This window comes from Macrobrachium rosenbergii, chromosome 27 (genome assembly GCF_040412425.1).
Source record: "Macrobrachium rosenbergii isolate ZJJX-2024 chromosome 27, ASM4041242v1, whole genome shotgun sequence".
NCBI lineage: Eukaryota > Metazoa > Arthropoda > Malacostraca > Decapoda > Palaemonidae > Macrobrachium > Macrobrachium rosenbergii.
In genome coordinates, this window is record NC_089767.1 from 10,838,615 (window position 1) to 10,910,703 (window position 72,089).

A 72,089-nucleotide genomic window follows, 5' to 3' on the forward strand; every position below is an offset into this window, starting at 1 on the left:
GTAATAATGGACATAGAAGTGTTATTGTAGGCTTTTAAATATACAGTATATTGTATTTAAAATTATGGGTAAATCTAGAAATGGCAAAAATGAACCTCTTTCCCCTTCATATGTAAATCTGGCTTATATGAAAATTCATAAATAACTGAATTACAGAAATACAAAAAATACAGTCAACACAGAAATAGCAAACATTAATTCCCCACTGAAACAAGAGCTGCTTTTAATACACTTTGGAATCTTTCTCTCATCCAGACGTACCTTACAAACGCTGGCCCAGCCACTCAATCACATTGTCTTCACTGTTCTGCACAGTGCAGAGTTCATTTCCGTTGACGGGTCTCTTGTGAAAAGATATAAGGTTATTTGAGCTAAGATTCAATTAGAGCTTTCGAATATGCAGCTCATATATTATACTCTATATATCCAATTATGAGCGAGGCTTTAAAAATGCCAAGGAAACTTTACTCAAATAGGGTTAGAAATCCTTTTTCACGCCATAAAATGTTGGTTTTACCTTACTACAAGAATTTTCAGTAATTGCCTACATTGTTAAAATCTTTTGATGTCAGCCTAGTCTTTAAAAGGTCAAATACTGTAAGTAATAATATGCTCCTGAAAAAAAGATTCATCTGCATGTTATCTCTACCATTCCATGCAAGGATTGTGAAAAGAAGTTTATTGACCAAATTGGAGCAGAATTGTCCATTAGATTAAATTAAAGTTAATACTCTGTTAAAACAGGAATATCAGCTAAGGCTCTTTTTATTCAACTCAGCAATACTGATCATCCTATTGACTGAACAACCGACACAGAAGTTTTATTTTGTAATGATTATATTAACAGGAATATAATTGAATCTGCTTTTATGAAGATTTGATCCAGAAAACCTCTAAACCCGAAGCCTGGTATCAGTGGCGTAGCTGGCATTCCATCAGTGGGTGGGTCTAGGTGGAGCCAAGGTATTTGTGGGGGGGGGGTGCAAAGAAAATTACACATAACTAATGTACCAATTCTGCAATTAGTAAAACATACTATTCTTGAATGTATATATCCATGTGAATGAAGGAAAATAATAGTATTAGTTAAGCTCAATTTTTAATTAATTTTCAACTGTTACTATATGCAGATGAAATACTGTAATGTAAATTTCCTCAACCTTATATTCAACACTAGCCTAATTTCTATTAGCAAGTTTTAATTTTCATCTACAGTATAGTAATATCCTTGTCATGTAATTAGTATATCAAAGCAGTGCATATCATCAGCAACACAAAAGACTTATAACCCTCCAAAATCTCTTAAAAATTTCAACCTATCCCGTTCCCTATTCCTCATCTCCTCTCCCTAGAAATTAACTCAAAGCAACAGAGGCAAATTGCATTGCACTTATTCAAAACTGTAACTATGTTTCAGTCACTTCATACATAAGTTGATAACATTAAGTTGGATCAAAATATCATGAACAAACATGTCATTTGTGTTAAAAACCTATAACTACAATTCTGCTTTTGACCACCAAAGGGTTAAAGTTTAGCTACAAAGGGAATTTCAACTGGGGGGCCAGTTGGGGGGCCGGGCCCCCCATAGCGACGCCACTGCCTGGTATGTGCAAATTAGACACTCTTATTATCGATAAAGTAGTGAACAGCTTCGAGATCATCCTTTCACTGCTCTTATGTGTTTCTAGACAAGCGATTTTATTAGTGGCATTAGTACTTTCCTGACTGGAGCTTGGGATAGGGACTGTGAAATTTTTATAAATTATTGTTATCACTGACTGATTTTATGAGCAAGATGACAAGTAGTTAGCTTATTTTCATTTTAGAACTGTATCGATGCAGTTATTAGGTAATTTCTTTTCCTTTTATGGCTCGTTGATAGTTTTGGTAGTTCATTCTTTGGGGAAGATAATGTTTCTGTTCGTTATTATGACGTTTTTTCCGTATTTATTTTATGTAAAAGCTTCCATGCTCACTTACCATGCATTTTTGTAGTTTTGTGTCCCGACGATGTAGCCTATAAAATGCACAGAGGTACTTAGCACACTCGTTTAGTTTTAAACATTTCCTGTGACTTCAGCTGATATATATATATATATATATATATATATATATATATATATATATATATATATATATATATATATAATATATATATATATATATATATATATATATATATGAATGTCTTTTCCTGTAATACTACAGTGTAATATGAATATAAGAAGGCCCATAAAACACTATTTGAACGTTGAAACCATATATTTCGGGCACTTGCTTCTGTGCCCTGTTCACTGGTAGAATATGGACAGATGAGATGTTACAAAAGGTATATATACAAAACATAAAGGTGTGGCTTTAAGTCTCCGATGGTATGAGAGTGACCGTTTCCTAAGAAGGAGGAGATGACCAATTCCCTAGTGGTTTTTGGCCTCATTAGCTCCCGTTTGGCGACGGATCTGAAGGTCGCGTTTCTTGGGTCATCTTCTTCAGGAGGGGTCTGAGGATTAGGGCGTCGATGTCGTCCGATTTCCAATGTCCTCCTGACAGGTTCATATTGTTGGTTTGATTGATGATAGCAGATTCCAGCATCTTTCTTTTGTATATATATATTTATATATATACACGATAATATGTAATGCATAGACCATTATATACTTATTAAGCTTTCGCTAGCCACTGCTAGCTTTATCAAACTAAAATAAAAAATACTATGAAGTGTGAAGGTATGTTCTGATACCATTTAAACTACACAAGTTTGATATATGATTGTTTTGTAGGTTAAACCGGTGGTTAAGAGATACAGTACAATTGTTAAAAATTCATGAGAAATCAGCTAATTCGCTAACAGACTGTTAAAGCGTCGTCGATGTATGCTAGTCGTTGCAACAATGTCAGCATCCAGGGGCTCAGGTGGGATTAATCCTGCAGCATAGCGCCTGCGTCAGGAGTGCCAGTATAGGCCGGCGCCAACGACACCTGTGAAAAGAGAGGCGTAGCAGCAGTACTCAGCGTGCCGTCCAGCAAACTCAAGAACAGAGGAAAATGGGCCTTTCAGCTGCTTGACATGCAACGATATTTCAGAGTCGTCGTCAGTTGTCGCTGAGTTGCAGTCGTCGCTGAGACTTCACTCCCTGGCCATCTGCTACTTGTCAGGAATTCTATTACACTATCCTCCCGCTGATGGGTACCTTAAAGGGTTTGTAACCCTGCCTGTCAAACTTCATTTCTCTGGCCTTAATCTCACTTTCACGTCGTTGACTTTTTTTACCCTTACGGGCTGCTGTAAGAGCAAGAGACTGTGCCACCACGTAGTATTCTGTTTGGTTGACAAGAACTACAAAGCCCTTTGCCTTTTAGATAAAGTGGCTTGAATTGGGATTTCCAACTTTCCAGCTATCGTAGGAATATCACTCATAGTTCCCATGTGCATAGGGAATGCTTGCCACACTCATTTTGAAAATGTTGATATGTTTACTCATTTTGAAGAACACCAGTATCCTTAATCTCTTACAGTGTCAGTTCATCAGCCTACCTAATTTTGGATGTTATTCATTCTCTCTTAGACTTTACATTCTGAAAGCCTTTGTAATTGCCTGCTAAACTGCTCTCAAGATCCTTGCCATTATTAGCTACTTGTTTGTATTTGTGAATGGTTAGTTTTAGTTTTGTGCTTTCTGTTCTCTCTTAGTTGTGTATTATTTAGAGCTTATGGTAATTGTATTCTGTTTCAGCTGTTGATGCCCTTCGACCTATTTTTCTTAAGAATTTTTTGTAGATCACAACCAGTTATGATAGTAATCAAATACTTTGCTTTCCATTGGGTCTTAAAATAACTGGACTGTTCTCTCCTAATTCATGCACTTAGTGACTTCTTGTTATCAGCCTTGCTCTGTTCTCTGATTCCAGTCCTATAATCTTTAGGGGATTCTGATACCTGTCTCCTTATCTGTTTAGAACAAAGGATGTAATGCCTTGATGGTATGCAACTCAAGGTGTTGTTATCTTGAGATTCTCTTCCTCTTTAGATCACTGGTATTGGTGTAGGATGAGTTTTCATACTGTTAAGTCAATGTATATGTGTAGGGGAAGACCTGCATGTCTTTGGGTGAGGGACATACTCTTCCGCATCCCAGTGCACTGTAGGCGTTACTCAAGGTTCTTTATAGCATCCCCTTGGCCCCTAGCTGCAACCTCTCTCATTCCTTTTACTGTACCTCTGTTCATATTTTCTCCCATCTGACTTTCCACCCACTCCTAAAAATTGTTTCATAGTGCATCTGCGAGGTTTTCCTCCTGTTACACCTTTCAGACCACCTTACTGCCACTTTTCCTTTCAGCACTGAATAACCTTATAGGTCCCAGCACTTGGCTTTTTGCCAAAATTTTATATTTTATTTGATCCCCATCTCTGAAGCATTTAATTTTTTTTAAATATATGACTTTTAAAGTTGGGACTTCTGTTTAGAGCTTATTTTTTACTACCAGGACTTCAAGAGGGACGTGAAATTTATTGTATTGTCTCCTTTAAGTGTAACTTCGCCAGCCATCAGTGACCTCATAAATTACCTCATAAGCCTGTTGAGGAATACACTAAAGAACCCTATCCTTGGATACTTTATGATCCTCATTTAGCTCAAGTACCAATCTCAGAACAGTTAGCTGTCGTATTTTCTGCAATTGTGCCAGAAAGTTGAAGGGAAATATATTGACACTAAACAAATTCCTACTTTGTCAGGAGTAAACCCTTTAACGCCAGTGGAAGAGTTTGAGAATTTGTTTCACAAAAGTTTTGCATTACTGTATTAATCCTGCACAACTACCACCTTTCTTGTTTTCTTTTGCTGAGAATCTATTCACAAGATGATATCTTCCAGAGCAAAACACACTCCTGCAGACTTGTTTTGAGAGAAGAAAGCTCTGCCTACAATGTTGACAGAATCTTTTAAACAGTTAGGTGATGACAGGTCAACCATAAGGTCTAGACTACCTTGTCTTTTTTTATTTCAGGAATCAGACACCATCTACCTGAACCTTGATGCCCATGTGGTAGTCCTAATTTGCCCCAGAACTCAGCTTTATAGCCTAAATTTCATGACTTAATAGGTTTCTCCCATTTGTGTTTTCTAGTTCCAACGGCTGTTGCTATTGCAAGGTAAACATCATCACTGAAACTTGTAGGCATTACTCGAGGCTCTTTGCAGCATCCCTTCCATCATACTTTCGACTCTCTGCAAACAGTTGTTTCTAAGTACAACTTTGAGGTTTTCCTCTTGTTACACTATTAAAACATGTTTACTTGGTTTCCCTTTCAGCACCGAATGACCTCATAGGTCTCAGTGCTTGGCCTTTGGTGTAAATTTTGTATTCCATTCCATTTCCAATAATCAGTAATAAAGCTGTTTGGTGCCTTAGTCTCGTCCATGATAATGCTAATTTTTATGGAATGAACCATGACTAGATTTGTGTGGTGGAAAACCATGGATTTCTCTGTTGAAATTTCAGTCATTGAATAAAGGAGTTGATTTTATTTGCTGCTAAGATTGACAAAAAAGGCTTTGGTAAAGTTGAGAGGTTTGTGCAATTTTGAAATTATGTTAGCTTGTAAAAGTCTCTCTCGCTTTCACATGTTTTACAAATTTCATCCTTGTCTTTTATGAATTTGAAAAACTAGCTCGCTCTCTCTTTCTCATTTCATCTCGTGTATGTTTTACTGTGCTCTCTCTCTCTCTCTCTTTTCATCTATCTTTTATGTTTTACCATACTCTCTCTCTTCATTTGTCTTCTGTGTTTTACTGTGTTCTCTCTCTTCATCTGTCCTTTGTTTTACCACGCTCTCTCTCTCTCTCTCTCTGTATTGCATCTTTGTGTTTTATGTTTAACTGTGCTCTCTCTCTCTCTCTCATTTCATCTGTTTTATGTTTTAATTTGGCCCCTCTCTCTCTCTCTCTCTCTCTCTCTCTCTCTCTCTCTCTCTCTCTCTCTCTCTCTCTCTCTCTCTAACTGGTAAGAGACAAGATTAGATAGCAACAGGTTGAAATACATCAGAAAACTGGTAAGCTATACTAATCTCAGAAGCTGACTTATAATAAGGTAGCTATAACAGGAGGTTCATTTAAATCTATAAGAAAGTAATAAAAGAATTCTTATGGCTTAAATGAATGAAGTAACATAAAGAACTGCCCCATAGGAAGGACATGAATTGGTATTTTTGATGACATCACAAACGGTACAACTGATGCAAGTGGTGTAATGGTTGTGACATCATAATTTTGTGTAGAAGCCTTATGTATGGATATAGCAGAGGGCACTGTCATAGATAATTTGGTTCTGCACGTAGATTATGACGTCCCCATACAACGCAGTTAGTGTAATGGTTGTGACATCATACTTTTGTGTAGGAAACCATATAAATATAGCAAAGGTATAAGGCCCTTTTACATTATGTCATAGATAACTGGTTCTGGATGTAGATAATGATGTCACCATTCCTGTATAAAAACAATGAGGAATTAAAGCCATTAAATAACTGGATGCTCTATTGTTTAAATCCCCCAAAATAACTACAAATTTAAGGGTGATTAATGTCATCAGTGAAAAGCTTATAATTTTTTTTTTTTTTTACCTCTTGGAGCCAGTATTGCAATGCCTTAACGAGTAAATGACCCTCAGCAGGAGGTTAACCAATTATCTGTTACCAGTTTCGAAGCCGGTCAAAGAGCCATGATTAAGGACCCTGTTACCTGTCTCCGATAGTAGAACTGGTGTCGAAAGGAATTTGGACATTAGCCCTAAAATGAGACTCACAACTCTGATCAATGCCCCTTTGTGCATCCTACCACCGATTGGATGCGTTCAACCATGAAAACAACTTGGGGAGGAAAATACCTAGTGGCACTCCCATGTACAGTTCCCGTCGCCCTACCATAGTCTCAATCCCCTGAAGACACAATTGCTCGAGACTAAATTGGGAGAGGAGATGAAGTTGCCCTTGGGACCCACCTCTACAAGGACATCAGAGAAACTAAAGAACGGTGACAACATCAAGTGAGTTGTCCCTGATACAACAGGAGCTTGTGGGCACTCCCCCAAGTTTGCTGAAGCAAGAATCTCAAGAAAAGACTCTTGTTGCTGCCGTAAACCAGCAACCCGAGTGCTCACTCTCTCGTCTAGAAAGAGGATAAACGCCTTCAGTTCATCACTTAAACTTGAGAAGGAATGTTGCTCTACAGCCAACACTGCAACAAGTTCACCAGGACAAGCCAATATCTAAATACATCCAGTATAAGTATCTCGGAAAAGCATAAGTTGACACCAATGGTTAGACTTTGGGGGAAGGTGATTCAAAGTCCTGAGGAAAGACCTTCCTCTTAGAGAGTAAAGCTGAGGTATTTCTGAGACGACTAATATGTGAGTATATTTGAATGATACCCATCCTGTAGTCTCTCTCTAAATAGAGATAAGTTGCTCTCCCTTGACTTGTAGCACCAATCTTCCACATCACACCCTCCACTAAGGGTGACGTCCCATTGTGAGCCCATAAGGCCAGGAAATGGACTTCAAAGACAGATGTTGGGGACTCAAAAGAGACTGGTAATCTCTTACGAATGCCCCCTTTACATTCCCCGTTCTTTTCTTCCCCTTACCACCTTTCTGAAAATGGAAGAATGATTAAAAGTGAGACAAAACTCCCTACCAGACAAGAAGTCTGGGAAACTCCATTGGAAAAAATGAAGTTGAACCTCCACTGTCCCAAAGAAGAAAAGGCCATTGAATGTGAAAGTTCAACCACACTTCCCTATAGGCCTGGGAGCCTATAGGACACTGGTTGGCAACAACGGGTGCTGTTAGTCAACTGCACCAACTTTGCTGTAGCCTCTACTTCATCCCAAAAGGATTGATGTAGACACCAGAGCCAGACCAATCCTCAGTCCCAGTACCGACTCATTGCCAAAAATCTGACCATGAACTCAAGACAGCACTGTAGGCTATCTCAACCCCCTAAGTGCAAAAAACGCCTCACAGGAAGTTGTCTGGTGGGCCAGGTAGTCGACAAAGACTACCCCCAGACAAAAGCATTTTGAATATAGCCTCCTCCTTAAGGCCATCCATTGTCTTTGCATGTGACAGAGAGAGAGAGAGAGAGACTCCTCGCTTGAAGGCTGTCTAGTGATAGTCCAAAACAAGGCTAAGAGGTGTCTATTTGGCACTGACCAAGATAGAGTTCTCCTTTAGTTAAGTTAGGGACACAGGTAGAAAGTCACTATGCTGGACTGTCCCTAAGTGAATTCTCTATACAGATACGGGTGAAATTATATGGATCAAAACACCACTAGTAAGTCATGACCAAGGAAACTCAGCTAGAGCTTAAGCTTTCTCTTAGTGGCACCTCCTGTCATATTCTCTTTCATCTGTCTTACTGTTCATCATCTCCAAACAATTGATTCATAGTGCAACTGTGAGGTTTTCCTCCTGTTACACCTTTCAAACCTTTTACTGGCAATTTCCGTTTCAGCTCTGAATGGCCTTAGTTGCCCCAGTGCTTGGCATGTATGCCTAAAATCTATAAACCAATCAATCAATCTCTCAGTGGCAGGAAAAAACTGCAGAAAATGCCCAAGTGCTTCCCCAAGGCCATCTTGCTTGCAACCAAGCCTGATCTGCTCTAGAAACAAAAGCCACTGTACCTTGATATCTGAATCCAGGTGTACAGTACTCCCAAGACCGTTTCTGGCACTGAAAAACCTGAGACATCCCTCATGTAGGAGGAGGCCCATCAAAAACCCCTGTGGGATCATTCCACACTTGGGTGTATAACCTGTTCAGTTCTAAGATCAATATGAGTACATACTTCCTCGTGAAAAAGCATGGGAGAAATCTCAAATGCTTCCAATCCTAGCGCTAAGTTTAACCAGCTCCTGTTTCTTGGAAACCTGCAAAGAAAATGACGAAACAGTCCCCATCACCCTTATCCCATCTAGTTGAGGCAAGGCTTCTGCCAGGTGAACAGGTCTGTAAACAGTCATCAAACCACATTGACAACAAATTCACGGGTCGTGGAGATCATACTCACTCATGAAAACATGGGCAAGGGCTATCCATGATCATGCCAAAGCTTCCTAAAAGACAAAGGGAAGGAGGGGGGAAATCACCCCTAAGTAAGTCTGGATGACAGGCTACACATGCCCTGTCACTTCCCTGAACCCCTGTAACCCTAGGATCCCACACAGGTAGTATAGGTATCCTTGCTGGCCTAGATAGCCTGGCTAGCTAGGCTGGACCAGCACCCGCGGGTTTCAGGGAACCCCAGACAGCAGTTGCAGCCCTGCAAAGAGCATGGGTAGCAGCAGAGGAGTCACAGACCTGTGGTCCAAGAGCCTTGACTGTACCAGCCAGCCTGGGTGGCAGTTGCACCCATGCAAAGAGCATGGGTAGCATTACAGAGTCCTGGACCAGCAGTCTGAGAGCCTTGACTGGACCAGTATCCTGGGGACAGGATGGCCCCAGACACTGGCCAGTCCTGGGGACCAGCTGGCCCAGGGTAACGGTTGCACCCATGCAGCAAACTGTGGGTGCAACAGTACCATTAGTATGAGCCAAATCAATTCTCTTCCTCAGAAAAAGACCAAATGCTGGAAGTTTAACAAAATTTCCAGCAGGGAGAGCCAGACATAGTAGTGCTCTTCTTCCACCACTCAAAAGTATCAAAGGAGGAAGATCTGAGGTGATGGAAACACTCCACAGTACCCACCACTACCAAAGAACCCAATCCAAAGATCAGGCAAATCAATAGTGTTCAAGCCACACAACCTGGTCACGTTGGCCCCTCTCTAATGGCTCCAACAAGCAGGAGTCAAGAGGGGTTGAAGTGCTACCCAGTCACCATGGTTGGACCAGGAACACACTCATTGCTCCCCAAAAACTCGATTAAAAACTGAGAATTCAGAAACCGAATGAGCCATGTAAACCCTCCCCCTGCGATCCAGAAAGATCACTGGGGATGAGTTGAAGTGATTCCCTACCATCCTGGTTGCCCAACCAAGGAAAGATGGGGAGAACATCCCTGGACCTTCAGCAAACCTAGCCAGACCCATAGGTCAGGCAATGAAAGCCAATGGTCCATGTGAACGAGTCATGCAAACCCCTCTCTGTTACCACCTGTAAACCTGGTCTATAGACCATTAAAACGAGGAACGGACAAGCCTCATGACGGATTGACACACTACTTCTCTCAGAGACAGAAAGAGAATTCAACTCAATGTAAGCTTGAAAGCTTACACAGACGAGAAGAGAACCTTGAGTCTAAGGGAATGGCACTCAGTGCCAGCCCTGCCAGGGAAATCAATGTCTGTGGCAATCGAGACCCCCCACCCTACCCCAAAGGAAAAGGTGCACAGAAAGAAGCTTAATAAGCCTTCTAACACAGGGCAGACTCACTCCCCACAATTCTAACTCACAACCTAGTCGCAATGGAGTTGAAGTTCAAAACAACGATGTAGATGAAGATGATGAAGGGTAAGAGAGCATCTCTACTTCTTTCCACCACTCAAAACTTGCCTCGTCTGCAGCAGTCAAAAATCACAAAGACTAAGCCATAGAAAACAAAAGAATAAGGCTACCTAACCTATTTCCAATAAATACGAAGGAAGGCTATGACCTTAAGGCAAACCCTACTGTCACAGAACTTCCAAGTGGCTAAATCTACTGTACCTGAAAGGTGAATATGTTAGTAAGTATATCGGAGAATGAAACAGCTGTTGCATAACTACCAGAAGCTGTTACGCATCCGATGAAAAATGACATTTTTATGATAAAATAAAGTTTTATATATACTTACCAAGCAATTACATAGTTACTAGCTTTCTACACGGCAGTCTAATGAAATTCAGATTTTTGCGGTGGTGCTGCCATCGCTTGTGTAGGTGACAGTGTCCACCCACTTTTGGGACTGATAGGTACAACTCAGCATAGAGCTTCAATTCATTTGATGCCTAAATGTCCATTGAGGAGAGGAGGGGGGCTCCAATTATGTAATTTTGCTTGGTAAGTATATATAAAACTGTATTTTATCATAAAAATATAATTTTCATATAAGTGACTTACCAAGCAATTACATAGCTGATTCCACACTGTGAGGAGGTGTGAATCATGGACATGCTCTAATCCAAAACATTAATAAAGATAATGATTGAACTAGAAAGGTTGCTAGCATTGGGTCAATGCTTGTTGTACCTTATCTGGTAAGAGAGCTGCTTCAGGCGGGTACCCCTCTGGTCGACGCTCATCTTAACCTGTAGCGGGCATGGCAGTATTGGCCAAGAGTCGCCCCTACTTTAGTGGGCACTTTGCAGCCATGGAAGTTCACCGGCGGCTGACAAAGACAAAAAATAGTGCCTTGTCCTGGACACAGACCAGAATAAACACAACACTGTCACCTACAACCAAAATTAAGAACCACCACCCCAACCATTAAAAACTGGTGGGTACTCCAGGTACACTGTACCCCCAGGTTTCCCTTAAACTCAATGACCTTACAACAAGGTGAAGAGACAGTAGAGGGACAGAGAGCCCCCTATGCTTCCTTTCCCAACCATGCCAGCCACAGATCACTGAAGTTGGTGCCAATCAGTCGGGTGCGGAAGAGTGACGAAGCGGGTGCCAAGCGAGTTGAAAAAGAGGGGTGCTCCAGGCTGAGTGTGAGTGCTTGAACCTCATGAGCTTTCACCCTAAGGGAAGATAAAACATCTTGAACTTGAGATTGCAATTCTGTAATCGAACTTCTAAGGAAGAAAGTGCATTCCTTGACAGAGGGCGGGAAGGGTTCTTCACTGAGCACCGAAGCTTGTCGGAGGGTCCTCTGATCTTTTCAGTCTTCTGAAGATTGTACTTCAGGGCTCCCACAGAACAAAGAAGTCTCTCTTTCTCTACTGGCCAGAAGATGTCCGTTACTCTCTTAATAATGAACGAGCAAGGCCATAGCTGGAGACGTCCTTATTCTGGGCAAGGAAACCAAGGGAGAGAGAGAGTATACTGCATTTCCATTGAAAAGCCTACTCTCATGTTGAAGGCTTGCCGCTCACTAACGCATTTGGCGATCGCTCATGCCACAAGAAAGAGAGTCTCCCTTGTGAGATTCTTAAAAGAGGTTGAGCTAAGGTGTTCGAAAGTTGAGCTCATAAGCCACTTCAGAACAACGTCCAAATTCCAGGAGAGAAATCCAGGCTTTCTAATTTGGAGGTTTCAAAGGAACTGATAAGGTCACTGAGGTCTTAAAACAATAACCTATACCCCTTGATGGTAGAGGGAGATAACTTCCTATCGGTCCTCAGGAAAGGTAAAAAGTCAGCTAACTGGCTCATAGAGGTTTCAGAAGACGAGATGTTATTTTGCCGGTACCATCCTCTGAAAGCTGACCACTTGGAATGGTAGAGCCTGCAAGTAGAAGGTCTTTTGCATCTAGAAACAGCTTCTGTAGCTTGCTTCAAAAAGCCTTTTCGCTCTGACGAGGCTCCTGACAGTCTGAAGCCTGTCAGAGCCAGAGAGGACAATCCCTGGTGGGACCTGAGGAAGTGGGGCTGTTTGAACAGTGACTGTCTTTGTGGCAGAAGTCTTGGAAAGTCCATTAACAGACACAGCAGATCCGGAAACCATACCTTCCTGGGCCAGAACAGAGCAATCAGGGTCATTGAGACGTTCTGGTGAGAGGAGAACTTGTTGATTGCCTCGCTGATCACTTTGAAAGGTGGGAAGGCATGGACATCTGGACCCATCCAATTCAACAGCATGGCATCCGTTGCCCATGCGAGAGGTCCGGGACTGGGGAGCAACAGGAAGGCAAACAATGATTTCTCAATGTTGCAAAGAGGTCTACAGTTGGTTTATCCCAAAGTTTCCAGAAATTGTCACACACCAGGGAGTCCTGAGTCCACTCCATTGGCAACACCTGATTGCAGCACTCAATTTGTCTGCAAGGACGTTCATTTTTCCCCGCAAGAAGTGAGCAATAATCTTCACCTGGTACTGATCTGCCTGGAGAAGGAGGTCTTTTGCTGACTCTTAGGAAGAGGAGTGGGTCCCCCTTGTAAGACAGCGCTGTGGTGGTGTCCGCATAAACTGCTGCTGCTTTGCCAGAAACTTGAGGGGAAAAAACCCAGAGACTCAGTCGAATGGTCCTTAGTTCCTTCACATAGATGTGGAGTTCTCTGATCTACAGGCCACGTCCTTGAGATCTCCCGACTCCCTAGAAGGGCTCCTGAAGCGTCAGAATAAAATTCTGGGTGCAACGGTAGAAGAGACTCCCCTCTTGAAGTCTTTCTATGGACAACCACCATCGAAGGTCCGTCTTGATCTCTGAGGAGATGGGGGAAAAGGAAGGAGTCTGGTTGGGTTTCCTCACTCCAGCACGCTTTAGAAAAAACTGAAAAGGCCTCATGTGAAACCTGCCCCTCTTTACGAACAGTTCTACTGAGGCCCAGGTCCCCAGCAGACTCATCCACTGGAGCACTGAGCAAGCCCAAGGAGAGCGAAGCAGCCAACCATCGAGACAGAGACAAATGTTGACATTGGGAAGGTGAAGTCATTTCCCAAGGGGAGCTAGGATTCGAGTGAACACTTGTGGGGCGGTGGACAGGCCAAAGCACAAGGCTCGAAACTGGAGAACTTTGCCCCGATATACAAGGTGCAGGAGTTTTCCTGCATGCCCAGGGTAATAATCCAATCGCCCTGATGGAGAGGGGACTTGACCTGTTGACTGGTTTCCATATGAAATTTGGTTTTCAGCACGAAACGATTCAGGAAGCTGACATCCAGAACTGGCCTCTAGCCCCCTGATGACTTGGGGACCATGAGGATACGGTATTAAAATCCTTCCGAGTTGAGATCTAAAACCTCCTCTATTGCCCCTTTTCAAAAAAGGGACTCTACTTCTAGAGAAAAAGCGGCAAGCTTCTCGGAGTGAGCTAAGTAGACAGTCTAGTTGATCAGCAACTTGAATAGGGAAAGTTTTTCATGGAAAGGGCAGGAAAATCCTTTCCTCAGTACTTGGCTACCCAAGTTTCTGCCCCTCTGCGACTCCATTTCTCTCAAAAGAGGTGTAGCCTGGTTCCGACTGGGGTGCGAAGGACTGTGTTCTTATTTCTTAGCAGCTGGTTTAAATGAAGACATTTGGTCGATTTGACAGGGGCGAAGATCAGTCCGAGGTCTAGATTAAGGTCCATGTGTACCTCCTCGAAAGGGCTGCTGTAGAGGAGAGAAGAACTTGGTTGTTGTTGTGGGAGCTTCCTTAGGCCACTTGGAAAATTGAGCCAGAAGATCAGTCATTGATTTCTTCTGAAGGTCAGAGAGGATCTCCTAAACAGTGTCTTGGGGCAAGAGATGGGCTCTGCCTAATGGAGAGAAAAAGAGCGCTGACTTCTGTGTTGCGGTGACTCCTTCAGTGGCAAAGGCGCACCACAACTCTTGCTTCTTCAAGATTCCCATCAAAAACAGGGAGGCGAGCTCAGAAGAACCATCCCTGCACAAGACAATACTCCGAACCAGTCAGAAGAGAAATCTTTGTCCAAGACCAGACAATCCTTGATTTTTCTAGCAAAAATTTCTAATACCTTAAACAGATTCTTGGCAAGATGGTCCAGTTCAGATGACAAGAAGGAAATCTTGGCTAAAGAGAATGCAGAATGATGAGTGGCATCAACCAAGATGGAGAAAACCCCCTGGGAGGCGGCAGAGACTCCCAAGGAGGGATCTTCCCCAGTGGCGAAGAATCAATCTTTTTCTTGAGAAGTTTGGAAGGAAGACTTTACCTAGGTCCCTCTTCATGGCCAGCCACTCGCCCACCTCTCGAAAAAACTTTCTTTAAGGAAGAGGAAAGCACTAGCTTGGGGAGGCAAACAATGTCAGCGGTCTGTTTCCTCATAAGAAATGTCGAGGCTGGGTAAACTGGAGCAGCAGGCTCGAAAAAACCTGGAAAATTCACCAGAAAGAATCTTAGCAATGACAAATAAGCAGACGAAGGAGTAGTATCTTGTTCCAGTTCATCCTCGTCCCCTTGGAAAAGACAGTTTCTTTTTAAAAAGCCCATAAATTCCTCAATTGACACTTAATCGGGGCTAAAAGAGAATTTCCTGACCTAATGAGGAAGGAAGAGGCACCGAGCGCCCCACTTTTGATGCCGAGCGCTCAAATGTAGGCGTCAAACACTCCACAGTTGGTACCGAACGCTCTACAGTTGGAGCCGAACGCTCCACAGTTAGTGCCGAATGCCCTGAAGTTGGCGCCAAACACCTGGAATTTGGCGCCAAGCGCCCGGATGATGCTGAATTGGGTACTGATTGATTTATTACCTGGGCAAAGGTATACATAACAGCGTGCAGATGGAAACGAGTTGCCCGACCCCCAGTCGCCGTAACCCGCACGCTGAGTGAGAGCAATTTGTGTTTGTTAACAGTCAATCAAATAACAATAACAAGAGATGTAATGTACATACAGTGATAAAATATATATTGGCGAAAAGGTCAGGAAATTCTACATACAAATATATACTTGAGATTCTTGCTGCATTGATAGATGCAATACATGATCGTAATTAATGGGTAAAAAAGACTGTAAAGTCCCCGCTCAATGCGTACTCTGTAGAGAACATCCCATTTTCTGTGGTGCCTTTTCATCGACCTATGGTCGATCGGAATTTATATTTATCATCATAATTGTAAACTGTATATATGTTGTCTTTCTAAACACTCATGTTTTATGTACAAGTAATGAGTTATTTATGTTACATGTCAGACACTGTTGATCACTATGTTCTCTGTATGAACCTGTTCTGTTTTTGTAAGGAATTAGTTTGACCTCAGGTCACCTGTAAATCTTTGTACCAGCGGTCTCTGCAAACTACGCAGACGTCCGCACCCCACTTTATAAGCAGCTTGTTTTTATCAATAATCCAGCAGTACTTGTCTTCCTGCTCATTATTTTGCACCTCTCTCACAGTGGTGACCCCCGGAGTGGTTCCCGGAAGCCATTAATGGACCCAAACAGCGACTAAGTCTTGGCCCAATGAACCTAATCCACGCCCCTAGCGGACTAACTATGGCGCTCTAACAAAGCATTCGGGCGTTAACCAACCCTTGTCGGCAGGTCGCCAGCATCATTAGCGGACCCACATGGCACGCTCCTCCAGCGTATATTGGCGTGAGTGTTCCCACACACTCCAAGTGAGAGTGCAAAAAGAGCATGGACGGAGACATTCCCAACCACATACAAATTACCGCGAACCTCTCGGAGGCAACACCTCCCTCTTCCAACCCCCTCCCACATGCACCTTCACACCGGTACTGTCGCCCCACGCGATGACCCCCCTGACAGACCAACCAAAGACGGCCCTTAACATAAGGTTGCCACCATTCACCAAGGAGGACACAGCGTTTTGGTTCTACAGGGTCGAGGGGCAATTCAGAATAGCAGGCCTGACTGACGAGGTGTTGAAGGCGGACGTCGCCATTAACGCCCTCCTGGAGGAGATATATAAGAAGATCGCCCCTTGGCTGATGACGACGTCAGTCCCCGCCACCTTCCAAAAACTGAAATCCACTCTCGTTGAGACCTGCTCCCTGCTGGTCTCCAAGAGAGCTGCCTGCACCCTCAACCTCGCCCTCAACGTCCCCCCTGCAGGAGGGAAACCTCTTGGAAGTGTGGCACACCCTCCAGGACCTCCTCCTCCTCCCCGAGACTGACAGCAGCGGCAGGCACAAGGAAATCAGTCTGTCGAGGGAGATCTTCCTGCGGCAGCTACTGCTGGAGGTACGTGGGCAGATCACAGATGCGTACACCCTGCTGGTCGAGGACCTAATCAGGTTGGCGCAGCAGCTGATGGACTCCACAAAGGCAGCCAAGCGGGCGACCACGCCCGCACACTCTGCCAACTGCCTCCTGCCAGAGGACCCCACCACGGAGCCCGTCAACTCCGTTGAGCAGAAAAGCTTGTCCCACCAGCAGAAGAGGGGAAGGCCAGGGCTATGCTACTTCCACCTGAGGTTTGGGAGAGCTGCCCGGAGGTGCGAAGTCCCCTGCCCTTTCTTCCCTTCAAAAAACAGAGGAGGTGGCGGCCAACCCCACAGGCCACCGTGGCAGCAACAACAAAAATACCCAGGGGCCCCTTACCGTTAGGGTTCTATGTCCGTGACGCGATACCCGGCAGGATGATGTTGGTCGACACTGGAGTCATGCGTTTGGTGTTTCCACCTTCAGGAGAGGACCGCAGACGACCGCCGGACCCGACTACCTGCCTGACGGCCGCAAACAGGTCCCCCATCCTCTCCTACGGCACCAAGCTCCTGTCGATCTCCATCCTTGGCCGGAGGTACAACTGGGAGTTCATCATCGCGGACGTCAGGACTACTCCTGGGGGCGGACTTCCTCGCCCACTTTGGACTGGCAGTCGACGTCGGTGCAAACTCCTGCTGGACACCAAGTCCTACCAGCCCCTGCCCTTGTCGCCGGGCCCCAGAGAGTCCGCTGCCTGTTCCGTCACGCCCCACCAGTACGGTTCCCTCCTGAAGGAGTTCCTGGGGGTCTTCAAACCTAAGCTCTGCCAGATGCCCGGGCCTCCTGCAAAACACGGGATAAACCACTACATCAAAACGAAGGGCTCCCTGACGCATGCAAAGTTCCGACGGCTTCCCCCGCAGCGCCCTCAGGAGGCCAGAAAGGCCTTCGCAGAGATGGGAAGGATGGGCATATGCAAAAAGGCTCCCAGCCCGTGGGCCTTCCCTCTTCACATGGTGCAGAAAGTGGACAGCACCTGGAGGCCCTGCAGCGACTACAGGCGGCTGAACCTGGCAACAGAACCAGACCACTACCCCTTGCCGAACATGCAGAACCTGACGGCCTCTTTCCACAGGGCCAGGATATTCTCCAAAATGGACCTACTAAAATCTTATTTTCAGGTCCCAGTAGCGCCGGAGGACATCCCCAAAACTGCCATCATCACGCCCTTCGGGTCCTACATCTTCGCCTTTTCCACCTTCGGCCTGAGGCATGCAGGTGCGACCTTCCAGAGATTGATGGACATCATCCTTGGGGACTTGGACTTCTGCATCTGCTACATAGATGATATCCTAATCTTTTCCAGATCCTGGGAGGAACACCTGCAACACATCGGGAAGGTCCTGCAGCGCCTTCAGGAAAGTGGCCTCGCCATCAGGTTTGACAAATGCACCTTTGGCATCGAGAAGGTGGAGTTCCTGGGCCACGAGATATCCCCGGAAGGCATCCGCCCAATGTCGTTGAAGGTCGAAGCCGTCAAGAAGTTCCCCACCCCACCTCCATCAGGGCCTTGCAAGAATTCCTCGGGATGGTCACCTACTACAGAAGATTCATCCAGGGAATTGCTCACACCATGGCCCCCCTGGCGGAGGTCCTGAAGGGACATCCAAAGACCTTAGTGTGGGGACCTGACCAACAGAAGGCTTTCCTCCTGACGAAGGCCGCCCTCGCCAAAGCAACATCTTTGGCCCACCAGGACCCCAGCGCTCCCCTCCAGCTGATGACAGACACCAGCAACGTCGCCTGCAGAGCAGTCCTGAAACATAACACCAGAGGGACCCCTCAGCCCATTGCCTTCTTCAGTAGGAGGCTAAACCCCGCCGAGTCCCGCTACAGCACCTTCAACTGGGAACTCCTCGCAGTATACCAGGCGGTACGGCACTTCAAGTTCCTCCTGGTGGGATGCCCTTCACAATTTGGACCAACCACCAGCCGCTGGGCCACGCCTTCACGATATTGGGCGACGCACGGTCCTCTAGGCAGCAGCAGTGCCTCACAGCCATTGCGGAGTTCACCTGCACCATCAAATACCTCCCCGGCAGGAAGAACCCGGTAGTCGACGCCCTCTCCAGGATCGAGATCAATTCCATACAGCTCGGGATCAATTATGAGGACCTGGTCCACGAACAAGCTGCTGACCCTGAGACCCCTGCCTACCGTACAGCCGTCACGTCGCTGAAGTGGAAGGATGTGCCCTTCGGCTCAGGAGGATCAACATTACTGAGTGATGTCAGTACCGGATGTCCCCGCCCCCTAGTACCCGCCTCCAGACGTCGGCTGGTTTTCAACATCATCCACGGCCTATCCCACCCCTGCGGAAGGACAACAACCAGACTGCTGACAGAGAAGTTCGTCTGGCACGGCATACGGAAAGACATGACTGCCTTGGCAAGACAGTGTATGCAGTGTCAGACAAGCAAAGTGGGAAGCTACACCAAATTAAGGGTGGGCAAATTCCCTCAGCCAAAGAGACACTTTGGGTACATCCACGTTTACGTAGTAGGACCTCTTCCCCCATCATGAAGGGCCAGATACCTTCTGACAGTTGTCAACCGCTCCACCAGGTGGCCCAAAGCTACGCCCATGGAAGAAGCCACCACCAGTGCATGCACGGAAGCCCTCCTCTCCAGCTGGATCAGCCGGTTCAATGTCCCAGACGACATAACGACAGACAGGGGACCCGCTTTCCTGTCCAAGCTGTGGACCACCCTGGCACGTCTAATGGGGACCACTCACCACAGCACCACTGCCGACAACCCCGCAGCTAACAGAATGGTGGAAAGGTCCACAGGTCTCTGAAGGCATCCCTCATGGCTCATTGCTCCTCTGAAAACTGGAAGTACCAGCTGCCCTGGGTCCTCGGATTGAGGACCGCCCCCCAGAGCCAACGGCGACCCCTCCTCAGCAGAAAAAGTTTACGGGGAGACTCTGGTAGTCCCGGGAGAACTCGTCGCAGAGGACAGGGACAACATAGGAACGCAGAGGCTCCAAGACAGGATTGGAAAGTTCGTCCCCTGCCAAAAGACATTCACCGACAGGACGTCCCCCTTCATGCCCCCCGGGCTGTCCTCCGCCACCCACGTCTTTGTCAGGGCTGATGCCGTACGCCCACCCTTGACTAGACCCTACAGTGGACCTTTCCTTGTACTGGAAAGGAACAAGAAGGCATTCCAATTATCCATCCATGGGCGGGAAGACTGGGTGTCAATAGATCGTCTAAAACCCGCATTCCTGGAGGGGGGCAACGGAGGCGGACCCCAAGGTCTCCTGTGGGATTCGGCAGCCCCTCAAACAACCCAGGTCGCAGGAAGGAGGCGAGAGCATCCCCGAAAAGTGACGGAAAGGCACCCCAACAAACCACTGCAGAGGACACCGGGCAAGGCGACTGCCCTCTCCAGTTGACATCGAGAAAGAGAGGCCCCTTTGTTAAATTCTCTGTTTTCTTTGGAATGTTCATAAGGGCTTTACGTGTTTGTAGCCCGCAGTTCATTGTTGCTGAGATCAAAACTATTTATGATATTGCTTTGAAACTTAAATACCCAAGGACCTTTGTAGATGTAGCATGGAAAAGAGCCAGGAAAACATTTTATTTAACTAATAACAAACCTGAATTCAGCAAGCATAATATTCTCAAATTACCATATGATGAAAGGTTTTTACAAATTCCTAGAATCTTAAAGCTTTTCAACATAAATGTTGTTTTCAGTAATTTCAATGTTAAGAGTTTAGAGATAAAAAATTCTCCTAAAGATGTTTCTGGCTGCATCTATGAAATTCCTTGTGAAAAATGTGATAAAATATATTATGGACAAACTGAAAAACCGCTTTCACAACGAATCAAACAACACCAATATTCTGTGAGAACTGGCCAAATATCATCCTATTAACTGGAGTAAAGCAAGACCTTTAGTCCCGTGCAATGACAAAGTTAAAAGGAATATCATCGAATCTTGTTTTATTAAGTCGAATGATGAAAGTGTTCTAAATTTAAGTCTTGGTTTATTTAAACTTGATGCTTTAATAATTAAAAAAGTTGTTGATAAATATAAGCAAAATTAATAATATTAATTTTTATACATGTTTCTGCAATTTGAATGGGTAAGATTCTGTTTGCCTTATGGTTTATAGTAGTACCAATCTAAGGTGAGGGTTTAGGCGTTCTAAAACCGAAAACACACGTTGCCATATCTTTAAGTTCTTTGTAGAGGTGGCCAAGTCAAAGCTCTGTATTCTTACTAATCCCAAGGGAAACATTACCTAAGGTCAAAACCTATGTCAGTACAGATTATCCTCCTTTCAGACTCAGGTGAGGGGAATGCCCACTCCAATTGTCTTAGAAGGGTTCGAACTAGTATAAGTTTATTTTTCCTTTATTCAGATAAATATTTATCATATGGTGTGTATTGTATTAAAAATTCAGAGTTATGAAACAGTTCTTTTTATTCTTAACTTATTTATCAACAATCTACAAAAGAGACAAAACTAAAGGGAAATCACGGATATGGTAAATTTCATACATTAAACATTTCTTTATTTTCAGAAGCATTCAAGTAATAAATACAGTATATCTAATAAATAAGAATGATAATGATTCACTTTATTTCAGTTTGTGATCATATACATGTACAATGGTTTACAATGAGAACAATACAGAACAGCGTATAAAGACGAGAGATTTTAAGAGGACTCCTCATCGGAAGACTCTCATCTGAAGAGTCAAGACTTATAATAAATGAGTCAATATATTTGTCTATCAAAATATCTTTTGCTGCATCTTCCACTTGCAATTGCTCAGCGTGTCTTGGCCTTCTCCCAATTTTCAGGTGTCACAGTATCCAGAGCTTCTTTAGTAAGTTCCGATAGATTTGTCATCTTAAAATTGTTTCGTTTCACTATGAAACTTTTCACTTGGCCCCAAATTAGTTCTATCGGGTTGTATGCGGATGGTAGGGAGGAAGCCGAATAATTTCATGCCCATTTTTCTGCTGCAATTTTATCTACGACATACGTGGTTTTTATTTTTAACAGAGTACTCCTTTACGCATCTCTAAAGTTGACTTTTCAACATTTTCTCTGTTGGTTTCGCACCTTTTAGAGATGAGCCACTCTGTAATGACTGCCTTTTGCTTGACATCGTTGGTACTTTTCTACTTTCCTTGAATGATATGGCATTATCCATCACAATAACTGAAGCTGGAGGTATGTTCAAAGGAGCAACTGGTGTAAACGAAACCATTCTTCAAATACTTCGTGGTTCATTTTGACGGTGATAATCACCATCATTTTTTTGCAGTGAATGTAAGCTCAGCGTTTGGAATGAAACCACATGCAGAGCCTGCATGTAGAATTATAAGTCGCCTCTTTTTCCTGACGGCAATTTGCTATTCCAGAAGCATTCTCTGATTTATTATCTTTCCAGCATTTCCCCGCAGTATAATTCTGGTTACTTAAGTCTCATCTAGATAAATTACATTTCTTCGGTTCTCTTTGACGTTTGCATTTTTCGGGAATCTTGTTCCGTCAAGCACTGCACGTCATATCGTTCCATCAAAATTTTCTACCATCGAGTTTTGCGTACTGGAAACCAATTTCTTTCACTATTTTTTCTTAAAGATTCTCCACCTTTGAATCCTGTTCTTTCCCTCATTTCAGACAACACTTTGTTAATGGTTGGAATTTCTTTCCTCTCGTAAAATTGGAGAATTATCCGACGAAGCAAACATTTGTCAAGTCATCCAAACCTGTCACAGGTTTTGATCTTTTCCTCTTCTTTATCTCGTAAACTGGGTTACCAAATAATTCTTGCGACTCTGTGCTTCTTTACATATTCGTTCAACAGTAGCTTTACTGACGTTTGTTGCCTCAGCTGTACATTCTGAAGTTGCATTCGCAACATTAGTAATGGGTCCTCTGTTTTGTTTCTCCATTTTCAAGTACCTTGACACATTATGAATAATTTTCCTTGCTTGTCCTTGAATGACTCCCATGAGAAACTCTGACCATCCATGACGACAAAAAGGCTGCAGTTTGTCCTATAATGACAACTGTAGCTCATTATATACCCGTGCGCCTGGCCCGAGACACGAGGTCAGAGAAGTGCATGTTACCTAAAGCCACATTTCTTCACTTTATAAGGTTAATGTTAATGACTGGTTTAACACAATTGTCATCGGGCTCTGTGTATTGGGCAAAAGTCACGATTCAATCATTCTTGGAAAAATTTATTACTTTCAGTTACTAAACTACTCCCTTTACCTCATTAAAAATGTTAATAGATTGATGTTTGGCAATGCCAGATCGATGTTTGGCAATGCCAGATCAGTTTCAATCCTAACCACGGTATTTGATTTATTTTTTCATCTTATCCCGAATATTTTTCTCCATATTCAGTTGACTGTTGTCTTGGAACAATATACACAAGAAAAAATAACGTCAAAGATGGAAAAACATTTTCATACTAAAATTTCTCTATTTACAGAAAAGTTCAGTCAACAAACATCTTTTAACCATTTAATCACATACACACACACACACACACACACACACACACACACACACACACGTGTTTGACCTTCAACTATGTTTGCATCCGCTAATTCTCACCTTCACCATAAAGGACCCAGCTTATAAGATTTGACCATTCTTAAGAGATTAACGAAGGGTTATTGTTTCTTAACTGACAGATACAGATGTCAATACTTGACCTGAGAATCGAGATTGTAGATGTGGCAACATGTATGCCACGTTTCGTAAATATGATATTGAAAAAACTGTTTAAAATATTGATCAATAACAACTTCATACATAAAAATCATGTTTAGTAAATATTTCAGAGTAATTCCACTCCAGTTTTGTTATATAACAACGACCTATATTCCATGAAATTTTTCTTAGAATGGAAGTTTGGCAACGCACGTAAAATGTCTCTCGTCCCCACAAACCTCACCTTAGATTGGTACTACTTTAGTATATATTTGGATTAGTTTGTGACCGCGTGATCCCGGATTTGCCATGGATTAACCTTTTCTTTTTAACCCCTGGCAATTAACCATCTGGTATTCAAAGTTATACATGTTTTTGGATTTTGTAAGCCTAAACTTTAGTATTTCTCTTTGTTGGGTCTTAGGTTCAGTTTGTGACAGCTCGATCCCGGATTATCCTGGATTAACTTTTTGTTTATTACCCTTTGACAACTGACCATCTGTTATTCTTGTTCTTTTTGTTTACTTTGTAACCTTCTTTATATTTGTGTCTCGTGCCCCGACGATGCGCCAATAAACGTGAAAGCTCTTGGTACTGAACTTCTGCCTGTCTTTTTTCCTGTGGGATTAAACTTATACACTGAAGTCACGTGCAACTACTGTGATGTTTTAAGCATATATATATATATATATATATATATATATATATATATATATATATATATATATATATATATATTTATATATACATGTGTGTGTATGGTGTTAATATAGGAAAGGGCCAGAGTGAGAGAGCCTTTGGAGATGACCATATGGTCTGTTTTTGCCATGAGCAATATAAGTACGATGTACAGTAGTAGACTGTGCGCCCACGGTCACTGGTCTCTTGGTGCGTCTGTTGTATCCTTACCAGCGCTGCATTTCATACATTAATAATTCTAGTCCCTTTTCACTGATATATGAGACAAATAATGAAATGTGCTAACATCAAAAGAGTTTTTTAATAATTTCAATGGTCTTTAAACAAAAGGCCAGAATTTATTTCTCACTGAGTTTAATTTTATTTCCCCCTTTAATTTCCTTCTCGAAAATTACCTTCCTAAATATTCCTTTCTTGTTTCGTGTTCTTTGCAAATTTGCTGATCTGTTACTTTTGTTATATTTGTAACAGAACCTTCTTGCCTCACAACATGAAACATTTCAAAGAATTGTCTATAATTTACCAGGCTCGACCTTGAAGGACTCCCGGCGAATTGTTAACCGTCCATACTAACTGGAGAATGAATGGATGATTTTAAGTTATCAGGCGTCATGGCTTCTATGGAACTACCTGGGGAACGAAGACTATATTGTATCTTAATCAGGTTGCTGTTGTTGATTTAATTTAAACTGGCCTTATGCCAGTACGGTCATAATCACAGAATATATATATATATATATATATATATATATATATATATATATATATATATATATATATATATATATATATATATATAATAAAATAATATCCGTCCTTGACAGATAGGCAACCGTAAATGTCACGTTTCTCATGGTTAGAAAATATATTGTACCATTAATTAATGATTTGTAAAGCCATAAGTTTGATACGCACGTAAATGGGCTAATCTTGTACATGACGTGGGAGTTAGTGCACTATCTTTATTGCCGTGTGAATGACCATTCATAAAAGCTTACAATAACACGTAGTTTATCCGAAGGCTGAGAGAGATTCATGTTACACTGAACGCCACATTCCTTTCGAAATACTATTCTGGTGTTGGAAAACTTGATCACGGTTTAATTCCTGGTTATAAGCTCGGGATTTTGTCGGAATTATATCGAAGAAGATGTTAGGGCAATGCAACGTCACTCATTTTAGCTGGGATATTGGAAGACATTCATATTTTTTCCAGATTTCCCATTTGCATGTCGTGTAACAATAACTTTCTGCACAACAAAATTCGAAGTTCTAAACTGTAACACCATGAACTGGCATCTGCGCAACCTTAGAGGCTTTTGTTTTACGTTGCGCGTTCGGAAGCGATGTCTAAATTCTCTGAATTATATTTCGAAATAAAATGTTACAGTAGAGACTAAGGACAGTCTCGATATGTTTGAAATAAATGTTCTGAAAGTTTAAATCTGAATACGACCATTCAATCGTTTCAAGAATTGCAACAGTTCCCAGCAAGAAAGGTATTCGAACGAGCGAAAGTCAGCAGCCATTCCGACTACGGGACATTCGAATCACGCGGGCCACTTTCTTAGCCAATCAGCGCCAAGCGCAGGTTACACTAACCAATCAGCGAGCAGCCGGACGATTTAAATCTCCGAAACCCACTTCGTAACGGGAGAGTCACTCGCAGCCGCTAGGTTTAAAAGGCCCCAGTGAGTAACGTGCTTACACCTAAAGTGAGCTGGCCGTCAAATTCTCAGTAAATTCACGTGGATTGTGTTCGCCATGCCACACCGAATCTTCTACTCGGACAAGTATTACGACGATAAGTATGAGTACAGGTGAGGGACGGCCTTGTGGTGTCTGGAGCGGCCTTTTCCAGTCGGGCGAGATTTCGATTTGTTCTAATTGTGTCAACCGCTTCTTTAACTGGAGAATGTGCGCCCATTTGCCGAAACAAGACGGAGGCCCACCCTTTTCATTTGAGCGAAGCCTTTTAGTCTGTTCTGAGTAAATAAGTCGAAGTAAACTTAGGTGCGAAGGCGCGCAATTCAATATATCGTAGTAGGGTTTTGCAAGCCGTACGATGGGGTTCGGCTTAGGCCTACCATAGTCCTGGAAAGTAAAATAGCCTAACGTGCAGTGCTAAGCTTACTGAAAATGAAGATAGGTATGTAGCAAATCGTTCGATCAGGGTTTAAGATGTATAGGCCTAGGTTAGAACTATGTAGGATTAGTCCTAGGTTGTAGTCGATTGATATGGTAGCCTTTTTGAGGTAGATCGTCGTCAGGGACGAGGAGGTTCTTGTGAAACCACATAGAGGGTTAGGTTGAGGGTAGCCTGCAATAGACAGGCCCTTCCAAATGGAGTAGCATCGTAGCTTGGCCTTTTTGGCTTGAAGATTGCTATTTTAACTAAAAGCTTCTAAAATAGTACACGTCCTATAGGCCTCGACCCTTGCCCACGGTCATTCCCGTGCCCGTCGAACTTAACAGGGTACTCCAAACAGGATTTGTTTTCTTTAATATTCGGTAAGATGTAAAATGTCTGAGGCAATTATCCTACACCACTGAAGCAAAGTATCGCAGCTACTTAAGTTGCAGCTGCAAGAACAAAAAATGTGAAACCCATGAGGCATTAATGACAGGAAATGTTTAGTCTGTTCATATAACTTACAACCTGACTGATACAGGCTAGAGAACAGGCTGTGCTGGATAGATTAGCTGGGTTTGAAGAGATCCTTTGCGACACTCAAGCTGAACATGGTGGGAATGCTCATGGTAGTCAACTCATTTTTATCCCAGGAGTTTTCACTTGCTGAATGTTGTTTACTATACCAGAGGCTAACGTGGCTGTGCTCAATTCCATTCCTTGTTTTACCTGGGACATAATTACAACTCAGTACTGTATAATGTCCCGTTGTGTACACCTTAACATTTATTCTTGGGATCAACCGTTCTACAAATTGAAAACTCCACAATGAAGATAAGATTCTGAAAAGCTGGCATCTATTGTAGTACAGTACTGTAGCCTACATAAGGTCATTCTACTAAGGAAGAGCTCTTCATGGATTTGTTTATTTATATTTTTTACTGAACAGTTTAAAAAAAGGATATATATAATGCAGTACAGGAGAGAGCTTGAAAAGCTTGCAGACATTGTGAGAAAAATACTGGCTTTATGCAGAAAAGCTCCTCAGGATGCCATGTTTAGTACCAGCCCCTGGGAGATCAACGCCAAAACATAAAAGACAAATATATTACGTTGTTTTAGTAAATTTTTCAAGTTCTCACCTGTACTGCATCAGATACTTTTTCTATATTCTGCCAAAAATTTTCATTAATAGACAATATCTAAGCAGGACCTCTTCCTTAGAGATATCGTATGTTATTGCACTATAAGGGGCCATTCAAAAATTAAATAATTTTTGGTAATTTTTGACATCCCCACCTTGCCCATGTCTCTCATAACACATGCCCAGACCCCATAGAAAATTGTAACATCAGCCAGTAAACAACCCCCCCTCCCCCCAAATTAGTGTTTCCCTTTTTTTTTTTAATGCAATCTATTGAAGTTGAGCCTAATACCTGGAAATTATTACTGTTAGGTTTTTCTGAATACTATTAGGTAATGGTATTAAAGAATCACAGATAAATTTGAAATGAAAATGTTCCCTTATGCCATTTACTTAATTTCCTAAGTAATTTAATTGGCACCTCTGAGTGGTCACCAGTTTTTAGTTTGTGATATTCAAGTTTATCATAATACACAAAGTAGACTATTCCTAAGTTTAGAAGAGGATTAATTTAATTTGTGATATTTTCTAAGTCATATGCATAAAGTAGAGAATGTCGGAGCTAAGAAAAGGGATGAGTTTGTGATATTCTATGTCATGTAATACATATAGTAGAAAATGTTGAAGTACAAACAAGGGTTGAGTTTGTGATATTTATTAAACAATTATGCAAAAATAAATACCATATTCTCAATGTTACTAAAATATAGTACAAGTGTGTTGCAGAATCTTTACTCACTTTTGTCCTGCATTTACATCTTTTCAAAAGAAGCAAAGAAAAACATCTGAGTTTGTTGTGTAACTTATGGTTGCAAACCCCCTCCCCCTCTCCCCTGCTGTAACACAACACTTCACCATACCCCCTCACCCAAGGGGTTATGTCATTTTTGAACAGCCCCTAACTTCATGTACAGAAAAACATTTAAACTAAAGATTTTAATTGATATATTACATTGCTTCTAAGTATAGCTGATGGAAATATGAAGTTAGGCAAAGCAGATCTTGAGCTTATTCATAAGTAATGTCTGTTCTGCTCACTTTACACTTGCTACCATCAAATTTACTATACACTAAGTCAGCCTAATGATAAAAAAATACTGTAGTGTTCAGATCCTTTTTGCATTTACTTTATACAAATGTAATTACAGGTTCATCCCATGGTTGATATTATTTAAGGATGAAAATTTCTATGTAAATTACTGCATGCTAATGCTTGTAGCTTTTTTTTTTTAATGTGCTGGATTTTATTGTATACAGGGTATTACTATTTACTGTATGTTTATTGCATGCAATGAAAGTTATGCTACAAAACACCAGTAAATTCCACCGAACTGTGGGTAGTGGAAACTTGTGTAGGTGAAGCCCTATTGTCATGAGTATATGTGATTAGTACAACAGTACGCCTCTATTAATTTTTCGTATTACAGTAGCTCAGAATCACTGTACATACGGTCTATATTTTATGCTAAGTAAATCTTGTAAGTAGGAACTTTTAATATTCGTTTTTTGTGTCACAGTTACAGCATCATTCCAATATTTGACAACTTCCTGGAACCTAGGATTATTAAAGAAAGCTCCATGCAAATAAAAAATTAAAATTAACTATGCTAAATCTTAAACCATTTTTTCCTAATTGGAGTGGTGAAGCCAAGTGTTAGGATTGCAGGTTTTCTATACTGGATGTAATTTATTTCATATATACAGACAGTTTTACTGTATTGTATAATTTTTTTTAAATCAATAAATAAATGTTTATAGCAAACCAGGTAGAATACAATACTTTAAACTCATGTACGCTGCAGATAATATCCTATTTTGTACATTTTTAAGAACTGTTAGTGAAATGTGTTATAAAAGAGATTTTTAAAAAAAATTAGGATCATGTCAAGATTAGTGAACCCACTAGCAGCGGGGTTCGCTATACTTTGCATGGGAATAATTGGGTACGCTGTTGTAGACATGAACTCTTTGGCACTGGATATATGAATTTATTTAATTTAAAATTCCAATTTGTACATCGAAATGTTCGTGTATTGATCCGAATATTTCTATAAGGAATAATGGTAATTCAATTAATTCATCCCACACAAGAATTTCCCCCCATATCAACCATTTGTACCCACTTTAATACAATTATTTTAAGTGCATGCACAATATATTGTTTATGATAACCATATTCAACAAAATAAGTAAAAAAGTATTTCACAATAAAATTTAACATGAGATGACGCACAGCTGACTTGAGGTAAGGGAGGGAGCGTTTAGTTAAGGAGGGAAGAAGATACAAGACATTAAAGACATACTGTACTGTATGTACATAAAAGCAGTAACAATTCATGTAAACAAAAAAAAAACAAAAAAATAATTTTAACAGTGATGCAATATAACAAACAATCAAATGCAATACAGTAACAATAAAAAATCGAAAGAGAACCTTACCTCGAGCGAGTGTTCGTGACAGCGCTAGTGAAACAGTAGAGAAGTGAGGGAGGGGATGGTGGTGGGTTATTGGGTGGGAAACAGGGTTCACTTCCCACTGACTTCCCAGATGTGCCCCTGGGACCAGGCTTGGTTGATTTTTCTTTTTCACTGTTTCACCCATTTGCTTTCACTTACACTTGACTCACCCGAATCACTTCTTTTTGTTACAGTAAAATCCTATCGAGTGACACTTTTTGTGATATTTTAGCGCTCTGTAAAAATAACATGTCCCCACATCAAACAAACTGGCACTGTGTTCTGCTTCGGCGCGCCTTGGATTGTTTATTTCTACAAATTTCTTTAGATTTTCCCACGTTTCACACTGCTTAAATGATATTCTTGTTACTCCTGCTGCAGTGTCTAATGCCTTAATTTCCTCTTTCTTCTTCAGAAAGGTACATATCGTTGACATAGATCTGCCATATTCTCAAGCTATAGTAGTACCAATCTAAGGTGAGGGTTTTGTGGGGACGAGAGACATTTACGTGCGTTGCCAAACTTCCATTCTAAGAAAAAATTTCATGGAATATAGGTCATTGTTATATAACAAAACTGAGTGGAATTACTCTGAAATATTTACTAAACATGATTTTTATGTATACAGTTGTTATTGATCAATATTTTAAACAGTTTTTCAATATCATATTTGAGAAACGTGGCATACATGTTGCCACATCTATAATCTCGATTCTCAGGTCAAGTATTGACATCTGTATCTGTCAGTTAAGAAACAATAACCCTTTGTTAATCTCTTAAGAATGGTCAAATCTTATAAGCTGGGTCCTTTATGGTGAAGGTGAGAATCTCCCCGGATGCAAACATAGTTGAAGGTCAAACACGTGTGTGTGTGTGTGTGTGTGTGTGTGTGTGTGTGTGTGTATGTGATTAAATGGTTAAAAGATGTTTGTTGACTGAACTTTTCTGTAAATAGAGAAATTTTAGTATGAAAATGTTTTTCCATCTTTGACGTTATTTTTTCTTGTGTATATTGTTCCAAGACAACAGTCAACTGAATATGGAGAAAAATATTCGGGATAAGATGAAAAATAAATCAAATACCATGGGATTGAAACTGATCTGGCATTGCCAAACATCGATCTGGCATTGCCAAACATCAATCTATTAAATTTTTAATGAGGTATTCAGTTTAGTAACTGAAAGTAATAAATTTGCTCCAAGAATGATTGAATCGTGATTTTGTACACAGAGCCCGATGACAATTGTGTTAAACCAGTCATTAACATTAACCTTATAAAGTGAAGCAAATGTGGCTTTCAGATGCACTTCTCTGACCTCGTGTCTCGGGCCAGGCGCACGGGTATATAATGAGCTACAGTTGTCATTATAGGACAAACAGCCTTTGCAGTCGTCATGGATGGTCAGAGTTTCTCACTGGGAGTCATTCAAGGACAAGCAAGGAAAATTATTCATAATGTGTCAAGGTACTTCACAATGGAGAAACAAAACAGAGGACCCATTACTAATGTTGCAAATGCAACTCTTCGTACAGCTGAGGCAACAAACGTCTGTAAAGCTACAGTTGAACGAATATGTAAAGAAGCACGAGAGTCTCAAGAATTATTTGGTAACCCAGTTTTACGAGATAAAGAAGAGGAAAAGATCAAAACCTGTGACTGGTTTGGATGACTTCGACAAATGTTTGCTTCGTCGGATAATTCTCCAATTTTACGAGAGGAAAGAAATTCCAACCATTAACAAAGTGTTGTCTGAAATGAGGGAAAGAACAGGATTCAAAGGTGGTAGAGAATCTTTAAGAAAAATAGTGAAAGAAATTGGTTTCCAGTACGCAAAACTCGATGGTAGAAAATTTTTGATGGAACGATATGACGTGCAGTGCTTGCGAACAAGATTCCTAGAAAAAATGCAAAACGTCAAAGAGAACGGAAGAAATGTAATTTATCTAGATGAGACTTGGGTTAACCAGAATTATACTGTGGGAAATGCTGGAAAGATAATAAATCAGAGAATGCTTCTGGAATTAAAGTGCCGTCAGGAAAAGGTGTTCGACTTATAATTCTGCATGCAGGCTCTGCATGTGGTTTCATTCCAAACGCTGAGCTTACATTCACTGCAAAAATGATGGTGATTATCACCAGTCAAATGAACCACTAAGATATTTGAAGAATGGTTTAAAGTTATGCCAGTTGCTTCTGAACATACCTCCAGCTTCAGTTATTGTGATGGATAATCCATATCATTCAAGGAAAGTAGAAAAGTACCAACGATGTCAAGCAAAAGGCAGTCATTACAGAGTGGCTCATCTCTAAAGGTGCGAAACCAACAGAGAAAATGTTGAAAAGTCAACTTTTAGAGATGGTAAAGGAGTACTCTGTTAAAATAAAAACCACGATGTCGTAGATAAAATTGCAGCAGAAAATGGGCATGAAAGGGCGAGGATTCCTCCTACCATTGCCAATACAACCGGTTAGAACTAATTTGGGGCCAAGTGAAAAGTTTCATAGCCTGCGTTCGAAACGAAACAATTTTAAGATGACAAATTCTATCGGAACTTACTAAAGAATTTCTGGATACTGTGACACCTGAAAATTGGGAGAAGGCCGTAAGACAGAAATTGCAATTGCAAGTGGAAGATGCAGCAAAAGATATTTTGATAGACAAATATATTGACTCATTTATTATAAGTCTTGACTCTTCAGATGAGGAGTCTTCCGATGAGGAGTCCTCTTAAAATCTCTCGTTTTATACGCTGTTCTGTATTGTTCGGCCATTGTAAACCATTGTACATGTATATGATCACAAACTGAAATAAAGTGAATCATTATCATTCTTATTTATTAGATATACTGTATTTATTACTTGAATGCTTCTGAAAATAAAGAAATGTTTAATGTATGAAATTTACCATATCCGTGATTTCCCTTTAGTTTCTTCTCTTTTGTAGATTGTTGATAAATAAGTTAAGAATAAAAGAACTGTTTCATAACTCTGAATTTTTAATACCAATACACACCATATGATAAATATTTATCTGAATAAAGGAAAAATAAACTTATACCAGCGAACCCTTCTAAGACAATTGCTGGGGCATTCCCCTCACCCGTTAGTCTGAAAGGAGGATAATCTGTACTGGACATAGGTTTTGACCTTAGGTAATGTTTCCCTTGGGGATTAGTAAGGAATACAGAGCTTTGACTTTGGCCACCTCTACAAAGAACTTAAAGATATGGCATTCTTGTGTTTTTCGGTTTTAGACACGCCTAAACCCTCACCTTAGATTGGTACTACTATAAGTCAGACATGCATGTGCCAGCTTCATGCTTGGCGGCCATTTCTTAACTTCAGCAGTTAAAGACTCCCTTTTCTTCATCACTTCCTTAACAGGCTTCTTCATGTGTGGCATTGTTATTCCTGATTATTAATTACAATATAATTGCAAAAACTTGACGCGCAATAAAGTTAAGCAAAGTCTCGGCCACAAACACGAACATAAGGTACGAGTTAGACTAGTGCGGATCAACGAGTTTGTGTCGGTCATGAGGCAAATGAGGTCGATTAAGGACTTTTCAGAACCTACTTTGACATTTTAAAAAGAGAACCATCATCCCAGTTGTTTTATTGCCTTCCCACTTTGTATCCCTTCATCCCTACATCCACATGGCCTTCCCCCTATAATTCAGGACCAAGGGGATCCTTTTCTCCCCCCCACACACACACACACACACACACAATGAGTTTCCAGAAGATCGAGATTCCACCAAACAGCTCGTAAATAGAATTTGTTCCTACACAAATACAAACCTTTGGTCCTTTACTTACTGTATATGCGGATACTTTCGGCAAAGCTGAACTGGCCACTAAAGACTTAACAAGGCATGTGTTGGTATTAGTACCAGCTGGGAAGTTGGTTGGTAACAGTGGGAAACCCACGGTACCAACCTCTGGGCTTCGCGCATGCACTTTACTTTCCGGCCTCGTCTGATGCGGACGTGTTTTCCTGCTCTCTGCTTGGACCTTCCTGGATGCTAAAGCTTCAACCTTTTCATGGTGTTTGTTCCTATTTTACTTTTGGCTTGTTATTCGGTATAACTATGCGTGTTTGTGATTATGGACGATCTGTTACAAACCCATGATTTGGATAAGCCTGTGCTCCGGATATGTCCTGGTAAGGACAAGAAATGTGGCGCTTTCCGCTGTTGTGAGGATTCTGACCCCACTCCCTTTGCTTAAAATGTAGGGAAGGGAGCAAGGACCCCCCTGATTGTACTGTTGATGATCCCTACGATGATTGTAGACTTTGGTCCCCGGAGCAGTGGGATGGGTACTCTCGGAGGCCTAGATACAAACGTAAGGAGACTAAGGCGTCAGAAGGGCTGTCTTCGGCTCCTTCGACTCCGATGGTCACTAATCCTTCACTACCATATCTGAGTCCCGAAGGCCTTCCCTTGTTGCCCCTTAACAGTGCTGAATCTGTCTCCCTTTCCCGTGTCTGCATCAGTCAGAGGAGCTTGTAGATCGGTGGACCTAGCCTACTCACAGTTCCAATCTTCTTTCTCACCCAGAGTTGTTGGGGGGGGGCATACCTGCCTTTGTCTTCCACAGGGTTGGTTTCTGTGCTGGGTCTGAGTCAGGCGTGGGAGTCGCTCGGGATGGTTGGCAACCCTGATCTTCCTTCGCTCCTCTCCCTCCCAACCCTCATGGTCGATGCTTTCACAACCACCACTGTCACCGCTGTGCTGCCAAGGAGCGTGATGACCTCGGTGGGAACACACCATGGCTATGGTGCAGTTCCTACCCCAGCCATCTCAGTGTTGATGCTTGCCGGACCCGTCTGCTCGGTCACTCCGCCGCCGCCCGGCTACGCTCCCACGCCTCCTGCCTCACTTCCACCATTGTCCGTGCCTGCGCCGGACCACCCAATGATTCCTGCCATTATACACCCACAGCATGAGTCCCCCCTGACTCTTGTTCCATCTGCTGTTCCTGCCCCAGTCCCGTCGACCCCTGGTCTGTCTTCGGTAAGCTGGGGGATGTGGTCTTGTCGTTGCTTGAGAAGAAGAAGCGAGCTCGGCAGCCATCCCTATCTTCGTCTTAGTCTGCCTCTTCTCCCCCCCCCCTCTTCTAAGTCCAATTGGGCTAAGAAGGGAAGGGTGGTTCCTTCTCCCCCTAAGAAGACTCGCTCTGCTAAGGGGGTGCAGTCCTCTCCTCAGAGGAAGACTGCTGGGTCTCTCGCTGGGAGGGGTACCTCAGTACTCTCCTCAGACGGTTTGGGAGCTTCATCCTCATGGACTGGTTCTGTTTCGGCACCTCCTAAGTGAGTGTCACTGAAGGCACGGTCTCCTATGGGAGACCATGCCGTCTCGACTTCTGTAGCGAGCTCAAGCACGGAACGGGAGAAGGGAAGAGCCTTCGGGCTTCTCCTCCACCCAAACCGTCATCCTTGCCTAAGTCGGACAAAGGATCAACAGGGAAGGTACCCAAGGACGTCTCGATTCCGAAGACATCAGGAGGAACCATGAAGGGGTCCTCGCAGCCTTCTTCTTCTGTTTCGCCGTCGAAGAAGGCTAGAACCTGCCCGGCGATAGGGACGCAGCCTCCAATCAGCAGTCCGTGCCCCCGCATTGGTCTCCTCTGCACGCTCCAGTGCGGAGGACCATCCAGCGTCAGAGCGTGGATCGGCTGTGAGGAGACCATCTCCTGATCGTCAAGAGGGTCACTCGCCCAGACGAGTAAGTCCGTCTAGGCCCGCTCGTGATGCTCCACCACAGGTTAGAGATTGTGATGGGTTCATGGCCTCCACTGGTTATACCAGTGGGTGCAACGGTAGTGTTCGCTCTGCCTCTCCCACCCCCTCAACTTCCTCGGTTTTCTCCGGGAGGAAACGGGGTCGGTAAGATTGCTGGGGCTGAGGCCCTCGTGCAGTCAACGTCAGGCGCATCCAGTCCTTCCTCACTCCAAGCGAGCGAGAGGTCGTACGGAGCAGAGAGACAGGGTCTGTCTCAGGCTCTCCTGTAGGTGGGGCCTTTCTGGATGACCATCTCTCGGAAGGTCCTTTTGAGAGATCCGGACACTCCGGAAATGCAGAGGGCTTTTGTTGAGGTCGTTGCGCTGATCCATCAGCACAATGGTCTGGAGGAACCACTTCCAACTCCCTTGGAAGAACGGTCGTCCAGGTTGGAGGAGTTCTGCGCTTCTAAAGCTTGCTGCACACTGAGCCCGAACGGACGCGCCCGAACAGAACCGAAACGTCCGATAGAAATCGAAAGCATGCATTCTTACCTGACTGCGCACACTGGGCCAGAACAGAACGGAACCGACGCAGTATTCTTTGAAAGATATTTTTTCTGAAGCGTCGGTGGCGTCTGACAGGTTCAGGAATTTCTCCCATGCGGAAACGACTGCAGCGGTTGTTTGGAGAGGGTTATTTTGGTTTTGTTTAACTATAATAATTGTTTTCACAAAAGGAATTATTGTGAACATTCATTAAGTGTGTAACAATAAATATTATTTGAAATCTAACTTTTTGTTACATACCTGAGTGTAACAGCTAGCCGTTCCTCTGTTGAAATACAGCTTCTTAAGTTTGTATCTTGTTTGCATTATGTCTGCTTCTATAAGTAATAGTAGTTCACAAAATTTTTCGTAGCTCATACCGAAATATTGGAAGAACTTTGTTGTCCCGTTTGAAATGTGGGAATAATGTTTTATATTCCCCTTCTCCCTCCCTTGATTGGCATATATTATGTATCCACATTGATTTTCTTGCTGCTTTCCCTTCTTCCTCCTCCTCTTCAGCCTTTACTGCTAGACATAGCACTAGCACTTCTTCATCGCTGCTGAGCGGTGTCACTCATAATTTGTCAATTATAATGCAGAACACATGACCTACTACCACTGCGTCGGTTCCGTTCTGTGGCTTCTGGCTCAGTGTGCGCGCTGGACGTCGTTTCTGTTCTGTTCTGAGGCTTCGGCGGCGGTTCCGTTCCGGCTCAGTGTGCGGCAAGCTTAAGAGGGAGCCCAAACCCTCCCTTGGCCTACCGTGGTCTCCCTTGGCGGATAGCGTCCTCAAGCAGGTGAACGACTTGGTCTCTGGGCCATCGTCTTCGCTTCGCTCGACTCGCTCCACCAAGCTGTTACCTCCCCCTCTCCCGAGGCAGAAGAGATACTATGTCCCCTCGGAAGGAGCACTGCAGCAGAAGGTCGTGGAACCGGGACTAACTCGTTTAGTTCCTGGTGCCACTTCAGCTCAGCTAACGAGGGAGCATGCGCTTCTCGCGCAAGCTGAGCTGAACACCTTAGAGGGTACGGCTCTGTCTGCCCTCCAAGCAATCTCCTGGCTCGACAACTGGGCCTTTGCATTGTCGAGAATCGCGTCGTCTGGTGCTCAGAGTGAAGACCTGACCTTCAGGAGTCTTTGCCAGTCTGGAGGTAAGGCTATTTCCTTTATAACCCACCAGACGGCAAACCTCTGGGCAAACTTGGTACTGAAGAGAAGGGATGTGGTGTTATCCCGGATCTACAGATCAGTGGGCGCTTAAGCTGCATACTCCCTGTGCAATGGACTCATTCTGGACTTCCCCAGGGGAGAGGTGAACGCTGCGATGGACAAGAGGAAGGCCGACGAACGCGACCGTCTTGTCCACTGTGGCGGAATTCAAAACCACAAAAAACAGTACACAACACTCACCCTGATCCTCCTTTGCTGGAAGATGGAGTAAGGCGTCCACGGTCGCCAACACAGCACCCAAAACCACACAAACAAAACAAGGAAACATAAAAAAAAAGAAGATAGAACTATATACACAACAAGAACAGTACACTAACAAGAAAAACCAACAACTCTCAAAAAGCACACAAAAAAACTGTCCAAGACCAAACGACTGACCGGCACTAGCTCTGACTCAAGACTCACTCAAAAACTGAAAAATCCTTCACATATTCCACAGACAGACAGCGCCGTAAACAAACTAACGACCTCATCCCTCTTCCAACAACCGAAGCACTCACTTACGACAATTACACTCTCTCTCTCTCTCTCTCTCTCTCTCTCTCTCTCTCTCTCTCTCTCTCTCTCTCTCTCTCTCTCTCTCTCTCTCTCTCTCTCTCTCTCTCACAAAACGTTGGGAAATGCTAAATACAAACAAATTTATTCATCCTCTATAATTCTCCCCCTTTTAGCATTTCCCAACCAACACCTTTCACACTGCATTCAAATCGCCTTACACGCAACACCCATGGATGCTCACTAGCAGGTCCTTTAGAACGCGTTTGCAGGCACGCATAATCATTCTCTCAGACTCACTCTCTCTCTTCCAGCAACATTCAGATTTACATTTTCTCCTCCATTCTCTCTCAGATTCACGCTATCTTCTTCACTATTACCACTCTCAATTTCATCCACAATCTCATCTATACCCTCTAAACTCGTTCCCAAATACCTCCCCAATTCCTCAACTAACCCATCCCATTCGCTCATTGACCTTTCCAATTCTTGCAACGATTCATTCATGCTTTCAATCACTCGTCTATCACTGCTACGCTCTCTTACTCTTACACTTTCGCTCACCTCCAACCGTTCACTTACCCCTACACGTTCAGTCAACTCAGTTATATCAAAACCGCATATGCTATACGTTCTATTCATACCATCCCATTCATCCGTATTACACGCTTTATCACTCATTTTCACTTTGGCACTCACATCCCTATCACACAACTTACGACCATTCCGTTCACTTACGTTCTTCCCTTTCTTACGTTTCCTACCATACTCTATCAAAACCAATTGCTGATCCTCCTCATGAAACAACCCCTCACGTACATGCATCACACGCACCGCTTGCATCCTGGAGGATCCACCCATTTGAACCCCCTTCACACTCAGTTTCCCGAATTCGCTGTCACAGTGACCCTCTTTTGTCTACATACACTTGATACATGCCCTTCCATTCCACATTCGACACACTTCGCTCTCGGTTCTGAACACATTCTCGCATAATGCCCATTCTTACCACAGTTGCCACATATTACATTCACTCGGGTACCCCTACAACCATTAGCAATATGACCCACCTGTCCGCACCTGTAGCATTTAACCCCCCTATCTTTCGTACACTCCCTTACCAAATGTCCCGATTGCCACACCCAAAACACGCTCCTAAAGCCCCCTACACTCATTCTTTGTATGTCCTTCCTTTCCACATCTAAAACACTTCGCTCGACTTCCACTCACCGACCTTCCCTTTGTACACTACTATCCCTAACCCGTCCAACCCGTTGTTCCCTTACAAACCCACCATTCATCCTCACTGGCTCCTCCACATTACTTGCTCTTACACTCCTATCTATTACACTATCGGCCATTCTCATTGGGCCCCTCAACACTGCATCCCTAAAGCTTCCAAACTCTGGCACTCTCTCATCTACCCCAGCCCTTACACTTACACTTCTGCTCTCTTTTATAACCCTGTCAAGCTCATAATCTTCTACAATTTCCAAAATTTCTCCCCAAGTCAACCTTTCATTCATCCATCTTTTCTTCTCCTTCCGCTTCAAGTTCACAAATTCTCTAACTCCATCTGGCACTGTCCCTAACAACTTCCATACTAACTCCTTACATTCATCTATCCCATCATCCCCAAACTTCTTCCTTGCCAACGTCTCCAGCCTACAAGCATACAGTGACAAGGTTTCCCCAGCTTTCATTCTTGCCTCATCAAATTCATTCTTCCTCTTATACTTAACACTCGCTTTCATACGCCTCGCTTGCTCAACCAGTCTAGCTTTCACCTTGTCATACTCAACATCTCCCACACTCATAATAACCCTATACATATCGAGCAAAAACCCAGTCAAATATTCTCCTAATTCTCGTGCCCACACTCTTACTTTCCCCATACTTATCCTGACAAAACCTTTCATACTCCCTAAAGAAATCATGCACATCCCTACTTCCATACTCATTATACCTTTCACACCGGGGTACCTCCCTCACATACATAGCCTTTCTCACTTCTTTCTCACTTCTTTCTCACTTTCGCTACTTTCACTCTGTCCTTTCATACCCTCTTCCAATACAAAGAGTCCACTTTCGCACTTACATTCATCTTACTCATTACACTCCTCTTCCCCTCTTTTTATCCACTTTTATCCACTCACCTCCATCCACCTCACTATCGCTACTGCCTTCACCCTCTCCTTCTTTCCTGCCCTTACCACTTCCTTACCCTTCTTACCAGTTTCCTTTCCTTTCCCTTCTTCCCTTTTTCTTCCCCTGACTTATCCTTACTTTCCCTCTGTTCCTTCCCTTGCTTTTCACTCCCCTTTTCCTTACCCTGCCTTTCATTCTCTCGTTTCTTACTTCCTATTTTCACATCACTTTCATCACTCATGCTTCCATTCACTTCTTCCTCCTTTTCTTTCTCTCTTGCCCCTTCACGCGTTCCAAAGAACCTGCCTCCAACAGCCCCTTCTCCAAAAACACCCTTGAACATACCTTTCACCATTTCTTCCACACCTTTCATCATTCCCTCCAACTTTTTATCCATCCTCTCTTCTGACTCTTTCATCTCCCCTTTCATTTCTTCTTTTGCACTCCTTAGCATTACCCCCATCTCCTCCAACTGACTCCTCAACTCCTCATTCTCACTCCTCAGCCTCCCATTCTCCTCAAGCCTACCCTGGAGTTCCTCTCTCAGTTTCTCTATCTCACTCATCCTGACCTCTTACTCTCACTCTACCCACCACAAACAATCCTAACAGCAATTATACAACAGCCCCACGTTGGGCGCCAAATATTATGTGGCGGAATTCAAAACCACAAAAAACAGTACACAACACTCACCCTGATCCTCCTTTGCTGGAAGATGGAGTAAGGCGTCCACGGTCACCAACACCACCCAAAACCACACAAACAAAACAAGGAAACATAAAAAAAAGAAGATAGAACTATATACACAACAAGAACAGTACACTAACAAGAAAAACCAACAACTCTCAAAAGCACAAAAAAAACTGTCCAAGACCAAAAAAATTGACCAGCACTACCTCTGACTCAAGACTCACTCAAAAACCGAAAAATCCTTCACATATTCCACAGACAGACAGCGCCGTAAACAAACTAATGACCTCGTCCCTCTTCCAACAACCGAAGCACTCACTTCTCGACAATTACACTCTCTCTCTCTCTCTCTCTCTCTCTCTCTCTCTCTCTCTCTCTCTCTCTCAAGCCCTTTGTTGGCGAGTCGCTTGAGCTTCAGACTGTCACTCGATGGGCGGAGTTCAGTTCCATGACGGCTGATGAAGAGTCAGAGGAATTTATTTCTGGTGATAGAAATTCATTTTCGCTATAATGTGGTTCGGATTCCACAATAAGCTGTAGGTCCCATTGCTAAGTAACCAATTGGTTCTTAGCCACGTAAAATAAGTCTAATCCTTCGGGCCAGCCCTAGGAGAGCTGTTAATCAGCTCAGTGGTCTGGTAAAACTAAGGTATACTTACTTTACTCTCTCTCTCTCTCTCTCTCTCTCTCTCTCTCTCTCTCTCTCTCTCTCTCTCTCTCTCTCTCTCTCTCTCTCTCTCTCACAAAACGTTGGGAAATGCTAAATACAAACAAATTTATTCATCCCTCTATACCACCAGGCAGCGACGAAAGGCGTTGCACAGCCTTCTCGTCCTGCGGCCCAATCTGTGAACCAGGCTAGCACCCCAGCCCCGAAGAAGTCTGGTGCTTCGGCGGGCACTCGGGGTAAAGTCCAGACCTCTGCTTCTTCGCCTCCGTGGAAGGAACTGCAAGGGCCCTTTCGCCAGCCTGTTTCCCCCAAGAGAATTTTTCTAAAATTTTACTTCGTATAACGAAAATATGAATAACAAATCATTCATACACCAAGGAACCACTGTACTAAACAAGGCAAAGTACATTTGACCCCCCAGGGGCTAGTACTAAACACGGCGAGACAGTGTAGACGAATCACTGTTTCGCTGTGTTTAGTGCTAGCCCTCATATGGAATTGGACTTCGAACCGGAAAGGGTTGGCCATTCTTTACATGGGGATCATTGGGTTCACTGTTCTTGACATGGAGATGTTGGGTTCGCTAGTCTTGACATGATCCAAAAATTAATTACATCACATTGGATCCCACAGTGGCAATTTTTCAGTTTCTTTGTGCTGTAATGCTAATGCCAGCATATTTTAGAACAACAATGATAACAATTATAATATTGGTTTGCTGCCAGTTATTTTGAGTGCATGATCTGCGGGGTTATCTTTGGGAGCCTGTACTGCACAGATATCTTTGATTTAGTCCACCTGGAACCAAGATGGTCCAGAATTTCCAACCTAACAGCCAAGAGCAACACAGTTTTCTTGTGCTTAGCAGTTGGCAGTACAATCAGGGTGAATGTGCACTGAAAACATAACCTGGTCAAGTGTTGGGAATACCAGGGAAAGGAAGAGCTTCAATACCGCAGAACTGATTACAGTTATCAGTGGGGGTTCAGTTCCGATGGCGCAACGATAAGCGAAAATTGCCAACAACTGGAGATTGGCACCTCTGTTAGGTATTTATCGGCGCCAAAAATTGCCGATTTTCGCTGCTAGACAAGCGCCATCAAACAGGATCGCTGACAACCAGGAACTGCCTGTAGTGCCGAGAATGCGCCTCGTGGTGCAATTTAGGCATTACTGAAGGTCCTTTGCAGTGTCCCTTTGGCCCCCTAGCTGCAACCTCTCATTCCTTTTACTGTACCTCTGTTCCTATTCTCTTTCTTCCATCTTACTGTCCACCCTCTCCTAACAATTGATTCATATGCAACTATGAGGTTTTCCTCCTGTTAAACCTTTGAAACTGTTTCACTGTCAGTTTCCGATTAAGCGCTGAATGGCCTTAGTTGCCCCAGTATGCCTAAAATCTATACTATAAGTCAGTCAGTTCTTAGAGCAAAAGTAAGTTATGATGTACAGCCCAGGCTTTGCTGCCACACTAGAAGCCAGCGAGATCGGTCGTCAATCACTGATTACGTACGCTAGCATTGTTTCCCATGTCCTGGTACATTACAAATTCAGACTTGCATAATGGTAAAACTGTCCACATGGCATAGAAAACAGTCTTTCCTCACTTGCTGCATTCCCTTTCTTTTTGGTGGAGGGGGGGAGTGTGAGCCCTCTGCAACATGCACTCTGTTGCCATACTGGATTTAGCTTGTAAGGTCAGTAGGCAATCACAAAGTACCCTTTCACCCATGTGCATGTGTGTCACCGGCATTGCCTGGGCCACTTCGCCTGAGACACTACTTTCCATCTGCATGCTGTTACAAAGACAAATCAAATCACAATAGTAATTCCACACACTTGGCATCTTGTGTATGGGTAGCCTTTACAGGGACAAGAGAACAAGCTGTGTGAAAGAAGCCTACTTGGTTTGGTAATTTTCCTCTGCCCACCAGCAGTGCATTTTATTACCCCTTTCTTTTCCCTCCCCCCCTCCTCATTAAGCCTATCACCACATACTCTCTTTGAGCCAGTCTGCATACAGTGCTCAGCTAATTTGCCAGGCTGAGCAGAGGTATTTTTTGGAGTCCCATCTGATTGCAGTTTAATCTTAGTTTTTCACATCCCTCTGCCTACTTTATTTGCACCTGCCGTTTAGTGTGATGTACTATTTATAGCCTACATGCTTTCACCAAGAAAGGTATGATAAAGGGCATAGTGCAGTTGAAATCTACAGATATTTTATGGCATCGAAGATAAAGTTTCACAAGCAAAGTTTTTCAGAATAGGTTGCACAATCATGAATTGATGCCATTTTGGTTAGTGCACTGTGCCCATTCAACTGCCTCAGTGCATACACTATAGATTACTGAAGTGTGTTCCGACATTGATACAAACCCCACATCATGATGTTACTGGAATATCATTTTCTGAGACAAATCGAAGGAATTTCCTGGGAGAAGGATGAATCGGAATTTGTAGATAAGCATCCTGCAGATCCAGAGAGATCATAAAGTCTCCCTGCCTTATTGTTGCCAGAACTGACTTTGGTGTCTCCATCTTGAACCGGGTTAGCCGGAGAAACTTGTTCAGGGATGACAGGTCTATTGCCGGAGAAACTTGTTCAGGGATGACAGGTCTATTACTGGCCTCCAACCTCCTGATGCTTTGTGTACCGGGAAACCTGGCGATGGTGTCTTCACTATTTCCACAGCCTCCTTGTCCGGCATATTCTGAATCTCTTGCTGTAGGGCCCTATGCTTGGGGGAGTTATTCCGGTTGGAGGAAACTCGAGAGGAAAAGGGTGACAAGTGTGTTTTTTTTTTTTTTTTTTTTTTTTTTTTCTTCAAGAAGAACATACTCTGACCCTTTCTTCTTTCCACTTGATTCAGACAGTCCCCACCATGGTTAGAGGAAGAAGATGGGGGAGCCAGATCTCTTTCATTTTCCATACTGTGAGGGAGCTGAGGAACGGTATTGTTGTCGACCTTCATCTCTGTCTACCCCTGGACTGGGAACCCTGCCGAAAGCTTCAACTAAAAGGTTGAGCTGCAGTTCTAGTTTGTTTATCTCTGTTGTAAGAAAAGGATTGTTTTCTGGATGACAGTCTGGTAGTTGAGGTGGGAACAGAGTACTTTTGTCACCCTTTCCTGTCTGAGAATGCCTGGTTGACTAAGTCTTTGAGAAAATACCCAGACATTTCTGATAAGGGCTATTCCTGAGTTGGACCATTTCTCTAAAGAAATATGTTTCTGAGCTATTGACGAGGGAAACGTGTATTTTTAAGAGAATGTAAGTCCAAACATTCGCCACGTTTTTCGTCATTTACGTTAAAGCTTTACCTGATGGAGGGAAGAAGTCCTTAATTACAGCCCATGAATCATGAGCAGTCTTCTAAATCAGTTTCAAAAAAGCACCTTGGCAGGTGTCAAGGCAAGAGGCAGCTCTCAAAGTCCTTTCCAAGCTAAGTTCCAGATTAACCATTTCAGAACTAGAGAAATTAGAACCTAGTTTTTTTTTAGGAAATCTAAGGAAGTATTGTTCAATAACCATGACAAACTTCAAGAAAAACCACAGTATTAACACTTGACAATCATGAGTATAAGAAAATAAATAGTGAAGTACACTGAACAAGTAATTCTAGGCATATTCAAAACTTAATGTGATACTATTCACTATCCTGGGAAGAGAGGTGGGCTTCTCTGGCACATAACACTTTGCTTGTCTAGGTAAGGGAGGAGGTAACAATTTTTGCGATCGGCATGACGCTAAGGAACCTTTGCCAGCAATCAGCAAGTCATTTTCTTTAATCGATGACTTTACCATCCTAGTCAATGGTAGGTGGATGGAATATTTTGTTTCTGTAGCTGAAAAAGCCACCTGTTCTAAAGAAGTAGTCTGAATAATCTCTCTTTTTCCGGTTCCGGATATTTAAGAATCTTCCTTATTTTCTGAGTAAGATCTGCAAAATTCAGATTTTTCCTGAACATCCTGAGTTAAGTGACCAAAACTTGTTTGCACATCTGGAGAAGTCAAAGGTCTGGAAGCTGAAGTTTGTTCTTGGTAGTGTTTGCGATGTGGAGATTGACTACAATGGGTCTTACTGAATGGTAAGAGGGGGAACTCTGCCCAGGAAATTCACAGCTTTTATTGAAAGAAAAGAGTCCATGAAGCTGAACGTTCCCGAGCATCATTGTCAAGGCAAAGGGGTCTAACCTCCAGGTCATCGTCAGAGGAAAACGGAGAAGCCTTCCGACATCTTATAGATGAGCACAATTCACATTCTTTACATTTCAGAGGTCGAGGCAATCTTGCCCACTGCATTTAGAATACATTGAATGCAGGTTAACCGCTAAAGGAGGCAAAAGCTTTCCAAATTTTTTCTCTTTCCAAGTAATACCTGAACATTTATGGGAGACTGGTTTCGCTGAAGATTTCATAATCAAAGAAAAACACAAAACACTGAGATTCACCATACACTATTCACATCTGTCTCAAAAACAGATATTCCAAGGGAAAAGCGAGATGAATATTACGCACAGCATAAAAAGCACATCTTAGCACAACGATGGCTAAGAACAAATTGGGGGGTGCTGGTCCTGGGGGAGTTCCTCGTTGGGCGAGTCAGTAGAGTTGTGGGCTGGCATTCGCTAGGACAGAGTTAGAGTCTCCGGCCAGCTAATGAATTAGAGAAATTTATTTCTGGTGATAGAAATTCATTTCTCGGTATAATGTGGTTCGGATTCCACAATAAGCTGTATGTCCCGTTGCTAAGAAACCAGTTGGTTCTTAGCCACGCAAAATAAGTCTAATCCTTTGGGCCAGCCCTAGGAGAGCTGTTAATCAGCTCAGTGGTCTGGTAAAACTAAGGTATATTTGACTTAACTTTTGGTCCTGTTGGCCTCTTGTATAGCTAGTGCTACTCTAAAAGCAAGTCTACCATAGCCGTCTGTGCATGCGCACCAAAGAATATATACTCCTGTTACATGATATGGGATTTTATGTTAGGAAAAATACAAATTATTTTACAAATTATTGTTGAATTTGCCATTTTTCTAGTTTATTTTTTAAACTCTGAAGTTGACATACATGTGAATTTAAGAACATGAAACAGAATACTAGTAGCATTTGTTATAAACTGCCCAGCTGTGTTTTGTAAGAAATTTTGATGGTCAACAGTGTCTCGGTGCATGTAAATGGGTGGGGCTAGAGCTGGTGCAGCATTTCAAGACAGTATTTGATGTATGTTTATGCAGATTTCTTTTTTATAAAAAGAAAATTAGAATACCACAATGGGAAATATCAAATACAGAACATTGTTTTGGATATCATTACAAAAGGACTTCAAGAAAATGGCATCCCAAATACTGTAGAACAAAATCAAAAGAATACAAATTCAAAACCTGAAAATATTGTGCATACTGTTACCATGTGTAAAAGATCATGTTAGCATCTTTGATAGGCTAGCTATTGTGAGATTTACTGTACAGGAATGAATCTTAGTGTTTATGTATTTTTCATAATTTTCATTTACAGTCGGTCCCTGGTATTCGTAGGGGGATGGGGACTACAACCACCCATGAATACTTGAGACTCCCTCTGAAAATGCTTATAACTGCCTCTTTTAATAGTTCAGACACCAAAGACCCCCTACTGAAAACACTTATAACTGCCTATTGTAACAGTTCAAACACCAAATGTACCTTAAACTATTATCTTTAAACATTTAAGTCACGAAAATATGAAAGTACAGTAATTAGTGAATATTGCTCAGTGAAAAAATCCGTGAATAGGGGAAGCAATGAATGCTGAACTGCGAATAAGTATAATTTTTAATCACTCTGAGATCAAATATTTTCATAAAAATCCCTTGGGTTAGAAAAGGCACTTGAAAAATGCATCTTTTGGCTTGAGAACATGCTGTAAATGTAGACTATTTTTAGGGAAAAATGGTCTTGAGTGCAGGGAAGTAAGGTTGGTTTATGCATAATACCCATGATTAATGAAAAAAAAAAAGTCATGGGTTTGTTAGGAGATCTGACTGAAGGTTTACTGTGTTGGAAAAAAAATACCATAGTATATCATACACATCTAAATTGTATTCTTAATTATCTAATTTAACATTCACTTGTCTCAAGGGTTCATTATGCATTGTACTGAATTACTCTTTTCAGGCATGTGATGTTGCCCAAGGATTTGTGCAAGCTTGTTCCCAAGACACATCTTATGTCTGAAACAGAATGGCGAAGCCTTGGAGTACAGCAAAGCCAAGGCTGGGTGCATTACATGATTCATGAACCAGGTAAACTTAAGTTTCTCACTTCAGTTACTTAACTTTAAGAAAAGTTCTTTACATGGAAATCATTTTATATGAAAGTATTGTCATAAGTGGTTTGAAGTAGTTATGTATGTCTATAGAGCCATATTGCATCACTTAAATGTCTTTCATTGTCTTTATAGTTTTACAGTGAGTTAATCTCTGGAGTAACAGTTTTGACAAGGAATTCAAGTTATGTTGGTATTGATGATGTTTGAACATAATAGGTATTTTCAGCATTTGTAATTTATCCCAAAAATTTGTCCTGTACAGTTACTTTTAAGGTTTTTAATTTTTTGAACAGAGCCCCACATTCTGCTCTTCCGCCGACTAATAACCACCCCACCACCAAAGATGGAGGAAGATGAAGAAAGTAGTTAAGAGTAAAGGAAGTCTTTGCTCTTTGCTCATCATGAGTGCCGGAATGGCTGTGACTGCTGATAATGTATTGATCAATAAGTTTTTCATTTGATTTAATCTTGAGATTTGTCTTTGGTAGGTTTATTTTTTATTGACTTTTAGCATACCCAGAAGAACCTTTCTGATAGTATAGAACTGTATATATATAGTTGCTAAGGATATACATGTTATAACAAATTTTAAGTATTCAGTTCTTCCATGTTTATGTACTTTCTTACCTGATCTGTCCCAAGTAAAGATATCTAATATTCAAATACATTTTTATACTAAATATGAATGTTTCATTTTGATTTCTTAAATAATTAAGTACAATATTTTGTCTTTGTATACAGACTAGTGTTAATGTTTTCCTAAGGGTGTAGAGGATGGTCTTTACTGATATAGTTTTGTAGCAAAATTATCTTTTGTCACATAGAGAGTATGGGAGTGTGTCCCTTGTAGCAGTTGAGTTCAAGTAGTTAGGGTAGAATAAGTGGCTGTTTTGTTTGATGGTCCAATTTTTGGACCTGGTTTCTCCTTTTGCATAGTGGGTAAAGTGTATATCTAGGTGGTTTTTATAGGGGTGCTTTACATACATGAAGTATAGTAGTATAATTCCTCTCCAGGTACTATCTGTTTGGAGTCATGGAGTCCATCCTAGAATTGTTAAAGGTATGATGCAGGAAATTTTTGCTGAGTTACAGGCACTCAATAGTAAAGATCAAGAATCTAGATGCCATCATAAACAAAATTATGGAAAGGTATCTGAAACTCCAATAGGAAAGGAAAGAAGAAATTTGAGGTCCAACTAGGCAGATTTTTCATGACTGACATGAGAATTCATCTTTTGTGTTTGGAGAAAAAAGACAATCTCAAATACTTCATTGTTTTCAGAATAGACATAGGTGGCATAAATGTCAGAACAGACCATGGTTCAGTTGCATCCAAATTCAGCAAACAAAGTAGCTTTGTTTGCTGAAAAAAAAGGTAGGCACTTGATATTAGATCTAAAAGAGAACACCAAGTAACCTCCAGCCATAAAGCCCCAAGTAGTCCTTTGTTCATCATGTTGCCTAAAATATTGAAGTTTGATAGGACTAGCTCTATTAAAATGTGCTATTGCAGAGAATGTGAAAAATTTGCTTGTGAGCCTATCCCAATGATGCTAACCAACCAGAAGCAAATGTTTTTCACCACGATCTAAGTTGATCATGTGTTTTGCTTCCAAGTTGAGCATATAGTGTAATTCTTTGAATTTACTCAAGTGTATTAGGCAAAGGTGAACATTTTCCCTTGATGTTCCTTTCACTTAATGGTTTCAGCTTCAGTTTATAAGGTTCAAGTTTCAAGGAATAGCTGGCGGTAAAACCATTGCCCCATTGAATGTGTGAAAATTGCTCAGAACCTCATTTTCTAGTGAAATGTTTGTGGTCACATGTTTGAAAGATTTGGGAAATTTTGATTTTGAGCTTCAAGTGGATAATTTTAGCTTGTGCAGATATTTAGATGTGTTTAAATGAATGCAATGTTCAGATACAATGTGTTGTCAGCAAACAAACTTTCAAGGATACTTGTTTGCACAGTTTTGGATATACAGGGTATATGTTATTTAATGTCATATTGTCCCTTTTTCATGAAAATATTAAGGATTTTTATTTTAAGTAATATTGTTAAAGACTGAATTGTCTCAATAAAAAGCTATTACAGTACTGCACAGTTCTATATGCCATAGGCTAACTACGATGCTGGATTCCTAGGCTAACGTTGGAAATACAAATTGAACTTGCAAATGAACTTTTGGAATAGAACTAGTTTGTATGTGGACTATCTGTTATGAATGTGGAAGTTGAAGGAGAATTAATTTTTCAGGATATTTGTATTTGGAAACTTCTAAATATCAAAGATGTAATTGATAATCAAATGGAAATATCTAAGTATTTATATGAACTCTAGGAAGGGTAAGTCTCAAGTATCTGTGCAAAAAGTATTGATGACCTTGAGTTATGAAGTAACTGAGTGAAATCCATAGGTTTCTTGTTACACATAGGTTTATGGGTCAAACCCTACCACTGAAATCTTGAAAGTAGAAATTAAGGAAATAAGGTCATACTTGACCTCAGCATTACAAAATAAAAGGTGTACTGTGAAGGAATTATATTGGTCAGGACATCTTTCCATAGTTTGTAGTTGTAGTAACCCCAAATGCCCAAATTGTGGCCTTTAAACACCTAAGTCGAAGGTGTAATAGCTCCTTATGTATGATACAGAGGAAAAAAATTAAGTATATCTTAGTTTAACCAGACCACTGACTGATGATTGGAACTAGCATGCCAGCAAGAGAAACTAAATTAGAGAGAGAGGGGGGGATTACGTGACCCAGGAAAAAGTACTATGCACCTTTAAAACCCCTCTACTCTCAATTTCCTTTTTTGGCACTGATTGATCTCAGGTCCCAGCACTTGGCCTTTGGCCTAAATTTGATATTCTTTATATTTTTCATCATACAAGGTTTGCCCTCAAAACTTGATAAGATCTGACATCTGTGAGTAAAGAAAGGTAGCCAACCCTCATAATTTGTGCACATAACTCAGAATTGTTTCTTTCTGTATATTATAGCCTGTGCGCTTGGGAATAATGTTGCAGACCAGGAAAATAAGCATGTTTATGCTCATATTGTGAGTACTGTATTGTGGTTTGGCTTAGGTTGTAGACCAAAGTATGATAATTCATGTTATGGACATCCATGTTTTTCTTAAGACATTCACCACTCACCCACACTCGTAATTATGTACAATCATTACTTCACATAAATCAGGTCTACAGTACTTTAAAAAAATAAATTGTTAGATTTTAAGATCACAATACATAGAAAGGAGTCTCATTTCCTTGAAAGCTTGGTAGTTTTTAAAATCCGAAAGTAACAATATCCGCATTATGTTTTTGAAGAAAAGTTAAAATATTTCTTGACCGGTAAAGACATATGCGGTCACGCTGGGTGTTAATGCCATTGATGCACCTTATGCAGTGCACTGCAGGCATTAGTAAAATGTGTTTGCAGCATTCTTTTGTTGTATAGTTGCACCAATTTAGCCTTTCACTTCATATCCACTCCAACTTCCTTTCTCTTATCTTGATGTTTAACCTCTATTATTTTAGATCCTTCAATGACTGACATTATACTATTTCTCAAAGACTGATTTCATTACCCTTTTGCTCTCTAGGATCCTCAAGTCCCTCACTCTTGGCATCTGCAGTTGTCTCTTCTTGGTGAAGGCAAGTGGGGCCTGAAGACTTGATCGTCTATCCATCTCTTAAGTTTGTCAATTTTTTTCCTTTGAATTCCGTTCACAGTGGAAATCCCATGTTTTCTGTCAGAGAGGGTGACTCCAAGCTTTTGATAGAGCTGATTGAAGCATATTTTCAGAAGCCCATTGGTCAGTACTCTTAGAAGTACTGTACCTCTGCATTGCCTTTAGTGGCACATTTTTTTCATAATTGTTGAGTGGTCCACAGGTGTTCATGTGAATGTTCAAAAGTGTCATTTTGGGCCCATTCACATGGGATCCATATGTTATGGTATCTCAATGATGGATTGATTCTGGCATTGTTTAAGGCACAGTTGCTTTGGGATTGCAACTGACTTTTCTAGAGATCATAATAAATTGGGAGAGTTGTATCTTCTACCCAAACAGCAGGCAAGGTACTTAGGGGTGTGGATTGACATGGTAGCAGTGGGAGTCCATCCCACAGATACTTGGATCAATATACTCAGAGGTATCAGTGTAGTTCCTGTCTCATCAGGAATATCTTTAGCAAATTCTTGGTTTTCTGTCATCTTTGGAGCAACTCATGCCTCATGATCAAATCCATTTCCACTTGTTTCAGTGGTGTCTGAAGCAGCACTGATCATCTGCTGTTGATTTGACACCATTTTTGTTTTAAATTGGAAGTGAAAGGGGAATTTTTTTTGGTGACAACAGGCATTTCCTTGTGGGAGTTCCAGCAAACTTCAAAAGCCGCATACACACTGTTGCATTTCCACATACCGTATCGTCATTGTGTATCACCCAGTGATACGAACGGTGCAGCAGGTTTTATTGTGTCCACGTGTTGCGTATCCGTGTGTTGTATCATCGTTCCGTGGTATCATTCCTTTGATGTGATGGCAAAAGATGACAAATGGCGAATCGAGCCCATTGCGTATGTTTGTATCATATTTTGACGCAACGCTTTCCCATCCACACCACTAGGCAACGATGATACGATATTTGGAAATGCGACAAGTGTGTACGCGCCTTTACCCCCGAGATGTTTCTGCTAGACACATCGAAGGAGGGTGGGCCACTCACCTGAATGGCTTGTTCGTCTTTGGGTGTGTGGATGCAAGAGGATTCTCACCTGCACATTGAAGGTCTGGAGATGGGTGCAGCAATTATGGTTGTGCAGTCATTTTGGGATTAAGAAAACCATAGTCATGTGTCAACAAGCAAGGGTATCCCTCACCCTCTGCAGGCTGGCGAGGCAAGTGCATGAGTGGGCAGTTTGCTATGCTGCTGAGTTGTCAGCTAGATACATTCCAGCCTATTGGAATGTATTGGTATAGTTCCTCAGTCACCAAAGGGAGGTTGTAGGGTTGTAGGCCACCTACATGGAGAAACCTGGTGATCAACCTGCTCACCAGGTGGCTAAATGGGATTTTGGTGTTATGCTTTCCAGTGCCCTTGGAATAACCTCAGTGAATGTGCCTGATCTCTTGAGTGATCAACTGATAGCTAGTCACTCCTTGTCTCAGAATGACCTTGGTGGCTTGTCACTGGCAGCAAGCTGAGAGATATCCTGATCTGCTGGGCCTTCAAGTTGACATGCTGAGAGAACTACCTAATGGTCCACATCGCTTCAGCAGCCCCTTTACTGAGGTTTTACCAGTCTGTGAGGTCACCTGCACTTCATGGCTGGAGACTACCTAGCATGTACTGTGAGATAAGCCTTTTTTTGCAGGGTTGTTTGGGAGATATTAAGTACTGTCAGATATATGGCAGATTTGATGCCCTCAAAGAGTATCTCAAGTTGGAGCCACTGTTCATCAGGTCAGAGTTACTATCTCTGCTGAGAAAAGCTCCTCTCTGTTTCTGCGGTAATGGGCTACTGCTTGGCTCTCCCAGTTTTTCCAACTTCAGGGCTTGGATACTCCTTGGTAGAGGTTTTTTTGTCCTTGGAGCTATGAACTGTCTTGCTCTCCCTGCAAACAAAGGCTTCTGGACTGAGATGCAGTCTCAGCTGTACAAGCCCGTGGGGGAAGCTAGAGACAGACAGTATGCTGAAGGTGGTTTTCTTGTTAGCCTTTACATTGGGAAGATACTACTTATGGCAGCACTCTGAGGGATGAGGATCTCTCTTGGTCTCTTTTGTTCCTAAGTTTGTAGCAAAAACTCAGAATTTTTCAGTCCCTGACCAAAATTGAGTTTTTTTGTTCACATCTGTTTGATACTTTGTATCAAAGGGATGAGAAGACTGATGCGAGGTTTATGATACTGCCTGTGCAGGAACTTGGGTCCAAGCGTTAACAACTGTTCATTAGTACCAGGAGGCGCTGATTGGTCATCAAGAGGGTGTACGAGTCATCAGGCAAGGAAGGTGGCTCTATATCTTGGGCCAGGGAACACACAATCCTGGGTATTTTTCTGTCCCCAGCATTTAGAAGGAACTAGTAAAGTTACTAATGATAAATGTAGCAGCATATTTTTAATAAGCTTTTGAAAAGAGGCATTGATTGGTAGAGACTATATTTATTTGTTTTAGAACTGTAGTTGATTGAGTCAAGCAGCCATAAATGAAAATGGGGGAGTGCGAATCTGAATGAAAATATATTATTAATTAACCCTTAAACGCCGACTGGACGTATCGTACGTCGACTAAAATTGTCTGTAGGGTGCCGAGTGGACGTATGGTACGTTGACTACAAAGAGTTTTTTTAAATATTCGCGGAAAAATAGTTACAGGCCGAGTTTGCGAAAGATTTTAAATCATGCGCCTTGAGGAATGCTGGGAGTTCACGGATCACACTCTTGTTTTGTTTACAAGCGTTACCCAGCAGCACATGCGCGAATTTCTTTCTTGCACTACAGAGCATCAGCGACGCATCTCAGAAATTCTTTCGTCACTTTGTCATAATTTTTGCACCATTTTATATTAGCCGTTACATAAAGTTTATATATGAAAATGTGTACTTTGAAATATTTTCATATAAATCACGATAAGTGCCAAAATTTCAACCTTCGGTCAACTTTGACTTGACCGAAATGGTCGAAAAACGCAATTGTAAGTTAAAACTCTTACATTCTAGTAATATTCAATCATTTACCTTCATTTTGCAACAAATTGGAAGTCTCTAGCACAATATTTCGATTTATGGTGAATTTTTTAAAAACTTTCCTTACGCCTGCCTCTAGTGACCTGGCCTAAAACAACTCAGAAATTCTTTTCGTCACTTTGTCGTACTTTTGCAATCGCTTTATATTAGCCTTTACATAAGTTTTGTATATGAAAATGTGCAATTTCATGTAAAATACAGCAAAAAATAACTCATGGTTGTAGCTTTTATCAGTTTTGAAATATTTTCATATAAATCACGATAAGTGCCAAAATTTCAACCTTTGGTCAACTTTGACTCGACCGAAATTGTCGAAAAACGCAATTGTAAGCTAAAACTCTTAAATTCTAGTAACATTCAATCATTTACCTTCATTTTGCAACAAACGGGAAGTCTCTAGCACAATATTTTGATTTGTGAATTTTTGAAAAAACTTTTTCCTTACCTTTGCGTGCGGTAACTCTTTAGTCACCTTGTCGTAATTTTCGCACCGTTTTATATTAGGCCTTACATAAAATGTTATACATGAAAATGTGCGCAATATCATGTAGAATACAACAAAAAATAACTCATGGTTGTAGCTTTTATCAGTTTTGATATATTTTCATATAAATCACGATAAATAGAAAATTTCAACCTTTGGTCGACTTTAACTCGACCGAAATGGTCGAAAACTGCAATTGTAAGCTAAAACACTTACAGTCTAGTAATATTCAATCAATTACCTTCATTTTGCAAACAAACGGGAAGTCTCTAGCACAATATTTCGATTTATGGTGAATTTTAGAAAAAACTTGTTTTTTTATGTCTGCTCGTTATTAAATTCATGCATCATTTTGTGATAATATTTTCTTCGGTATTGCTTTGATCATTTTTACAATTTGTTATATACCAAAATCATCGCAATTTAGTGTACAATACAACAAAAAAACAACTCATTAGCTTTAACCGCTTTGCTCAGCGCGATTTTGTAAAGTATATATGAAATTTTTTTTTTTCGCGCTGTCATATATTCCAATATATATATATGATAATGATATTTTTTCATTTCTGATGGTTGCATATAAACTTCAGGCAATGAGAAAAAGGAGCCAAAAATGAACTCTTAATCTTAAAAACTAAGCGTGCTGTGATTTAAAAAAAAATTTTCCTTGGCACTAACTCCCTAACACTCCCAGCATACGATAGGCACTTTTTTGTAAATAGAGGCTCAGCATTTAAGGGTTAATAATAAGAGAATTACATGTTTGTATATGTATTACACTGCATAGTTATTTGGTTGTGGTAGAGGTAGTGGGGGCTTAACACATTCAACTTACAATGATGCATTTGGAGCTGATATAAAAGCACCAGTGGAGATGCTGGTCCATTCATTTGATGTCAGTAGTCACATACACTAATGATAATGCATTTTATCTTAGCAACAGTAATGTTGTTGTATTTGCTCACCAATTTGTTTTAGATTTTTTTTACTCTATTAGATTTAAAGTATTTTGAATTTACCTATTATGTATGCAACATCAGCTTTGAACGTTAGAGCCAAGAACTTGCTTGTCTGACTGATAGCTATTACTTTTTCTCATTTTTAGTTTGATTTCTTAGTTTCCAGACATCTCCCAATGTAAGTGTTTATTTCCTTAACAAAGTTGAATTCCAACTTACGAAGCACATGAGTCAACTCTAGTTGTGGCCAAATCAAGGGCTTTGGGTATGTTGCAGATTTGATGGTGCTTAAAACATGACAAAGTCACTCATGGAGACATTATCCTTGACCCCAGTGATAACTGCTATATTTTGTGATGTCATTAATTGCTAATATAGTGTGCTACACTAGGAACACAAGCTTGAGGAACTCCATTTTCAAGTTTTTATATTTTTGGAATAAGTGTTTAAGTGAGATAGTATTTAAGCAAGTTTTAGCTTCTTCCGCCAGGTGGTAATCATCTGCTAAAGCTGCCTCATTGAGGAAAGTAACCTTCTGCTTTTAGGCGTTTCGCCTAAATCCCCTGAAGCTAAGGATCTTTTGCGGTTTAAGGCTAGTGTTGGTTAGTTTCTAGAGAGAAGCCTAGACTATCATTGGCTTGGTTGCTAGTGAGAATCCTAGACTTTCATTGGCTTTCCTGTGTAGTGTGGCTTTTGTAGGCCAGTGTAATGGTGCGCCTCGCAGTTTTAACGCACCGGTAACCTGAGCATTTTGCTGCAACACCGCTTTCTTGCACGCATTTTGCCAGCCCACTTATCACCAGCGTGCCTGTCACTTGCCCGTACACCTATCGCTTGTGCGTCTACTGCATGCGCGCCTATTGCTTGCGCACCTGTGGCTTGTGTGCCTATCGCATGCACTCTTATTGCCTGTGCGCTTATCGATTGTGCTCTTATTGCCTGTGAGCTTATCGATTGCGCTCATACGCCTGTGAGCCTTTCGCTTCAGCACCTATCGCCAGCGCAGTGTGTGCCTATCGCCTATGCACCTGTCTCCTGCTCGACTATTGCCTGCCTATAGAGAATCTCTGCCATGCACTATCGTTTCAGTTTCCACTTCAGTCACCAGGTGGTTGCCGTTAGTAGTCCCAACATAATTTCGACTCCTTATCCAGTTGTGGGAGTTTCTATCAGTAAACAGTTGGTTACTGTCTCGTTTTTCTGATTCCTTCGTGGTGTAGGAAAGTTCTCGTTGTCACAAGATTTTCCTGAATAGAATTTAGAACATTTGGTCGAGCTGACAGGTTTCCAACCGAATTTCTGTCACCCTTTTGAGCCGGTGCAAGTGATTTTGTCCGCGGTATTTAATAACTTTTTAACCCTCGATGGTAGCTTATCAGGAGTTAGTTCAGTGCAATCAGTTGCTGCTCTTCCGCCATCGTATTTTCAAAAGCTAAGACTTATTCTCCTGCCTTTTCTTTGGCAGGAAGACTTTACTTGTGCTTTTGTTGATTGATGAATGAGGTGTCTCACATAAAACCAATGTATAAGTAGTCACAATTTCTCTTTTTGAAGAGGTTAATTGCTTTTTGTAAGTATGATTTTGTGGAAATAGAACCTTTTGAGCTGTATTTCATTAGGTTTGTCTTGTGCATGTTCACGGCATTAATGCAGTTCATGGAAAGGGAGCCTTTTCTAAGATTTTTTTCTTTTGCCGCCATATATTGGAGAAAGATAGCTGCTTCATAATCTAGTGATCTCTTTCCAAATCTGGAGGTAGCATTGTGCAGGTTTTTTATTTTGGGAGTCAAAAGATGTTGTAACTGTTCAAGGTTTTCTTGCAGAGAAAGTTTCACCCTTATTTGTGGCATCTATTGCTGTTGATTGCTTCTGAGAGGTTTTCAGTCCTTATAGGAGTGTTTTTTAGCAAAGCAGAGGTTTTCTCATCAATGTCATTTGATTTTGGGAAAGTTTTTTGACCTAGCTAGATTTAGGCTTGGGTTCTTTACTGTTAACTGAACTTGGGTCAAGAGGTGGTCTCTAATCAAATTCGATGTTAGTTTAAGCTCTCGGGGGAAGAAGGATCCAGTCTTTTAGATGCCTCAGTGTAGGTGTGGGGCGTGATCATGGGAGATCTAGAATTTCGGAAGTTTAACCAGTATTGGAAGAGGTCTGTTACACCTGTAATCCAGCAGTGTGTATGTAGAGTAAAGCACAAGTAGCAATGTTATCAGACAAACCATCTTCCCTACTTAGGTGTGTGTGCATTATATATATATATATATATATATATATATATATATATATATATATATATATATATATATATATATATATATATATATATATGTGTGTGTGTGTGTGTATAATTATACTATACAGGTAGTCCCCAGTTATGGGGGGGTTCTGTTCTGACAATGTGATAACAAAATCAGCGATTTTCGGTTATCAGTGCCTCTATTAGGTATGTATCAGCGCCAATACCCAATTATCGTGCCAATAAGTGGAAATCAGTGATTTTCAGCGATGAAAATTGCTAATTTTTGTTGCTAGACAAGCGCTGCAAAACAAGATCGCCAATAACCGGGGACTGCCTGTATGTATATATATATATATATATGCATGTATATCTACAGTATATATATATGCATGCATATATACATGTGTAAGTTTGTATATTTACACTATATACAGTGCGTCCCTCGAATTACGGTGGGGGATCCGTTCCAGCACCGCACCGCAACTCGATTTCTGTCGTAAGTCAATTTTTCTCTGTTATGGGCGTTTTAACAGTGCCATAACTTTATGTTGCATCAAGTTACAGCGCTGTAAGTGCCATTAACTTGACACCTATTTTTGATGTTTGCCCCATTAACAGCATTCACAGCACCATAACTTGATGCAACATCAAGTTACAGTGCTGTAAAACGCCATTGACAGCACTGAAAAGGCTCTGTAAGTCGGTGACACTGTAGTTGAGGATGCACTTATATATGACATCATTAAATATTTTTTATCCAGCTAGATATTGGTATCATTAATGTTTATTAATTTTATTCAGAATAGGAAAGACCCTTCTTTGGATAGAAGCACAGATTTTGGCATTTCCTTGGGCTGTTCTGGATAGGAACAGTGTGGTAAGGGATCATCTAAACAGGAGGAATCTTATTCTGCCTACAGAATGGTCTTTGAATTTTCAGCTAAGTCAGTTTCTATAAGAAATGTAATAAATCTGAATGTAGGCATATTCGTGACTCGGAACATAAAGTTATCACTCTTCAACTTCCACTTCCATGTCTTATGATTGTTTTGACGGGCATTTTTCATCGCTTTTAGTTGGTTATAAACCCTTACGTCTCTCATCTTATGATTGGAAGAGAGATACTTAACAAGTTTAGAGGATCCAAGGAATATAGATTGTTCCTAGTAGTACCTTGGTGGCTGTAGAGGATTGATATTGAGTTCTATTGCCTCTGTAGTATATTTCCCTAGAACTCATTCTTTTTTAAAGTTCTAAAACTTCCACATGCTGAAGTTTTCTAAGCTTCCACATGATTCCGATGTTCACATTGACACCATAACCATCTTGTGCTAGAGTGAGGTTTGTCTGGTGTGGACTGAGGATCTGTCCCCCAGGTTTGTAAGAGGTTCAACTAATGTTTTCAGAGGCAGTGGTTAGTTTCTCTCTTCTGGATTTGGGCTGGAGGTATTTCCTGAGCATGCACCTTTATAGGCAACTTCATTAAGTTCTTAGTTTCCTAATTACTCTAAATGCTGTCAGTTCCAGCTATTAGAGGTTTTAGTTCTTTGTCTTCCTATATATTAGGTATTGCTCTACTAGACTTTGCTTACAACCTGGACCCCAGGTCTTTAGGTCAGCTGTAATTAAGGTGCCTGGTATACCATAACTTTTTGGGAGACTTGAAGAATTTAGTTTTTCCCTCCAAAGCTGTTTGAGTTTAGTAAAAGCCTCCTGAAGCAATTATACCCTCTTGGTAGCCCTAGGACCTGTGAAATGGTAAGAGAATTTCAAGTTTTGCAGAATGCTAGCTTTTGCATTGAAGATACTAGTCTTTTGTTCCTGACTTAGGTTGAGAGCAAAAATATCTGTTTAGTGGCATTTCCTTTCTCAGGTTTGTTAAATGCAGGCTGGACCTTATTTAAAGGTATTGAGTTTGACACTTATGCCTTATAAGTGCAATGAGAATGTAGTCAAATAGATTAAGCCTATTAGAGCCGATATTAATCATTTTATGTATAAGGAAGCGCAAACGCTAAAATGTCTATATATGCACTGCCCTTTTTTCCATTATTTGGTCAAATTAACACACGGAACCTCATCCTGAGTTATTACCTTACTGGAGGTAAATATTCATTATAAAAATTTTAATGGATGTACTCAGCTGCTGAGGTAAGTAATATCAATGGAAGGGGCTCAACATCCAGAGGTGGGCAGTAGACAGTGGGCTGTGGGGATCCCCTGTTATGGACCTATTTGAGACTAAGGCAGTCTTTTTGCCAAATTTTGTTCACCAGTGCAGGGCCCTCTAGCTTGGGCAGGGACACTTGGTTAAGTGTAGACTGTAATACCTTTCCTACTTTTGCTAGGATTCAGGAAGTCATCAGTGTATTAGGGCAACTTTGTAAAAGTTAAATACCCTAGGTGACCAGGGAAGGCTGGGTTTCCAGTTTCTTTCAGTGGTGGACGCAAGCGAACAAGAGATGAAAGGTTTCATCACAATCCCATAAGACACAGATGATTGTATTGTATGGTTCTGGTGAGCTCAAGGCAATGATCTTGCAGTAATGCCATTATCAGTGCTGGGAGAGAATTTACTAATTGATTCTGCCAACACCAGTGGTCAGGGTTTAAGTCATGGTCCCACAATACTTATAAACAACCTGGTTAGGTTTCTGTCATTTCTCAAGCATGAGGAAACTTCATGGTAGCAGCCTTTAAGGCTAAAGGGCCATGTTGGCTTTGGCTATAGGCTTGTTTGAGGCAAAGACATCTAGATGTTTTTCAAAGTATTAAGGTATTTAATACAGTATGTACTTTACCTTGGAATCTGTATGTGGTTCTTTGCTTCATTATTTTGTTGCCCTTTGAACCTTGTAAAGAAGTTTATATGGAAACTTCACAGTAGCCTTAGACACAGCTAAAAGAGAGAGAACCACGATCTTAGTCAGATAAGGTAGGCTTTGCTAAAGTCAAGGCAATTATTTTTGCCTTAATTTGGGCTAGGCCCTTACCTACAACAGTATATTTACCTAGCCTGGAGTTACTAGGTCATGAGGAACTTGACCTCTTGGGGATCCAATACAGGTTTCAAGAATTGTTGGAATTACACTAAAAGGATTAAACCTGATACAAAGGTTCTGTGTATAATGATTTGGAAACCAGAGCTTCTGAAGAATAGGAATGAAATTTCCTTTTCCATAGGTCTTTGGTTAAGGACTTTCATACTAATTTCTATCCTTAATGGAAGATAAGCTACTTGACATGTGAACAATGGCTACAACTTTTAAATTTGGAAAGAACTTATCCTTGGGTAAGATATTGAAGTCACTCAGTGGCATGATAATCTTGTATTTGCTGTGGTTTGTCTTCATGGTACAGAGATTAAATTACTCCTCTGGTTTGTGCAGCGGATATTATGTCCTGAATCGATCGGTAGCCTTTTTTGGCCTGCTGCTTTTTAACCCTGGTTGTGGATTTTGGGAAGCTTGGAGGTACTCAGTGTTGAATATTAGAAGTACACCTTTTTTTTATGTGTGTACTAGTTAGTTATCCATCATTGGCTCTGCAGGGTTTTGGCACAGTAACCCCACCTCTCCTGCTGAAGGGGAGCACCTTCCAAAGAGACCTCAGGTATCTTCATGATGAGGATCTTGTACCTGAGCGACAATCCTCTTAAGGTGGCAGTAATAGCCGACGGATTGAATTCACTGGATAAACAAACACTTCCCACCTTTTTCAAACGTGGAAGTCAGCTATATAAAGGAGAGGTAAGGTTGATCTCAAAAATATAAATACTTAATTTAAGATTTATTTTATCCAATTCATTTGAAAAAATGCAAATAGAAACACAGGAGGATGCTACTATGGAAGTAATAGAGGAAGGTTGTGATGGGCTGGGAATTAAAGATAAAAAAAGGCCTTTGAAGAGAACACCACCCGAAACGAAGAAACCAACTATTATTAGAGAAACATCGGTTAAACCAAAGATAAAGGAATAAAAACAAAAACAAGCTAACAATATACCTTTGTCTCCTAAAATAATAGTAAAACCTATGAAGGCAGATGTCGAAACCACTGAAGAAGTGAAAGAGAACCATACCATAGATAACTATGATTATGTCAAAGAAGAGATTACTCCATCTCCAGTCACTGGTACAAGAGCAGATGAAAAAAGAAATATACGTGATAATACATGTGGATTAATTATTGTTTCATTGAATTATACAGTAACAAAGACAAAACAAAAGATGGTTTAACAAACATTATAAGAAATTTTATGGAAAACAGAGAAAAAGAAACCACAGATTTGAGTACCCATGAAAAAGGTTGCATGTGCATTGAGCACTTAGTATATTATAAAGAAAAACAAATGAATGTCGTGAGTAAATTATTAGAAAGAATCCAAATTGATAATACAAAAAAAAAAAAAGAGAGTACAACTTGCCCGCTACAGTAAAATATTTTCAATAGCTATACAGTATTATACAATGGAACGTAAATGGTCTACAGACCAGATTACACCTAGGAGAAGTACAATGGTTATTAAAAGAATATGAACCAATGATATTATGTTTACAACATATCAACAATAGGTAAATATACCTTAGCATCAACATCATGAGAGGAAGAAGGAAATTTAGGTACAGCCATATATGTACATTGCAAGGTATTTGACAACAAAGTACCTATTAACATTAATGACTTGCAAATATCAGGTATTAAAATTTGAATGAAGAAAGATAATTATGTAATTTATAATTTATACAACCAACCTAATTATGCCCCCTCGTTATGGGGCCACCTTGATGTGGTGAGGGGCCTCTTGAACCCCAGGAATCTGTTCCCAGGTTTGAGTCCAGGAGTCCCATATGCCATTATATATTTGTTGGGATTAATTTTTGTGGAATTTTCCACTTTAGCTAAAATTTATTGGACCTGATAAATAGGAAAAGATATCATAGCTGGGAATGGGTTTATATCCGAAGCTCAAAGGCGGAACTATTCTTTAGGGCTAAACCACGGATTCCAGGGGGTTCTGGTTCTAGGGATAGGACTCTCGGCATTCTATCTGGTTTGCCCATGATATGATTAGGATGGGGACGATTGTATTCTTGAAATATTCTCAGTCCTAGCAAGCGGGTTTGGCTTACACTTGGGCCACTCTAATCATGTTGTGCCATCCCCTATGGGGTAGGGTAGGGAGCAGACATTTGGGAGTCAGTTCTCACTTGTGCCATTGGTGGAAGAATAAACTCCGTAAAGGGCTGATGATATCTTTTTAAGGTTTTCAGGTTTATTTATTTATATATTTTTTTTATACTCTTCCTCGATCTTTATGCTAAGTAGTGTTAAAGATTTAAGTACCCCTGGGCCCTTTGATGGTAGCGACTTGGAACAGTTGTCAACCACTGGAACCTCTTCTGATAACCCCTCTCTGAAAAAAAAAAAAAAAAAAAAAATACTACTGTAGTTACACTGGAACCTTACGCTCCAGTACAAAACAAACCCAAAAGAAGTAAATATCATCTTGACCCAACCTTGACTCACTTCGACTCCCTCTTTGGGAGTGGAAGTTGGTCAAGGTTTCTAACAGAACAAAAAATTTCAGGCCTAAAGTTGGAAAACTACCTACTAAATAGGCATTCAACGACAGAAATGTCATTTAGACAGATAAGAGAAAATACGTGGCTTATAGAAGCCACAACAAAGAGTCAGTCTGAGGACTATATGTCTATAACAACAATAGATAATACAAAAGTAAAAATTAAAAAACATGACGACATAAACAGAATTAAGGGTACCATTGTGCTCCCTGAAAACAGTGACGGACCAACCGAAAAGAATATTCTCTTGGACTCTCTTAAAAAAAGATATCCCAGAGTCCAAGATTGTGAGGTATATAATATAACAAGTAAACAAAAAAATAAAATGTTAAAAATCACGAAAATAAAATTTGAGGGTCAAGATCTACCCCAAAAATAAAAGTTTTAGGTCAAAACAGAGAAATAAGGCCCTATGTCCCAAAGCCACTACAGCGTCAAAACTGTAGTAAATATGGGCATACGAAAAAATATTGTTGAAATGAACCTGTATGTGCGTATTGTGGATCTGAAGAACATGCCACACAATGGAATTGCAACAAACCAAAATTATAAACTGGGCAGAATCATCATGCAAGATCCAAAGAATGCATGTATTACATGTACAACACACAATTGAAAATGCTACAAGAAAGAACAGGAATGTCTATTAGAGAGGCTAAATTAGAATTGAAAGAGGAATTCAAGACCCTGCTAAGAAACTTAATTATGCCTTGAGAACAAGAACTAATAATGAATCAAAAATACGTACAGATAGAAGTAACAACCGCAGCCAAATAAATCTCAAGAAGAAAATAATGCTTTAGAGAAAAAAAATAAAATGGTAAAGAATCAAGAAACAGGCATAAAAGATATGGGTAACATTTTATCCAATTCTTTTGAAATATTAATGCAAATAGCACAAGATGATGATACTATTACAGAAGAAACAGAGAAAAGTCATGATGGAATGGAAATTAAAGATAAAAAAAAAGGCCTTTGGAGAGAACACCACCCAAAACGAAAAAACCAACTATAATTAGAGCAGCATCGGTTAAACCAAAGACAAAGGATATAAATAAAGAGCAAAAACAAACTAAGAATATACCTTCATCTCCTAAAATAATAGTAAAACCTTTGGATACAGATATCCAAAACACTAAAGTTGAAGATAATGATTGTCAAGGGAGAAGAGATTACTCCGTCACCAATAATTAGTACAAGAGCAAATGAAACAAGGAATGTACTGTACATGAAAACACATGTGGATGTAATGATTGTTTTGTAGAATTGTGCAATAATAACAAAAACTTCACAAAAGATGGTTTAACAAACATAAATTTTATGAAATATAGAAAAAAAGAAACCACAGATTTGAGTAACCATGAAAATGGGTGCATGTGCATTGAGCACTTAGTATATTATAAAGAAAACAAATGAATGTTGTGAGCAAATTATTAGAAAAAATCCAAATTGACAATGCAAAAAAAGAGTAAAACTACCACTATAACAAAAATGTTTTCAATAGTTACATTATACAATGGAACGTAAATGGTCTACAGACCAGGTTACACCTAGAAGTACAATGGTTATTAAAAAATATGAACCAATGATATTATGTTTACAACGTCAACAAAACAATATCAACAATAGGTAAATATACCTTAGCATCAACATCACAGGAAGAAGGACATTTAGGTACTGCTATATATGTACATAAAGTATGTTATGACAAAGTACCTGTAAACTTTACTGATCTGCAAACGTCAAGTATTAGAATACGAATAAAAAACGATAATTATGTAATTCATAATTTATACAATCAACCTTATAAAAATGATGACTTTGACAAACTCAAAGAATTACTTAATAATGCCAAGGAACCTACATTAATAGTAGGTGATTTTAATGCCCACAACCCAATGTGGGACTGTAATTGTACAGACTCAAATAGAGCAGGAAGTAAAATAGAAGAATTCATAGATTCATATGACATGTGCTGTATAAATGATAATGAAATCAGCACATATTTTTCTATACATTATATTACAAAATAATCCCACCAAGCATGTCCCTCATTATAACATTTATAAAGCAGATTGGGAGCAATATGAATTCCACACTATGAATATCACACCACTTGATTATTTAAAAGGCCATTATGAAACTAATAAATTTCTTGTTGATTTCATTACAAAAGCTGCTGATAAAGCAATACCAAAATCAAAACCTCATCCAACAAAACAAAGTCCCATGGTGGTCTGAAAAACTAAGAGAATTAATAAAAATAAAACACCAAATGGGAAGATGATTAGATAATTTGAATAGAGAATTCAGTAAAATAAACAAAACATTACTGATATTAGAAGGAACCTTACAAAAGCTGACTATACTAATATTAGAAATTGATACATTAAAATCTCTATATAACAAAATATCTTCAAAATTTAAAAGAGAAGTAATTCAAGGAAGAATTATTTCATGGAGGAAATATGTATTAGATCTCTCTAATAATACTCCCATACAAAAAAATTTGGGAAAAATTCAGGAAAATAAATGGTACCCATGTTAAACCACCTAGACATGCCATAGTAAAAGATGGGAAAAGAATACTTGATCCTAAAGAAATAAGTAATGTAATAGGTGAAAATTTAGCAAAAGTAAGTAGCAACAAAAATTTAGATGAGCATTCCGCACAAAGAAAATTAATATAGAATTAATAACAATAAATTTGGAAACAATAGAAGATATATATTATAATAGAAAATTTAATATGGAAGAGCTGGAGTTTGCTCTGTTGAACAGCAATAAATCTGCCCCTGGAGGTGACATTATTTGTTTTGAAATGATCTGCCATTTAGCACCTATGGCAAAGACATAATTATTAGAGTTTTATAACCACTTATGGCTTCGAAATTCATTTCCTGATGAATGGCGTAAAGCTATAGCTATTCCTATCCCTAAACCTGGAAAAGATCCCAGTAATGTAAACAATAATAGACGAATTCCTTTAACAAGTTGTTTGTGCAAATTACTAGAGAAAATGGTAAATGCTCGACTAACATGGCACATTCGAGAAAATAAAATTTTAACTCCCACTCAATTTGGGTCACAATGTAACAGATCTGCACTGGATTCTCTGTCTAACTTGGAAGATCATATACAAAGAGGATTTGAACGAAAACAAATTGCTATAACCATCTTTTTTTTTTTTTTTTTTACATTGAAAAGGCATATGGTACTACATGGAGATATGCAATATTAAAAACGTTTCATTAAAACAGCATCTGTGGACATTTACCTAGGTTTATCCAAAACTTTTAGACAAATTGCACTTTTCAAGTGAGAATTGACGATGTAGTGTCAAGTACATTTCCACTTGAAAATGGTGTTCCACAGAGAAGCGTCCTTAGTGGCACACTGTTTAGTTTAGCAATAAATGATGTCAGTAATAATCTACTTATTGGAATTAAAAGTAACTTGTATATGGATGATTTTGCCATATATTATTCAGCATCTCGCATAAATCATGCAGAGCAAATCATTAATAAAACTATAAAAAAAAATAGATGAATGGGCTTTAAATGTAGGCTTTAAATTTTCTATATAAAAGACTTAGGCAGTAATGTTTTATAAAAATAAAAAAAGTGAAAAAAAGGGAAAGCCCAAAAATCAGAAATCATTCCATACCATGAAATCAAAATGTAAAAGAGCATTAAAACTAAAAATTAAACTAATTAAAAAGTATCGAAGACTACTTGAGGAGCTGATAGACATACCCTTACTGTACTGTATAAAGCAACAGTACTGTCTATCATTGATTATGGAAGCGAATAGGGCTCGGCATCAGACGCAACTCTGAAAACGTTGGACCCAGTTCATATTGAAGGCTATAGAATATGTTCAGGAGCTTTTCGATCATCACCAACATCATCTTTACAAGTGGAATGTGGTGAACTACCTCTCTCTCTCTCTCTCTCTCTCTCTCTCTCTCTCTCTCTCCATAGAGAGCTAGCAACAATGAAGAGGGCTCTGAGAATTCAGACAAATGATTCTCCAACCAAAAAATTATTTGGATTAAGAGGTGTTTATAAACAATCATCCACCTCCTTTCCCAATTAGAGCTAGAAGATCGTTTGAGTCGTTTAATATTAAAATTACCTCCTACTTGGACGATGAATAAAATGAGAATTTGTACACACTTAAAATATTTATCAAAAAGTTATTCATATACCCCAGAACACCATAGACAACATATAGTATAGAACATATAATCCGAAAAGGTCCACATTACGCAATATACAAAGACGGATCTAAGTCACAATACGGAGTGGGATATGCTGCAGCATCCCAAGATAAAGTGTATCAGTTCTCTCTACCAGATAATGCCTCAGTATTTACAGCTAGGTTATGTGCAATAGCATCAGCCTTAAAAATAAATCTCATTTAGTAATTTTGTGATTTATTGCGACTCCAGAAGCGCTGTAGAAGCTATTTAAAGCTGTAATCAAAAAAATAATTTTGTACAACAAATTAAATTCTCACTCCATAAATTTTATAATAATGGGAAAAATATTGAAATATGCTGGATCCCTGTTCATGTAGGGATTAAAGGAAATGAAGAGGCTGATGAAGCAGCTAAAGAAGCAGTCCACATGACAATAGCAAATGTAAACATTCCTATTAGTGACTATATAAGATATATAAAAACAATCATTGTAAGTAAATGACAAAATATATGGAATGAAGAACCTAAAAATAATATTTTAGCTAAAATCTATCAACGGAATGTAAGCAGAAGAAACTGGTTTTCATATCAGTGTTCACTGGATGCCTGAATGCGATGTACTTGTTCATGTAGAACTAAATTCTTATCCTTCAGTTTTTTAGACTTCAGTGTTTTAGTGTAAACATCTATTTTCCCAAGAAATCGAGAATCTAAGAGTTTGTTGTGTTGGCTATTGCATTAGCATATAGTTCAGGTGAATGTGACCAGCAGCTATCAGGTGTAGCCGTCAAAAGCCAAAAGGAGAAAGGATACGCCTGATACATTTTTGGTAATGTATGTCTGAAATAAATTCTGATCCCATGTGGTATCTCAGTGATTATAGCACTGAATTCGTTCATTTTCCAGACTGAATTTTTAGTGAGTAAGCGTGTTAGGAGCTAAGGAAGAAGGTTTAAAATTAGTACATGGCTGGCTGATAAAGGAAAGGCCTAATGAAGGAGAATGGGGGACTGTTTGAACTGCAGTTTGTGTGTAGAGGTACGAAAATTTAGGAGGGAATTTAAATATGAACCATCGATATTAGAATAAGCTCGCTTTTAGGGAAGTAAATGCAGAGGGGAAAGTTAGTTAAAAAATGGGAAAAATTCAGTACTGTGTCGTATAGTAAGTGAATATTTTGAAAAGTTACTAAATGCAGAGTGTAATTCTGAATAATGCAAGAAAGGAGAGGGTTAACGTAAAAGTCGGATGCTTGTGGAAGTTACTGCAGAGGATGTAAAGATATCAGTCAAAATACTGACGACGAGAGAGACACCAGAAACGAATGGGATTGCAAGTGAAATGCTGTACAATATGTGTGAAAACGGAAAAGGTTTCAAAATGAGGATCATCGCACCGTGCTATAACTGAAAGAATAGTTAGGAGGCTGTCAGAATGATCATACAGGGGAATGTGTATGGTAGGGCTTTAATCGAGAGAAAGGTGATATAAAGGAAGATTGCAAAGGGTAAGTGAAATGTGGATAAAGAATTATGTGTTTTGTGTGTGTGTGCGTAAAGGAACCATTTATGTGAGACTCGAGAAAAAAAATTAACTAGTTGCACGTGATCTCTGCAAAAGATTTAGAAGAGAGGAGTGTCTAGATGCAAGCGTTCGGATGTATTAAGGGACTGTTGAGCCCTGTCTCTATGGGAGTAAAGTGTTGATGAATGCTAATGAAAGAAACCGGATGGAAGGTGCTGGGATTAGTGGTCTTCCTGGTTTGACAACTTGACGTAGCTCCAGGCGTGCATATATATATATATATATATATATATATATATATATATATATATATATATATATATATATATATATATATATATATATATATATATATATGACATATATATTATATATATGTCATATATATAAAATATATACAGTATATATGGAGCTACAACAACTTGTCTCACACACACACAAACGCCACTTGAGATAAAATACGAATATGAAATTCCGCACCTCGCTGTTTCCTGTGCTGTATCTTTCACGAATGTCCACTCATTCTATATGAAACGCCTTATTTTATTATTTTTTTTTTTACATTGAAATGCATTTTACTCATCTGTATACATCTTATATCGCTTACAGAAGAATGTTTCTTCCAAAAATTAAGGTCATCAGTGTTGTTGTTGAATTTATATTTTTCAAATCAGTAAACAGCTATTTTTCAGTTTTGTCGCCCGTAAAGGCTTTTTACTAACGTTTTGTCAAACGTCATTACAGTAAGTATAATTTGCGATATGTTTAGTTTTTCCCAATCTTACACATTCTCTCTCTCTCTCTCTCTCTCTCTCTCTCTCTCTCTCTCTCTCTCTCTCTCTCTCTCTCTCTGGAAGCCGATACGCCTACACAAACTAGGAAAATCCAAAGTGAGTAAATATCTTAAAATTTGAAAATAAAAGTGCAGAGAATATATATACCTAGACCGTGGTAATAAGATCAGTCACATCCTTTTTATCTCTTCCTCGGGAAAGAAACGAAGTCTTTGCCTTAAGGGAGAAATAGGAGACGTCACCTCAAGCCGATTAGTAAAAAGAAAATAAGAAAAAGGTCGATTTCACACCTGCGGAGGAAAAGTCCTGCGTCGCTTGGCCTCCTGACGTCAGTACTGCTTCACATTCCCTACCAAGGAGAATCAAGTTTCAGCGGATCTGCGTTAAGACTCGCTGCCCAGGAACGATTATCAAGTCTCATTCGGCATCGCTGCTCCGTCGTCTGTCGTTACCGATTCCTTCTCTCTGCTTAAGCTTTTGGTGGCTGGCAAAAGGTTAGACTTACGCCTCTGTTGTTTGGACTAGCGAACGCAGGCAATCTTTTAATCATATACAGCAGTTTTTAATGATTTACGTTATCGACGTTTCTGTAGAATAGTTCAGTTATATGTGTGTGTGTGTGTACGCATGTATGTATGTATGTATATATATATATATATATATATATATATATATATATATATATATATATATATATATATATATATATATATATATATATATATATATATATGTGTGTGTGTGTGTATTTATATTTATATTTATATATTGGGAATGTAAATCCATTTGACCTGCAGGACTGTGTAGCGAAGTAATTAAAACTTCAGTCTCTCATCCTTTAAACTTCAGTCTTAAGTATTTTATTTTATTTACAAATTCCATCACTTAAAATGTTCGTTTCGTCACGATAAACTTATTAAACAGCTCTGTTTTCTTCTATCGTCATGCTGAATATTTGTTGTTGTCATAGCCACTCATGAAATGTTAATCAAAGCGCATTAAAAATCCCATAGTTTCCTTTGTCTTTACATCATTTGCCATTGCGTTGAAGACCTTATTACGAAGTTTATTTGCAATAGATAAGGTTTGTAAACTAATACACTAGGGTTTTGTCAGGGGTAAGACGCAATAATCTGGAAAACCACGTCTTCCATGCCATTCCAGGGAATTTCCTTCTTATTCATACTTGAACACACAAAGCCCTAAGATGATTTATTTGATTGAGCACCTCATTGGTGCACTTCATAGGCCACTGAGCGTACAACAGTCCTACAGCACACGTTATGCTAATAATTTATAGATAACCGTCCCCACCCACGGTTTTTTATTACTTCTTATCTTGGAACCTGCAGTTTCATTATTCCATATTTTATATTTTCATTTTTGTTATCAGTGGGTACACTGCATTTTCAATGGTCGTCATAATCTTTTGCACCATTTTCCTGAGAGGACATTATTTCACCCTTTAAATAGGAGAACAATAAATTTTCAGTACAAGTTTTCATAATTTAGTTTCTAATTACTATAACATGTTTTTGTTATAGCAGGAATATTTGAAGTTGCAGCAGCAAGATCAGCTGACATAAATTGTTTGGTTTTCTTAAATAAGTTTTTATATTCATGATTGTCACCACTGAAACCATCAGCTGGTTAACATCTTCCCTGAGGATGATCGAAAGCATTTTGAGATACTGTATTTTGTTTTTGCACAAGGTTCCCAAGAATTCATTTTAATACATTGTTATTCATGGTGTTCGCTCTGGCAG

The 72,089-nt window shown here is 40.5% G+C and overlaps 1 protein-coding gene across 1 annotated transcript; it reads left to right on the forward strand.

The window, feature by feature from the left end:
* Positions 1 to 25,786: 25,786 nt before the first annotated feature.
* Positions 25,787 to 48,456, forward strand: LOC136853397 (cyclin-dependent kinases regulatory subunit-like). Its single transcript, XM_067128860.1, has 3 exons — positions 25,787 to 26,045; positions 47,623 to 47,750; positions 48,070 to 48,456. Exons 1-3 carry the CDS (start codon positions 25,990 to 25,992, stop codon positions 48,144 to 48,146), a joined length of 261 nt encoding a protein of 86 aa, XP_066984961.1. The 5' UTR covers positions 25,787 to 25,989; the 3' UTR covers positions 48,147 to 48,456.
* Positions 48,457 to 72,089: the final 23,633 nt, after the last annotated feature.

Excerpts from the sequence above, each read along its gene's own strand:
- LOC136853397 (XM_067128860.1), top strand. The coding sequence starts at position 25,990 with ATGCCACACCGAATCTTCTACTCGGACAAGTATTACGACGATAAGTAT. Across the intron at positions 26,046-47,622 it reads GACGATAAGTATGAGTACAG|GCATGTGATGTTGCCCAAGG; the intron begins GTGAGGGACGGC and ends TACTCTTTTCAG. Across the intron at positions 47,751-48,069 it reads TTACATGATTCATGAACCAG|AGCCCCACATTCTGCTCTTC; the intron begins GTAAACTTAAGT and ends TTTTTTGAACAG.